We start from the raw sequence: 72,089 nt of genomic DNA on the forward strand, positions 1-72,089 counted from the left end.
GTGCTTGCTCTGCCGAGGCTGAGTGCCGAGGTTCTTTCGTTTTGCTTTTGTTAGTCACCCTCCTGCGGGGAGAGGTACTGTGTTTATCAAACTGGAGAAACCTAACGGGCGGCTATGACCTCTAGGGAATCTTTGTAAAAGCTACGTAGTGATACCCTGCCGGACCACCTAGGAAGTGATCAATGGGGAGTCATGATCCCCGGGCAAAACGGGAATCACGGCTCATGGGTAAAGTGTGCGACCTCTGCAGAGGGTAGTGAAACTGATATATCAGCCGTGCTCACGGTTAAGAGCGGCCTTGGCATCCTCTTTGATTAGAGATACAGATGGTTCAATATACAATGGTTCTATTTATGGTTTTGGCTCGATGATGATAATGATGTTCCTCGAGGAGGAAATGGTTCACGGGTTGGCTATTACTAAAACTTGGCTTCCACTAATAATAAATATCTGACCAACTAAAAGCAACTGCTTGAGCTTAACCCCACATAAAGCTAGTCCACTACAGCCAAACGGGACATTTGCTGAGTACGTTGATGTGTACTCACCCTTGCTTTCACAAAACACCAGGTTGCCTTTGGTGCAATCTATGCTCAGGTAAAGAAGAAAGCGTCGAGGCGGATCCCCAGGAGTGCCAGGACTTCGGCAAGTTCGAGGATTAGGCTAGCGACCTCCCCCAGTCAGCTGCCTGTGGTGGGTTTATTTACGTTGGCTACGTTTCTATTCTGTGTACTTTGATTATATTATGTAAATGACTCTAGTCTTTTATATTATTACTTACTCTTTATTGTAATTCGAAGCATTGTGCTATGATGAGTCATTTATGTAATCGCTGTGTACGTGAATTACTGATCCTGGCACGTACATGGTTCGCATTCGGTTTACCTTCAAAACCGGGTGTGACACCTCGTCCGTTGGGACGCCACAACGTGGAAGTAGGCAAGTGTTGTACTTGGCCGAACCACGGGATAAACCACTGTGTCTACCTGTGTTGATTCTCTTGTGGTTATTGTGTTTCGCTAAGACTCTTCTCCAGCCACTTGGTATTATTGTGCTAACGCTTAACCAAGTTTTTGTGGCATTAAGTTCAAGTTTTACAGGATCACCTATTCACCCCCCCTCTAGGTGCTCTCAATTGGTATCAGAGCCGCTCTCTTCAAGAAAGGGACTAACCGCCCGAAGAGATGGATCCTAAGGGCAAGGGGATTGTGATCAATGATAAGGAGAAGGAATCCTTCGTCAACGAGCCCAAAGATGACAAGCCTACCGACTCGGGCTCGGGCCACAAACGCAAAGATGGGAAGAAGAAGAAGACAAGACGCATCAAGGAGATCGTCTACTACGACGACAACGATGAGTCCACTTCTTCCCAAAAGGACAACGACGACAACGACTACGAGAGAAGTAAACCGGTTAATTCGAACTTTTCTTTTGACTACTCTCGTATTCCGCAAAGTACAAATGCTCATTTGCTCTCCATTCCACTTGGCAAACCTCCTCACTTTGATGGAGAGGACTACGGATTTTGGAGCCACAAAATGCGTAGTCACCTGTTCTCTCTCCATCCGAGCATATGGGAGATTGTGGAAAGTGGAATGAAATTTGATAGCTCGGATAGTCCTATGTTTATCAATGAACAGATTCATAGAAATGCACAAGCTACTACTATGTTGTTAGCCTCTTTGTGCAGGGACGAGTATCATAAGGTGAGCGGCTTGGACAATGCCAAGCAGATCTGGGACACCCTCAGGATCTCACATGAGGGGAACGACGTCACCTTACTCACCAAAATGGAGTTGGTGGAGGGCGAGCTTGGAAGATTCACAATGATCAGGGGAGAGGAGCCAACCCAAACATAAAACCGGCTTAAGACCCTCATCAACAAGATAAGGAGCTACGGAAGCACACGATGGACGGACCACGACGTCGTTCGCCTAATGCTAAGGTCCTTTACTGTACTTGATCCACATCTGGTGAACAATATTCGTGAAAATCCTAGGTACACCAAGATGTCGCCCGAAGAAGTTCTTGGGAAGTTTGTGAGCGGGCGAATGATGATCAAGGAGGCAAGATACGTGGACGACGCATTGAATGGTCCAATCAATGAGCCTCAACCCTTTGCTCTCAAGGCAACAAGAAGCAAGGAGGCGCTACCTAGCAAGGTGGCACAAGTTGAGGCGGCAGGGCTAAATGATGAAGAGATGGCTCTCATCATCAAGCGCTTCAAGACGGCGCTAAAGGGTCACAAGGGGCAGCCAAGCAAGACCAAGACAAAGGGGAAGCGCTCATGCTTCAAGTGTGGTAAGGTTGGTCATTTTATCGCTAACTGCCCCGATAATGATAGTGACCAGGAACAAGGGAACAAGAGGGAGAAGAAGAAGAACTATAAGAAGGCAAAAGGCGAGGCACATCTTGGCAAGGAGTGGGACTCGGATTGTTCGTCGTCCGACTCCGACAACGAAGGACTCGCCGCCACTGCCTTCAACAAGTCATCCCTCTTCCCCAACGAGCATCACACTTGTCTCATGGCAAGGGAAAAGAAGGTAAGCGCTCGTAACACTAGTACTTATGCTTCTTCAAGTGAGGATGAGTCTAGTGATGATGATGAAATAGATTATTCATGTTTATTCAAGGGTCTAGATAGAACCAAGGTGGATAAAATAAATGAATTGATTGATGCTTTGAATGATAAGAATAGATTGCTAGAAAAGCAAGAGGATCTCTTATATGATGAACATGATAAGTTTGTAGAAGCTCAAAAATCCCTTGCTTTAGAAATAAAGAGGAATGAAATGCTTTCTTGTGAATTGTCTACATGCCATGACTCTATTTCTAGTTTAAAAAGCATAAACGATGACTTGAATGCTAAGTTAGAAATAGCTAATAAATCAACATCTTGTGTAGAACATGTTGTGGTTTGCACTAGGTGTAAAGATTTTAATGTTGATGCTTGTAGTGAACACCTAGTTTCAATTTCTAAATTGAATGATGAAGTGGCTAGTCTTAATGCCCAACTTAAGACTAGCAAAAGCGAATTTGATAAGTTAAAATTTGCAAGGGATGCCTACACGATTGGTAGACACCCCTCAATTAAGGATGGACTTGGGTTCAAGAGAGAAGCCAAGAACTTAACAAGCCATAAGGCTCCCATCCCTGCCAAGGAGAAAGGGAAGGCCCCTATGGCTAGTAGTGCTAAAAAGAACCATGCTTTTATGTATCATGATAGAAGACATGCTAGAAATGCAGATAGAAGTTATGATGCTTTTGATTCACATGTTTATGATTCATATGCTGTGTTTGCTTCTAGTTCTTCCTGTATGCATGGTAGAAATGTGCCTAGGAGAAATGGTGTTAATGTTCCTAGGAAAATTAATGAACCTTCTACCATATATCATGCTTTAAATGCTTCCTTTGCCATTTGTAGAAAGGATAGGAAGATAGTTGCTAGAAAATTAGGGGCAAAATGCAAGGGAGACAAAACTTGCATTTGGGTCCCTAAGACAATTGTGACTAACCTTGTAGGACCCAACAAGAGTTGGGTACCTAAGACCCAAGCCTAAATTTGTCTTGCAGGTTTATGCATCCGGGGGTTCAAGCTGGATTATCGACAGCGGATGCACAAACCATATGACGGGGGAGAAGAAGATGTTCACCTCCTACGTCAAAAACAAGGATTCCCAAGATTCAATAATATTCGGTGATGGGAATCAAGGCAAGGTAAAAGGGTTAGGTAAAATTGCTATTTCATCTGAGCACTCTATATCTAATGTGTTTTTAGTTGAGTCTCTTGGATATAATTTGTTATCTGTTAGTCAATTATGCAATATGGGATATAATTGTCTATTCATAAATGTAGATGTGTCTGTCGTTAGAAGAAGTGATGGTTCACTAGCTTTTAAGGGTGTATTAGACGGCAAACTTTACTTAGTTGATTTTGCAAAAGAGGAGGCCGGTCTAGATGCATGCTTAATTGCTAAGACTAGCATGGGCTGGCTGTGGCATCGCCGCTTAGCACATGTGGGGATGAAGAACCTTCACAAGCTTCTAAAGGGAGAACACGTGATAGGTTTAACTAATGTGCAATTCGAAAAAGATAGACCTTGTGCAGCTTGTCAAGCAGGCAAACAGGTGGGAAGCTCTTATCACACCAAAAATGTGATGACCACATCAAGACCTTTGGAGATGCTTCACATGGACCTCTTCAGACCCGTCGCCTATCTAAGTATAGGAGGAAGTAAGTATGGTCTTGTTATAGTTGATGACTTTTCCCGCTTCACTTGGGTATTCTTTTTGCAGGATAAATCTGAAACCCAAGGGACCCTCAAGCGCTTCCTAAGGAGAGCTCAAAATGAGTTTGAGCTCAAGGTGAAAAAGATAAGGAGCGACAATGGGTCCGAGTTCAAGAACCTTCAAGTGGAGGAGTACCTTGAGGAGGAAGGGATCAAGCACGAGTTCTCCGCTCCCTACACACCACAGCAAAATGGTGTGGTAGAGAGGAAGAACAGGACGCTTATAGACATGACGAGGACGATGCTTGGAGAGTTCAAGACCCCCGAGCACTTTTGGTCGGAAGCCGTGAACACGGCTTGCCACGCCATCAACAGGGTCTACCTTCATCGCCTCCTCAAGAAGACGTTGTATGAGCTACTAATCGGTAACAAACCCAATGTTTCGTATTTTCGAGTTTTTGGGAGTAAATGCTACATTCTAGTGAAGAAGGGTAGGAATTCCAAATTCGCTCCCAAAGCCGTAGAAGGGTTTTTGTTAGGTTATGACTCAAATACAAAGGCGTATAGAGTCTTCAACAAATCATCGGGTTTGGTTGAAGTCTCTAGCGACGTTGTATTTGATGAGACTAATGGCTCTCCAAGAGAGCAAGTTGTTGATTTTGATGATGTAGATGAAGAAGAAGTTCCAACGACCGCAATACGCACCATGGCGATTGGAGATGTGTGGCCACAGGAACAAGATGAGCAAGATCAACCTTCTTCCTCAACAATGGTGCAACCCCCAACTCAAGATGATGAACAGGAGGCGTGTGATCAAGGGGGAGCATAAGATGATCATGTAATGGAGGAAGAAGCACAATCGGCACCTCCAACCCAAGTTCGAGCAATGATTCAAAGGGATCATCCCGTCGACCAAATTTTGGGTGATATTAGCAAGGGAGTAACTACTCGATCTCAATTAGTTAATTTTTGTGAGCATTACTCCTTTGTCTCTTCTATTGAGCCTTTCAGGGTAGAAGAGGCCTTGCTAGATCCGGACTGGGTGTTGGCCATGCAGGAGGAGCTCAACAACTTCAAAAGAAATGAAGTTTGGACACTGGTGCCTCGTCCCACGCAAAATGTTGTGGGAATTAAGTGGGTGTTCCGCAACAAACAAGACGAGCACGGGGTGGTGACAAGGAACAAGGCACGACTTGTGGCAAAAGGTTATGCCCAAGTCGCAGGGTTGGACTTTGAGGAGACTTTTGCTCCTGTGGCTAGGCTAGAGTCCATTCGTATCTTGCTAGCATATGCCGCTCACCATTCCTTCAGGTTGTTCCAAATGGATGTGAAGAGCGCTTTCCTCAACGGGCCAATCAAGGAGGAGGTGTACGTGGAGCAACCCCCTGGCTTCGAGGATGAACGGTACCCCGACCACGTGTGTAAGCTCTCTAAGGCGCTCTATGGACTTAAGCAAGCCCCAAGAGCATGGTATGAATGCCTTAGAGACTTTTTAATTGCTAATGCTTTCAAGGTTGGGAAAGCCGATCCAACTCTTTTTACTAAGACTTGTGATGGTGATCTTTTTGTGTGCCAAATTTATGTCGATGACATAATATTTGGTTCTACTAACCAAAAGTCTTGTGAAGAGTTTAGCAGGGTGATGACTCAGAAATTCGAGATGTCGATGATGGGCGAGTTAAGCTACTTCCTTGGGTTCCAAGTGAGGCAACTCAAGGATGGAACCTTCCTCTCCCAAACGAAATACACCCAAGATTTGATCAAAAGGTTTGGGATGAAGGACACCAAGCCCGCAAAGACTCCGATGGGAACCGACAGACACACCGACCTCAACAAAGGAGGTAAGTCCGTTGATCAAAAAGCATACCGGTCTATGATAGGGTCTTTACTTTATTTATGTGCTAGTAGACCGGATATTATGCTTAGCGTATGCATGTGTGCTAGATTTCAATCCGATCCTAAGGAGTGTCACTTAGTGGCTGTGAAGCGAATTCTTAAATATTTAGTCGCTACGCCTTGTTTCGAGATCTGGTATCCAAAGGGGTCTACCTTTGACTTGATTGGATATTCAGACTCCGACTATGCTAGATGTAAGGTCGATAGGAAGAGCACATCGGGGACATGCCCATTCTTAGGAAGGTCCCTGGTGTCATGGAGTTCTAAGAAACAAACTTCCGTTGCCCTATCCACCACTGAGGTCGAGTACGTTGCCGCAGGACAGTGTTGCGCGCAACTACTTTGGATGAGGCAAACCCTCAGGGACTTTGGCTACAATCTGAGCAAAGTCCCACTCCTATGTGATAATGAGAGTGCTATCCGCATGGCGGATAATCCTGTTGAACACAGCCGCACAAAGCACATAGACATCCGGCATCACTTTTTGAGAGACCACCAGCAAAAGGGACATATCGAAGTGTTTCATGTTAGCTCCGAGAACCAGCTAGCCGATATCTTTACCAAGCCTTTAGATGAGCAGACCTTTTGCAAGTTGCGTAGTGAGCTAAATGTCTTAGATTCGCGGAACTTGGATTGATTTATAGCATACATGTGTTTATGCCTTTGATCATGTTCCTTTTGCATTGTGTTGTTTATTTATGGTGCTCAAGTTGTACATGCACTCCCCGGACCTCACAAGTCCTTTGCAAGTGATGCACAAATTTAGGGGGAGATGTGCTACAACTTGACCCTTTGAGACTAACTGTGTGCTTGAGTTTGCCTGATTTAGTCTCGAAGGTGGATTGAAAGGGAAAAGGTGGACTTGGACTATGCAAGACTTCCACTGCACTCCGATGAAAGAGTAACTTCTTCCAAGTTCATCTTAGTACTCTTATTGCCTTTTTACTCTCAGTTGAAGATTTTGGTGAGGAAATGGGGTTAAAGGGCCAAAATTGATCCCGTTTTGGTGCTTGATGCCAAAGGGGGAGAAAATAAGGCCAAAGCAATAAATGGATCAGCTACCACTTGTGAATTTTGAAAATAATAGAGGTAGAGTTTTTGTTTGTCAAAATACTCTTAATTGCTCTTATTGTCAAAAGTTGGTCTCCTGTGGGGAGAAGGTTTAATTATGGGAAAAAGGGGAGTTTTTGAATCCTTGATCAATTTCTCGTGAAATATCTCTCTTTATGTTTCAACATGTGTGTTTGACTTAAAGATAGGAAGTTGAGTTTGATTTGCAAAAACTAACCAAGTGGTGGCAAAGAATGATCCATATATGCCAAATTTGATTCAAAACAAATTTGAGTTCTTATTTGTATTGATTTTGTACTTGTTCTACTTGCTTTATGTTGTGTTGGCATTAATCACCAAAAAGGGGGAGATTGAAAGGGAAATGTGCCCTTGGGCCATTTCTAAGTGTTTTGGTGATTTAGTGTCCAACACAAGTGCCTAAGTGTCAAATGGTGGACAAAGTACAAATCAAGTATAAAGGTATGTTTCTCAGACATAGTACATTGTTTTAGTGACTAATGTATTGTGTCTAAGTGCTGGAAACAGGAGAAATTGAATTGGAGAAGAGATGGCCTTGTTCAGCCAAAGCCAGCTCTGTTTGGGTGCACCGGACAGTGTCCGGTGGTGCACCGGACAGTGTCCGGTGTGCCAGGCTAGCTCAGGCGAACTTGCCGCTCTCGGGAATAAATTAACGGCGTACAGCTATAATTCACCGGACTGTCCGGTGTGCACCGGACTGTCCGGTGAGCCAACGGTCGGCCGGGCCAACGGTCGGCTGCGCGATCCGCGCGAGACACGTGGCTGAGCCAACGGTCGGGAGGGGGCACCGGACAGTGTCCGGTGTGCCAACGGCTCCAAGGCGCCAACGGTCGGCTTCGCTAGAGAAGGAAAGAAATCCGCACCGGACAGTGTCCGGTGGTGCACCGGACTGTCCGGTGCGCCAGGCGACAGAAGGCAAGAATTGCCTTCCTGGAATGCACTCAACGGCTCCTAGCTGCCTTGGGGCTATAAAAGGGACCCCTAGGCGCATGGAGGAGTACACCAAGCATTCCTTGAGCACTCTTGATCACTCACACTCCATTCTTGCGCACCTGTTCGACATTCTAGTGATTTGAGCTCTGTTCTAGTGTGCTAGGTTTTTGAGCTTAAGTCTGGATCTTGTGCGTGCGTACTTGCTGTGATCTTTGTGTCGTGTGTGAGTTGCTAATCTCTCCCTTACTCCGTGCTTCTTTGTGAACATCTTTGTAAGGGCGAGAGACTCCAAGTTGTGGAGATTCCTCGCGAACGGGATATAGAAAAGAAAAGCAAACACCGTGGTATTCAAGTGGGTCTTTGGACCGCTTGAGAGGGGTTGATTGCAACCCTCGTCCGTTGGGACGCCACAACGTGGAAGTAGGCAAGTGTTGTACTTGGCCGAACCACGGGATAAACCACTGTGTCTACCTGTGTTGATTCTCTTGTGGTTATTGTGTTTCGCTAAGACTCTTCTCTAGCCACTTGGTATTATTGTGCTAACGCTTAACCAAGTTTTTGTGGTATTAAGTTCAAGTTTTACAGGATCACCTATTCACCCCCCCCCCCCCCCTCTAGGTGCTCTCAGGTACCATATGTGGTCAACCTGGGACCGACTGACGACCGTCTCGACCTACGCCCCCACGGGTTCCGAGGAAGATGACGAGCCCGACTCTGGTTGGGATTTCTCTGGGCTCGGTAACCCCAGTGCCATGCGAGACTTCATGACCGCATGTGACTACTGCCTCTCTGATTACTCCGATGGTGGCCACAGCCTTGGCGACGAGGACTATGGCCCAAGTCGTGAATGTTTCCACGTCGATCTAGGGGGTCTCGACGAAGGCAACCACCTTGGTATGCCGGAGGACGGCGATCCCCCTAGGCCTGCGCCTCGCGTTGACATCCTTCGAGAGCTAGCTGTCGTCCCAGTCCCTGCGGGGGGTCAGGACACACAGCTCGAGCAAATCCGCGAGATGCAGGCCAAGCTCGACGAGGAAGCAGGACAACTTGTGCAGCTCCAGCAGAACATCGGGCAGGAGTGGGCAGGCCGAGCACTAGCCAGAGAAGCGTGTCATCTAGCCCAGGACGTCTAGCACCGCATCGCTGACGATGCCAGGGCAAGGTTGCCCCGGCTTCCAGTGGGGTCGGCCAGAACCTGCCTGCAGCAGCAATACTACTCCGAGCGATGTTGGAGCCATCCACCATCGAGGGGCGACGTATCCAGGGAGAACTCAAGAATCTCCTGGAGGATGCCGCGGTCCGACGGGCCGAAAGCTCTGCCTCCCGAAGGCAAGGGTACCCCCGGAGCATCGCGCCACGACTTCCCGATACATGCGGGAAGCCTCGGTCCACACCGGGCGCACGCGGGACGCAACGCCTGCAGCCCCGGGTCGCCTCGGCAATGAGCACCACCGCCACGACCGTTGAGCCCACCTCGACGAGAAGGTGCGCCGAGGCTACCACCCCAGGCGTGGAGGACGCTACGACAGCGGGGAGGATCGGAGTCACTCGCCCGAACCACCCGGTCCACAAGCTTTCAGCCGGGCCATACGACGGGCGCCGTTCCCGACCCGGTTCTGAGCCCCTACTACCATCACCAAGTACTCGGGGGAAACATGGCCGGAACTGTGGCTCGCGGACTACCGGCTGGCCTGCCAGCTGGGTGGAACGGACGATGACAACCTCATCATCCGCAACCTCCCCCTGTTCCTCTCCGACGCCGCCCGAGCCTGGCTGAAGCATCTGCCTCCTGCGCAGATCTCCAACTGGGACGACCTGGTCAAAGCCTTCACCGGAAACTTCCAGGGCATATACGTGTGCCCTGGGAACTCCTGGGATCTCCGAAGCTACCGCTAGCAGCCAGGAAAACCTATGTGGGACTACATCCGGCGATTTTCGAAGCAGCGCACCGAGCTGCCCAACATCACCGACTCAGATGTCATCGGCGCGTTCCTCGCCGGTACCACTTGTCACGACCTGTTCGCCTCTGGTCAGGAGGCGGTCGAGGCCATCTTCCGGAAGGACAAGCAACCTCAGGGACGCCAGCAGGAAGACGTCCCCGAGGCGTCCGCTCAGCGCGACACGAAGAAGAAGGGCAAGAAGAAGTCGCAAGCGAAACACGACGCCGCCGACGCAGATCTTGTCGCCGCCACCGAGCACAGGAACCCTCGGAAGCCTCCTGGAGGGGCCAACCTGTTCGACAAGATGCTCAAGGAGTCGTGCCCCTATCATCAGGGTCCCGTCAAGCACACCCTTGAGGAGTGCGTCATGCTTTGACGCTACTTCCATAAGGCCGGGCCCCCGACGGAAGGTGGCAAAGGCTATGACAACGACAAGAAGGAAGGAAACAAAGCAGAGGAGTTCCCCGAGGTCCACGACGGCTTCATGATCTACGGTGGGCAAGTGGTGAATGCCTCGGCTCGGCACCACAAGCAGGAGCGCCGAGAGGTCTGCTCGGTAAAGGTGGCGGCGCCAGTCTACCTAGACTGGTCCGACAAGCCCATCACCTTCGACCAAGGCGACCAACCCGATCGCTAGGGGTGAAAATGGGTGGATACGGACGGATAATAGATCATCTCGTATCCTACCCTAATGTATTTTAATCGGATTCGGGACTGGATACGGATAGTTAGAAACGAGACGGATACAGATACAGGGACCGAATATTTATTCGGGTGGATACGGAACGGATACAGATATTGTGTAGCCGGATACATTGCGGATAACATGTACTTATCGGATAATGCATACATTCGCTATAATTCAGTTGGTCCAACATGGTAATATAATAATAAGTATACATCATACAACATAGTACTCTAACATAACAATATATCAATAGGTTTACATCATACAATATAGTACTCTAGCATGACAATATAACAATAAATTCACATCATACAAGACAATAGTTCAACATGATAATATAGCAATAAGTTCACATCATTCAACACATCATACAATATAGCATTACATAAACCATAGATCAACAACACAATATAGCAATAAGTTCACACCATACAATAGTCTAACACAATCGTTCATAAGTTCACATCACCCAAGAGTCTAACATAGCACAAGACAGTTCAACACAATAGACTATTACAATAAAGGATAGTTTTTAAATGACATAAGATAGTGCAAGCAATCCATGCTTGCTTGAAGATCTCAAGTCGCAACCTCATCGTCCACCTCCATAGCATTCATAGCTTCACTTATAGTTTTTATTTCACCCTCCAAATCTGAAATCAATAGAGAACAATAAAACATATCAGTAGTAGCCATCATCATCATTTACAAAAAAAAAAATACAAGAACACATGTACAAGAAAATAAAACCTTTGTCTGAAGCAAGCTTCCAATCCTTAGTACAAACCAAGGCTTCAATAATTTCAAGTTTAAGCTTCGAACGGAAGGAATCAACCACACGTCCACCAGAGCTAAATGCCAACTCTAAAGCAACAGTTGACACTTGCATTGATAGTACATCACGAGCAAGGCTAGAAAGAATAGGAAAATTTGTCACTTGCCCCTTCCACCATGATAAGGCATCAAATGGTGCATCACCTTCATTAGCCTTCACTAGGCCGTCACTCATGTAAAGATCCAATTCAGACAATTTCTTCTCATTGTTTGTTGCTGCATATAACTCATCAAGATTAACCTCATTCTCATCATCGTCATCCATCAAAACAACATTTTTGCTTGCCACAGAATCCTTCGAGCTAGTACCCTTATTAGTTGATTTTGCATTGATGGTTGATGAATAGAATGCAAATAATTCATTGATAACATTCATGAATGTCATTTTCTCCAACTCGGCCATCTCACTATCATACATCTTAGACATGTATAGCTCAACCATTCTGTGTTTGTACCTAGGATCAAGAAATGCTCCCACTGCCAAAGCCATATTGTTCATTGTAACACCCTGAATTTGGGGGTATAAAATTTCTTTGCTCATATTCACAAATTCAGGTGTTACTTCCCTTTTTTCATCCTTTCACAATCTTCTCTTTCTCATTTCTATAGGAGAAAAGTGGTTATTTTATTTGTAATTATAGTCTATTAGCTCAAACCCTAAGGGAATATGAATTGTTGCATCATGTTGAACCCTAGATTTCACTTTTGTTTGGTGCATAGTTCTCAAAAAGTCTAATTTGAATTTGGGGCTCATTTGAATTTGAATCAAATAGAATAAATAAAAGAAAAGGAGAAAACAATTCCAAAATAAAAGAAAAAGGCAAAGCAGCCCACTTCCCCGCCCCCCTCGGCCTTTCGGCCCAGTCGGCCCACCTCGCGCGCGCGCCTCTCCCCCCTCCTCTCTCTGCGCAGCGGGCCCGGCCTGTCGGCGCGGCCGCCTTCCGCGCACCCGCCTCCCTCTCTCTCTGCTCGCCCGGCCCCACCTGTCGGCGCTGCCGCTTCCCCGCCCGCGCCCGCTCCCTCGCTCTCTCTCTGCCCGTGGGCCCGGCCCGTCAGCCCCGCTTCCCTCGCGCCCGCACCCGCTTTCTTCTCTCTCTCTGCGCCGCGGGCCCGGCTTGTCAGCTTCTCCGTCTTCGCGTAACCGCCGCCGTGCGTGCCGCGGTCTCCGCGCCCACGTCGCGCGTGGGGCTCGCCCCACCTCGCCCTCGGCCACTTGAGCCCCGAGCCTTGCTCGCCATCTCCCCCTCCCTCATTTGCGCACCAACCGGCCCCCCTCTTCCACCTCTCCCTCGCTGCGCGCACGCCAGAGCGCCGCCGCCGTAAATCCCGCCGTTCCGAGCTCGGTTCCCGGCCGCCGTTGGAGCTCCGCCGTGTCCATTGCCACGGTGAGCTTCGCCCCGACGTCCGCAACCCGGAACGCGCATCAATTTCCCCTTCCCCGCCCTATTTCTCTCTGCCCGCGCTCACCCGCCGTCCGCCGTGCAGCCGCCACCGTCGACCCGGGCCACCGTCGCGTCTCCGTCGCCGCCGAGGAGTCCCCGGAGCCCGCCTTGAGGTAAAGAACCTCCCCCGCCCCTATTGGCCTTTATTTTGCTCTCTGCTGCGTTTGATTGCTCGTCGGAGTTGCTTACCGCCGCCGCCGAGCCACTCCGCCGTGAGCCACCCCCCTCCGGTGCCCCTGCCCCGACCCAGACCCCACCAATGGATTCCCCGTGCCCTCCCTAACCTCCCCGGCCACTCGGATCGCCCCAAGGACCCGCAGGGCCCCCGCGCCCCTCGTCTCCGGCGAGCTCCTCCGCCACGGGGACGAGCGCCGCCGCCCCAGCTAGCCGAAGGAGACGGGAGCCAGCCACCCCATCCCCGCCGTCTATATTAGATCGGACGGCACGGATTCAAATAACCCGAACCCAACCTCAACCGTCCGCCCAAGATCCAACGGCCCAGAGCCGTTTCCCCCGCGCCCCGCCTCCCTGCCAACTGGGCCCTGCCTGCCAGTCGCCCGCGCTCGCCCTGCCAACTGGGCCCCGCCTGTCAGCCCCGCGCCCGCGCTGCCCGCCCGGCCCCGCCTGTCAGCCGCTCACGCCGCCGCGCGCCCGCGCGCCCGCCCGCAGGATCTAATCCTGGCCGTCGATCTGAGATCCAACGGCTGTAGGCGCCCGATACCCCTTCGCCCGCGCATTTTCTTAAAGAACCCCCCTGTTTTCTGGAAATTGCGCCCGCCGTCCCTGGTTTCTCGCAGTTAGGTCCTCGGACCTTTTATTTAATTCAAAATAGGTCCTTAGGGTATAATTTTAACCCCTAAACTTGTAAAATTCATAACTTTGTCATATGAACTCCAAATTAGGTGCTTCAAATTGCAAAATGTTCATAATATTATTATCTATCTGTTTATGCGATGTTTCTCTGCTGTTTCCATGTCCCAATTAATGGTTAATCATTGGGATATAGTTAATGTTATGGGAACCCTATTTGAGATCAATAAAAGATAGTAGACTTTAATAAAAGTTGGAGCACTTAAGTTTATGGACTCAAACACTTAAGTTTAGGAACTTAAACCAGATAATTATTTTAATCCCACCACTAACTTGAACCTGATTAGTGGATAATGAATCACTTTGTATAGTCCTCTACCCCAGACCTAGGGAACACTAGAGTGCCTATCCTTTTTTTGTTATGACCATGTGACCTCTCTCTGCTGCATATGTTTGGTATATTGTTTTTGTTTGTTATTTTCCCAAGTGCATAGTGTGAATGATTGCTTTACGTAGACAACGAGCAGTCTGTGTTTCCTGAGGCAGTTGCAGAGGAAGTCCCTGATCAGCAGTTTGGTGAAGGCAAGTGCCCTCTGTCCCATTATGTCCTATTCATTTATAACTTACTACCCCGCACTACTTACTTGAAACCTAAGGATTGACTAGCTTTACATTTTACTTTATCCTTGATGACCTTATGGGCTATTATGGTTAGCACTCTGCTATTGCCTTAACTTAATCAATGAACATGATGTGACTATTTATGATACTGTTATCCTGATGATGTTGATGATCTTGTGATACTCTAGGGGGCTCAGGCTGTTTTCCTGAGTACCTCTCCGTAAGGACTGGTTCGTTGAGAGACCACCCGGGATAACAGTGCAACCATGAGGGTGAAATGGGATGCCCTTAGCTGATTAATTAGATGAACTAGAGGTGTAGTTGCTTAGCCGTCGTGCCGTCAATGGGGTCCAGGCACAGTGCTTGCTCTGCCGAGGCTGAGTGCCGAGGTTCTTTCGTTTTGCTCTTTGTTAGTCACTCTCCTGCGGGGAGGGGTACTGTGTTTATCAAACTAGAGAAACCTAACGGGCAGCTACGATCTCTAGGGAATCTTTGTAAAAGCTACGTAGTGATGGCCTGCCGGACCACCTAGGTAGTGGTCAATGGGGATTAGCTCTCCCCGGGTAGAAAGGGAATCATGACTCATGGGTAAAGTGTGCAACCTCTGCAGAGGGTAGTGAAACTGGTATATCAGCCGTGCTCACGGTTAAGAGCAGCCTTGGGATCCTCTTTGATTAGAGATACAGATGGTTCGAGATACAAGGATTATGTTATGGTTTTGGTTCGACTATGATGGTGTTGTTCCTCAATGAGGAAATGGTTTACGGGTTGGTTAATGCTAAAATCTGGCTTCTACTAATGATAAATACTTGACCAACTAAAAGCAACTGCTTGAGCCTAACCCCACATAAAGTTAGTCCACTTCAGCCAAACGGGACATTTGCTGAGTACGTTGATGTGTACTCATCCTTGCTTTACCACAAAACACCAGGTTGTCCGCATTGCAACCACTGCTCAGGAGAAGGTGAAGCCGTGGAAGGAGACTTCCAGGAGTTCCAAGACTACGACGAATTCTAGGTGTGGGTTGGCGGCAACCCCCAGTCAGCTGCCTGTGAAGGCCTTATCTTTACTGCGTTTCGCTAGCACTTTGATTTACTTGTTAAGACAATGACTATGTGGATGTCTATGACTCTGTGATGTAATAAGTTAACACTCTTTTATGTTATTATTCAAGCATTGTGCGATGATGTTCATTTATGTAATCACTGTGTACGTGAGTTCTGATCCTGGCACGTACATAGTTCGCATTCGGTTTGCCTTCCAAAACCGGGTGTGACATAAGTGGTATCAAAGCCCATGCTGACTGTAGGACCGCTGACCTAGAGTAGCACTGGTCGTTCTAAGGACTATTGACCTTCCCTCTCACCTTGACCTCTGTTGTTACTTCAAAAGTCGGTCACCTCGACCAACCCTATGTTTTACTATCTATCTATACTATACCTTGTTAAAATTTTTATCCTATTCTATCTTTGGTTTATTCACTTGTCATATTAGTTCTGCTCTTACTCTTGTGCTTACGGTGTCTTTTGTAGATGGCTCGTCTTAGACACACTGCACGTAAGTCGGTGATTCCTTTCCTGCCGTCTCGACTTGCGGAGCGTCCTCTGCACCGCACCGTGTCCGGACAGTCGAGTCACCTGGAGAGGCTGCACCACCGCCTGCGTGAGGAGCAGGAACGCCGGCGCCAGCACGGAGAGCAGCAGGGCTCTTCCTCCTCACCCCAGCAGGAGATGGAGACCGTGAGGCCCCGTTCCTCTGTTGCCCAGCTGGAGGCGCCCCTTGTACCGCCGCGGGACGTTCCAGCTGTTGGAGGAGCTACTGGAGGAGACCCCGACGACGACGACTCAGACCACAGCACGGAGTCTTCTGAGCCGCAGGAGGCGGAAGGATGGGTCGCCCGACCCATCACCCGTGACGCCGCTCGCGGTTGTCACTTCCACGACGCACTCGACACCTTGCTGCGCCAGGCTTTCGACCGGCACACCTGGTCGATCGAGTATCGTTGTGTAGTCTACCAGCACAGTCGCGGGAGGTACCCGGACCGCTGGGAGGCTACCTGCCTAGTTCGCCGTCCGGAGGATGACCTCCGGGGTGCGGAGGCCGTTTCGGAGCACTATTCCATCTCCGAGAGGGACACTGCAGAGGCGGCTATGCAGGATGCAGCACGACGTGCACTCTCCCAGTACTGTTCCTTGTTCGGTGGCGTGGCCGACGGTCTTAACCTTCGGTACTACCCCCGCCGCCCTACTGGCAGCACGGAGAGTGTGGTTGTCTCGCCTGTTGGTGAGGCTAACCCTAGGTTGAGCAGCACAGTCAACCTAGTCGCAGTGCTTAACACTGAGCTGGACCACTCTCTGGACGAGCTAAGCAGGGCTCGAACGGAGATTGCGGAGTTGCGTGCTGAGCTGGCAGAACGCCATCACCAGGACGGTGGTTCCCCCGCTCCTGTTGGGACTCAGCACCCATACCGCTCACCGCCACGTGGTCACCACACTTATGGTTCCCCTGTCTGTAAGACCGGGATAGATCTGGATCCTTAGATCGTTAGCGTCGGAGTTTGTAATAATTCTTAAGTCAGATGTCTCAGTCTTAGATAGTCAGTTTAGTTTGCTTATCAGTTGCTTCCATTTAGTTTAGTTTGCTTATCAGTTGCTTTATTGCTTGTTATGATGAACTTGTGCTGGATTTGAATCTTTGTAATGACTGTAGCCAACATGTGGGTTTCCCCTGCAGTTTGGCTTAGCTAGTAATGTTAATGAAGTCAGTTGTTTAGTTGGGAAACCCTTTACTCTTACTTTCCTTTCTTATCTGAGAAGCTGTGTTGAATCATGAATGAGGATCAGTGAAGCTCTTTGCTCACTCAGTGTCATGAAGAATTCTGTATTCTCTTTTCTTATGCTGAAGGGTTGTAGGATCAATGCTGATGTATGAATGTCTTCCACAGATGTCTGACAACAGGCGCCGATGCAACAGGCGTGCTCAGCAAGAGCAGCATGACCAGTAGGAGGAACAACAGAGGCAGCCTCCCCCACCACCCCCGATGTCAGTGGAGCAGATGTTCTTGATGCAGACCCAGGCAGTGCAGGCCATTGGGCAGACTCTGGCAGCCATGCAGCAGGCTCAACAGCAACCCCAACCCCAATTGCAAGTGCAGATGCCCCAGATGCCACGAGATAAGCGTGGTGAGTTCATGAGAGGGCACCCTCCTACCTTCGCCCATTCTGCTGACCCCATGGATGCAGAAGACTGGCTGCGCGCAGTGGAAAGGGAACTGCGCACCGCCCAATGTGACGACAGGGAGAAGGTTCTATATGGTCCCCGCCAGCTAAGGGGAGCAGCCCAGTCCTGGTGGGAGTCCTACCTCGCCACCCATGCTGACCCTGAAGCCATCACGTGGGAGGAATTCAGCGAGAGTTTCCGTCGGTACCATGTGCCAGAGGGACTGATGATCGTGAAGAAGGAGGAGTTTTTGGCTCTGAAGCAGGGACCCCTGTCTGTTAGTGAGTACAGGGACAAGTTTCTGCAGCTGTCTCGTTATGCACCTGAAGACGTCAACACTGATGCCAAGAGGCAGTACAGGTTCATGAGAGGTTTGGTGGATCCCCTGCATTACCAGCTGATGAATCACACCTTCCCCACCTTCCAGCACCTGATCGATAGGGCAGTTATGACTGAGAAGAAGCGTAAGGATATGGAAGATCGGAAGCGCAAGATGAGTGGACCCCAGTCCGGAGGCATCAGCCGTCCACGTTTCTCAGGCAGTTCATCTCAGCAAGGCAGACCTGGTCACCCACAGGGATATCAGAATCAGAATCAGCGTCCGCATCAGCAGCAATTTCAGAGGCAGTACCCGCAGCAGCAGCAGCAGTATCGTCAGCACAGCCAGCAGGGAGGTAATCAATATCAGAAGCAGAACAACCAGGCACCTCGCCTTCCTGCCCCAGCAGCAAATCAGAGCAACCAAGCAGCCCCAGCACAAGGAGGAGGCAGAGGATGTTTCCACTGCGAAGATCAAGGCCACTGGGCGATGCAGTGCCCAAAGAAGTTGGCGCAGCAGCAGACCAACCCCAATGCTCCAACAAGGCAAGGTGTACTGCAGCCAGCAGCAGGCAATCGTAACCAAGCGTACAACCGTGGAAAGGTGAACCACTTGGAGGCCGAAGCGATCCAGGATGCACCAGATGTGGCAGTAGGTATGTTCTCAGTCGAATCTCATCCCGCAAAAGTGCTATTTGATACTGGTGCAACTCATTCGTTTGTCACTACAACATGGGTAGAATTGCATAACATCTCAGTAGAGGCAATGATGCCGCCCATGAGGATTAATTCGGTTGGTGGCAAGGTGCAAACAGATAAAATATGCTCAAATGTAAGGGTGGAAGTAAGGGGGATAGGGTTCCCCAGTGATCTAATAGTAATAGACACCCTTGGGGTAGATATCATCCTAGGGATGAATTGGTTAATGAAGTATGAGGCGAAAGTTAGTTGTGACAAGAGGACCGTAACATTGAAGTCCCCGTCAGGAGAAGAGGTAGTGGCCGAGCTATGGATGCCTAAATCAGCGGAGGGAGCCTGTCATCAGATTTCGGTTGATAGTAAGGAGCCCAACCCGCTCGAGACTATCAAGGTTGTGTCGGACTTTCCGGATGTGTTTCCTGAGGAGCTAACGGGCATGCCACCCGAAAGAAAGGTTGAATTTGCCATAGAGCTTATCCCTGGTACCGCCCCCATTTCCAAAAGAGCCTACCGAGTGTCTAGACCAGAACTGGTAGAACTCAAGAAGCAGATAGATGAGATGTTAGAGAAGGGTTACATCAGGCCAAGCACCTCGCCTTGGGCCGCTCCGGTGTTGTTTGTAGAGAAGAAAGATGGTACCAAAAGGATGTGCATAGATTACAGAGCCTTGAATGAAGTCACTGTCAAGAACAAATACCCCCTGCCAAGGATAGAAGATCTGTTTGACCAGCTCAGAGGTGCCAGCGTATTCTCGAAGATAGATCTGAGATCAGGTTACCATCAACTCAGAATCCGACCCTCGGACATACCGAAGACGGCATTCATCACCAAGTATGGGTTATATGAGTTCACAGTTATGTCCTTTGGTTTGACAAATGCGCCAGCCTTCTTCATGTACCTGATGAACAGTGTGTTCATGGATTATCTGGACAAGTTTGTGGTAGTGTTCATCGATGACATTCTCATATACTCTCAAAGTGAGGAAGACCATGTGGAGCATTTGAAGATGGTATTGCAAAGGCTTCGAGAACATCAGTTGTATGCCAAGCTGGGCAAATGCGAGTTCTGGATTCATGAAGTCTTGTTTCTGGGTCACATCATAAATCAAGATGGGTTGGCAGTAGATCCAAAGAAAGTGGCAGATATCCTGAACTGGAAAGCACCGAAGGATGTTCGTGGGATCAAGAGCTTCATTGGAATGGCTGGATATTACAGGCGTTTCATTGAAGGCTTCTCAAAGATTGCTAGGCCAATGACAGCGTTACTAGCAAAGAAGGTTGAGTTTAAATGGACTCAAAAGTGTCAGGAAGCATTTGAAGAACTGAAGAATAAATTGACTACAGCTCCTGTGTTAGTCCTGCCTGATGTTCACAAGCCATTCTCGGTGTATTGCGATGCTTCTTACACCGGATTGGGATGTGTGCTAATGCAAGAAGGAAGAGTTGTAGCATACTCATCTCGACAGCTGAAGATCCATGAGAAAAATTACCCCACACACGACCTAGAGTTGGCAGCAGTGGTTCATGCTTTAAAGACATGGAGACATTACCTGTATGGGCAGAAGTGCGATATCTACACAGATCATAAAAGTCTGAAGTACATATTCACCCAGTCAGAGTTAAACATGAGGCAGCGAAGATGGTTGGAACTGATCAAAGACTATGAGTTGGAGATACATTACCATCCGGGCAAAGCCAATGTTGTTGCAGATGCTCTGAGCAGGAAGAGTCAAGTTAATATGTTGGCCTCGTACCCGATGCCGTATGAGTTAGCCAAAGAGTTCGACAGACTGAGCCTTGGTTTCCTGAACAGTACGCAAGGAGTAACAGTGGAATTAGAGCCCACCCTAGAGCGGGAGATCAAAGAAGGGCAGAAGGATGATGAAAACATCAACAAGATCCGGCAGCTGATCCTAGAAGGAAGAGGCAAAGACTTTCGAGAGGATGAAGAAGGAGTAATATGGTTCAAGGACCGATTGTGTGTTCCCGACCTCAAACCTATTCGGGAGCTGATCCTAAAGGAAGCTCATGAGACAGCCTACTCTATACACCCGGGAAGCGAGAAGATGTACCAGGATTTAAAAAGAAGGTTTTGGTGGTATGGCATGAAAAGGGAGATCGCGGAATATGTCGCCATCTGTGATAGCTGTCAGAGAACCAAAGCGGAGCACCAGAGGCCTGCCGGATTGTTGCAGCCATTGCGGATTCCTCAGTGGAAGTGGGATGAGATCGGGATGGATTTTATAGTCGGCTTACCTCGTACCCGGGCCGGTTATGATTCCATCTGGGTGGTTGTGGACCGCTTAACAAAGGTGGCCCATTTCATACCTGTGAAGACAACATACACCGGAGCAACGTTAGCTGAGTTATACATGTCACGGATAGTCTGCCTTCATGGTGTGCCGAAGAAGATAGTGTCAGATCGAGGAACGCAGTTCACATCTCATTTTTGGCAGCAGCTACAAGAAGCTTTGGGCACCCATTTGAACTTCAGCTCAGCTTATCACCCGCAGACAGACGGTCAGACTGAAAGAACTAATCAGATCCTAGAAGATATGTTGAGAGCCTGTGCGTTGCAAGACAAGTCAGGATGGGACAAAAGATTACCTTATGCAGAATTCTCCTACAACAATAGTTACCAGGCCAGCTTGAAGATGTCACCGTTTCAGGCACTCTATGGACGGAGTTGTAGGACTCCGCTGCATTGGGACCAGCCTGGAGAGAGACAGGTGTTTGGCCCCGACATTTTGCTTGAAGCCGAAGAGAATATCAAAATGGTTCGGGAGAACCTGAAGATAGCACAGTCAAGACAACGAAGCTATGCGGACCGCAGGAGAAGAGAACTGAGTTTTGAAGTGGGAGACTACGTCTATCTGAAGGTGTCACCTATCAGGGGAGTCAGAAGGTTCGGAGTCAAAGGCAAGTTAGCACCCCGGTACGTCGGACCGTATCAGATTCAAACAAAGCGTGGAGAAGTGGCTTACCAACTCAACCTACCAGAAAGTTTGTCGGCAGTGCACAACGTGTTCCACGTGTTGCAATTGAAGAAATGTCTGCGAGTACCACAAGATCATTTGCCAGTGGAGGGTTTGGAAGTTCAGGAAGATCTGACCTACATAGAGAAGCCAACGCAGATTTTGGAGTTTGCAGACAGGGTCACCCGGAGAAACACCATCAGAATGTGCAAAGTCAGATGGGGTCACCACTCTGAGGAAGAAGCAACCTGGGAACGAGAAGATGATCTAAAAGCCAAATACCCTGAACTCTTTGCTGACCAACCCTGAATCTCGGGGGCGAGATTCTTTTAAGGGGGATAGGTTTGTAACACCCTGAATTTGGGGGTATAAAATTTCTTTGCTCATATTCACAAATTCAGGTGTTACTTCCCTTTTTTCATCCTTTCCCAATCTTCTCTTTCTCATTTCTATAGGAGAAAAGTGGTTATTTTATTTGTAATTATAGTCTATTAGCTCAAACCCTAAGGGAATATGAATTGTTGCATCATGTTGAACCCTAGATTTCACTTTTGTTTGGTGCATAGTTCTCAAAAGTCTAATTTGAATTTGGGGCTCATTTGAATTTGAATCAAATAGAATAAATAAAAGAAAAGGAGAAAACAATTCCAAAATAAAAGAAAAAGGCAAAGCAGCCCACTTCCCCGCCCCCCTCGACCTTTCGGCCCAGTCGGCCCACCTCGCGCGCGCGCCTCTCCCCCCTCCTCTCTCTGCGCAGCGGGCCCGGCCTGTCGGCGCGGCCGCCTTCCGCGCACCCGCCTCCCTCTCTCTCTGCTCGCCCGGCCCCACCTGTCGGCGCTGCCGCTTCCCCGCCCGCGCCCGCTCCCTCGCTCTCTCTCTGCCCGTGGGCCCGGCCCGTCAGCCCCGCTTCCCTCGCGCCCGCACCCGCTTTCTTCTCTCTCTCTGCGCCGCGGGCCCGGCTTGTCAGCTTCTCCGTCTTCGCGTAACCGCCGCCGTGCGTGTCGCGGTCTCCGCGCCCACGTCGCGCGTGGGGCTCGCCCCACCTCGCCCTCGGCCACTTGAGCCCCGAGCCTTGCTCGCCATCTCCCCCTCCCTCATTTGCGCACCAACCGGACCCCCCTCTTCCACCTCTCCCTCGCTGCGCGCACGCCAGAGCGCCGCCGCCGTAAATCCCGCCGTTCCGAGCTCGGTTCCCGGCCGCCGTTGGAGCTCCGCCGTGTCCATTGCCACGGTGAGCTTCGCCCCGACGTCCGCAACCCGGAACGCGCATCAATTTCCCCTTCCCCTCCCTATTTCTCTCTGCCCGCGCTCACCCGCCGTCCGCCGTGCAGCCGCCACCGTCGACCCGGGCCACCGTCGCGTCTCCGTCGCCGCCGAGGAGTCCCCGGAGCCCGCCTTGAGGTAAAGAACCTCCCCCGCCCCTATTGGCCTTTATTTTGCTCTCTGCTGCGTTTGATTGCTCGTCGGAGTTGCTTACCGCCGCCGCCGAGCCACTCCACCGTGAGCCACCCCCCTCCGGTGCCCCTGCCACGACCCAGACCCCACCAATGGATTCCCCGTGCCCTCCCTAACCTCCCCGGCCACTCGGATCGCCGCAAGGACCCGCAGGGCCCCCGCGCCCCTCGTCTCCGGCGAGCTCCTCCGCCGCGGGGACGAGCGCCGCCGCCCCAGCTAGCCGAAGGAGACGGGAGCCAGCCACCCCATCCCCGCCGTCTATATTAGATCGGACGGCACGGATTCAAATAACCCGAACCCAACCTCAACCGTCCACCCAAGATCCAACGGCCCAGAGCCGTTTCCCCCGCGCCCCGCCTCCCTGCCAACTGGGCCCCGCCTGCCAGTCGCCCGCGCTCGCGCTGCCAACTGGGCCCCGCCTGTCAGCCCCGCGCCCGCGCTGCCCGCCCGGCCCCGCCTGTCAGCCGCTCACGCCGCCGCGCGCCCGCGCGCCCGCCCGCAGGATCTAATCCTGGCCGTCGATCTGAGATCCAACGGCTGTAGGCGCCCGATACCCCTTCGCCCGCGCATTTTCTTAAAGAACCCCCTGTTTTCTGGAAATTGCGCCCGCCGTCCCTGGTTTCTCGCAGTTAGGTCCTCGGACCTATTATTTAATTCAAAATAGGTCCTTAGGGTATAATTTTAACCCCTAAACTTGTAAAATTCATAACTTTGTCATATGAACTCCAAATTAGGTGCTTCAAATTGCAAAATGTTCATAATATTATTATCTATCTGTTTATGCGATGTTTCTCTGCTGTTTCCATGTCCCAATTAATGGTTAATCATTGGGATATAGTTAATGTTATGGGAACCCTATTTGAGATAAATAAAAGATAGTAGACTTTAATAAAAGTTGGAGCACTTAAGTTTATGGACTCAAACACTTAAGTTTAGGAACTTAAACCAGATAATTATTTTAATCCCACCACTGACTTGAACCTGATTAGTGGATAATGAATCACTTTGTATAGTCCTCTACCCCAGACCTAGGGAACACTAGAGTGCCTATCCTTTTTTTGTTATGACCATGTGACCTCTCTCTGCTGCATATGTTTCGTATATTGTTTTTGTTTGTTATTTTCCCAAGTGCATAGTGTGAATGATTGCTTTACGTAGACAACGAGCAGTCTGTGTTTCCCGAGGCAGTTGCAGAGGAAGTCCCTGATCAGCAGTTTGGTGAAGGCAAGTGTCCTCTGTCCCATTATGTCCTATTCATTTATAACTTACTACCCCGCACTACTTACTTGAAACCTAAGGATTGACTAGCTTTACATTTTACTTTATCCTTGATGACCTTATGGGCTATTATGGTTAGCACTCTGCTATTGCCTTAACTTAATCAATGAACATGATGTGACTATTTATGATACTGTTATCCTGATGATGTTGATGATCTTGTGATACTCTAGGGGGCTCAGGCTGTTTTCCTGAGTACCTCTCCGTAAGGACTGGTTCGTTGAGAGACCACCCGGGATAACAGTGCAACCATGAGGGTGAAATGGGATGCCCTTAGCTGATTAATTAGATGAACTAGAGGTGTAGTTGCTTAGCCGTCGTGCCGTCAATGGGGTCCAGGCACAGTGCTTGCTCTGCCGAGGCTGAGTGCCGAGGTTCTTTCGTTTTGCTCTTTGTTAGTCACTCTCCTGCGGGGAGGGGTACTGTGTTTATCAAACTGGAGAAACCTAACGGGCAGCTACGATCTCTAGGGAATCTTTGTAAAAGCTACGTAGTGATGCCCTGCCGGACCACCTAGGTAGTGGTCAATGGGGATTAGCTCTCCCCGGGTAGAAAGGGAATCATGACTCATGGGTAAAGTGTGCAACCTCTGCAGAGGGTAGTGAAACTGGTATATCAGCCGTGCTCACGGTTAAGAGCAGCCTTGGGATCCTCTTTGATTAGAGATACAGATGGTTCGAGATACAAGGATTATGTTATGGTTTTGGTTCGACTATGATGGTGTTGTTCCTCAATGAGGAAATGGTTTACGGGTTGGTTAATGCTAAAATCTGGCTTCTACTAATGATAAATACTTGACCAACTAAAAGCAACTGCTTGAGCCTAACCCCACATAAAGTTAGTCCACTTCAGCCAAACGGGACATTTGCTGAGTACGTTGATGTGTACTCATCCTTGCTTTACCACAAAACACCAGGTTGTCCGCATTGCAACCACTGCTCAGGAGAAGGTGAAGCCGTGGAAGGAGACTTCCAAGAGTTCCAAGACTACGACGAATTCTAGGTGTGGCTTGGCGGCAACCCCCAGTCAGCTGCCTGTGAAGGCCTTATCTTTACTGCGTTTCGCTAGCACTTTGATTTACTTGTTAAGACAATGACTATGTGGATGTCTATGACTCTGTGATGTAATAAGTTAACACTCTTTTATGTTATTATTCGAGCATTGTGCGATGATGTTCATTTATGTAATCGCTGTGTACGTGAGTTCTGATCCTGGCACGTACATAGTTCGCATTCGGTTTGCCTTCCAAAACCGGGTGTGACATTCATCTCCCAGTACTTATCAAACTTGTCTCTCATAGAGTATGCCATAGTGCAGATTATGGGATCATACTATCACACCATCTTGCAATAGCCATCTTTATCTCAGAAAATTTACGAAAGAAATGATTTGCAGTAGGATATGAAGTGCTAGAAAAAAGTAATGTGACATCATAGAACTTCTTCAAACACTTGCTGATGTTTAATGCATTCAACCAATCATTAGCCAAAGGATTTATATGACCATATCTATCCTTTTCTTTTGTTGCAAGGCGATCAAAAGCATTCTTGTAGTAAATGGCATCTCTAACCATAATATATGTGGAGTTCCATCTTGTTGCAACATCCAAGGAAAGAGATTTTTTAGGGTCTAGGTCACATTCTCTTACACATTTCTCAAATGCCTCCAACTGTAGGGGTGACCTTTTAATGATTGTTATAAAATGTCTAATGTTTCCAATGGCATGTGCAATTACAGCTAACCCATCTCTAGCAACAAGATTCAATATATGATTTGCACATCTAACATGAAAGAACTTTCCACCACAAACGAGCAAGTCTTTAGCACTATCAATCACTATATCAATGACAACCTTATTTGAAGAAGCATTATCCAAAGAAAGAGCAAACATTTTCTTATCAAGGTTCCAATTCAGCACATTAGCAAAAAAAGTATCACTCATTTTTTTCCACTATGGTTGCCTTCTACATGCATAAAATTGATAATCCTTTTTTGCATGTTCCAATTATCATCAATCCAATGAGCAGTGACGCACAAGTATGACTTGTTTTGAATAGATGTCCATGTATCCATAGTAAAACTAACACGACAGGACAACTTTTTGAATTGTGCATACAACATATTCTTTTCCTCAATATAAAGATCCATGATCTCTTTACGAACAGTAACACGAGACTTCAAAGAAAATGATGGTCGCAGTGATTTGATAAATTTCACCAAAGTACTTGTGTTGGGCAATACTAAAAGGATACTCATGCATGATGATGGCTTAATATAGCAGTCTCACACTAAAATTCTCATCATATTTATATGTTTGTATAGTATCCCCATTCTGAGTTAAGTGTTGTTGACCCTTCAAAATCTTATGCCTCAGCTTTAAATGGTTACTAAAAGCCTTTGTGCCATTTGAACTATCGGCCTTAGCTTTATGTGGACATTTTTTGCATTTTGCCCACTTTTGCTTAACAATGGAACCATCATTTTGCTCCACTTCTACATCATACCTTGTAAAATGCTCCCAAACCCATGAAGTGAGCTTCTTTTTCTTGACATCTAATTCTTCATCACAATCATCTTCAGTGCTTATTTGGACACTTGCAGCTATGCTTGCATTTTCACTTGCACTCGCACTTGCATCTTGTGCAACTATAACAAAAAAGAATATGTTAATATACATTTGCATTCACTTGAAAATGAAACAAACAAAGTAAAAAGGACAACTTTCGAAACTTGAGGTTGAGGCACTAAATCTGTGCTCTTGTTTGACCTTGTTGCTTTAAATGCAGATGCCATAAACTTGCTTGTAGGGGTACTAGTTGACTTGGTTGCTAGTAGTTGTTTCACCACACGATTGTCTCCATCTATGGATTTGTTTTTTCCACAAACAACTTTTTGGCTAATGACATTCACCTCACTACCAGTAGGTGTAAGAACATGATCCTCCTCCTCCATGTGGTCACTGTCATTGCCATTAACATCCCCCCAATACCATGTATCTCATCTTCATTAGACACATTGTTGTCAATATCACAAATATTATCCACATCCATGGTGCTGTTATTGTCCATCACAAAGCATAAGAACAAAGTTACTGGTAGATTGTGCTAGTCAAATACATAAAAAACTAGAAAGCAACAATGCCTTAGAAGAGAGTGAGGGGCTGCAAACCGGGGCCACGACGTGAGAGTTCGACCGCGAGGCGCCTCCGATTGTTGTTGCCGAGACGCTGGAGCCGATGACGACGAGCCGGCGACGACAACGGGTGGCGACGAGTTGGGACCGGACCTGCTGGCATGCAGTGCCGGCCCTGGAGGGGGTCCGGCAGTGCCCTTGATCTGGGCCCCTAAATTAGTAGGGCCTCATCCCATATCCTTAATATATATTAGTATGTATATTAATATAGACCATAGTATATTTTAGACTATAAAGGCCCAACAAACTAGGAGTAGCAGCCCACTAAAACTGAAGCAAACTTGCTGCCTCTCTCACGTACGCGAGTGTGACGTTCCCAATTCCGTGTGCAGTTTCGATTCCCTCATATCTGCTGGTTCCGTGTGCAGTTTCGATTCCCTCATATCTGCTGGCCGGCGGCTGACACCAATCATATTCCCATCACCCATTGACATTGGCCACAACCATCAAATGATCAAACCACCCTCAGCTGCATCCATCGGATTGTGAGTTTTAAATATTCAGATTATTTACCGTGCCTGTCACTGTGGCATCTGCTGAAAGAAGTTTTTCAAAGTTGAAGTTAGTGAAAAATTATTTAAGGTCTCACATGTCTCAAGAAAGATATTATTGGATAAGATTGATATTGACATCATCATCAACGACTTTGCGGCTAGACATGTTCGAAGAAATTTTTAAGGTAAAATCATATTATGTACTTGTTATTCTTATTTGATATGAACAGTTTTTAGATATATATGGAGTGTTTTTTATAACCTATATACACCATATTTATGTATAATAGTTATTATTGGAAAGGGCCTCTATTATAAGTCTAGCCCTGGGCCTCTAAAATGTCAGGACCGGCACTGCTGGCATGGGGCGGCTGCATCGTGCGAGCACGGGTGAACAGCGCCTGGCTAGCTGGCTGGCTGTAGACTTGCACGGAAGCAGTTGTGGCGCGGTGGCGGGGTCGAAGTGGCACACGCCGGCGGCGGCGCGGCGGTGCAGTCGACCGGTCTCCAGTGCCAGAGCTGCGGCGGCGCCTTGCCCAGCCCTAGCGTCTGGTCGTCCGCCCAAGCCAAGAGTCCAAGACCCGATCAGTCGATCACCCGAGTGCACTAAAAAAACCAACGGGCCTCAGCAGCCTCAGCCTTTGGCAACGGCCCACACACATATGGGCTGACCGTGAGAGCCTGATTGCCTGAGATAGTGAGACGCACGGCTGAGACACAAGGTGGAGAAAAGGTACCGGGTACCCGGCAGCTAGGTACCTGTATCTGCCCGCCAGTTTCGGGTATTTACTGGGTATTGGTTGTTCTGTATCCGTCCCGTATCCGATGAGTTTTTATCCGGGTAGTACCTGTATCCGTCCCGGATGCAAAAATACCCGTACCCATATCCGGAAAATGGTCCCGAAACAGTACCCGTATCCGGTACCCGTTTCGGGTACCCTACCCGTTTTCACCCCTACCGACCGCGTGCCGAGCCCGGGGAAGTACCCGCTCGTTGTCGATCCCATCATCGGCAACGTCAGGCTTACCAAGGTCCTCATGGACGGAGACAGCAGCCTCAACATCATCTACGTCGAGACCCTCGGGCTCTTGCAGATCGATCTGTCCATGATCCGGGCCGGTGCGGCGCCCTTTCACGGGATCATCCCCGGGAAGCGCGTCCAACCCCTTGGGCAACTCGATCTGCCCGTCTGCTTCGGGACCCCCTCCAACTTCCAAAAGGAAACCCTCACGTTCGAGGTGGTCGGGTTCCGAGGAACCTACCACGCAGTGCTGGGGAGACCATGCTACGCCAAGTTCATGGCCGTCCCCAACTACACCTACCTCAAGCTTAAGATGTCGGGCCCCAACGGGGTCATCACCGTCGGATCCACGTACCGACACGCGTACGAATGCGATGTGGAGTGCGTGGAGTAAGCTGAGGCCCTCGCCGAATCCGAGGCCCTCATCGCCGACCTGGAGTGCCTCTCCAAGGAGGTGCCGGATGTGAAGCGCCACGCCGGCAACTTCGAGCCAGCAGAGGCGGTTAAGTCCGTCATCCTTGACCCCAGCAACGATGCCTCTAAGCAAGTCCGGATCGGCTCCGAGCTCGACCCCAAATAGGAAGCAGTGTTCGTCGACTTTCTCCGCGCGAACACCGAGGTTTTTGCGTGGAGTCCCTCGGACATGCCTGGCATACCGAGGGATGTCGCCGAGCACTCGCTGGATATTCGAGCTGGAGCCCGACCCGTGAAGCAGCCTCTGCGCCGATTCGACGAAGAAAAGCGCAGAGCCATAGGCGAGGAGATCCACAAGCTGATGGCTGCAGGGTTCATCAAAGAGGTATTCCATCCCGAATGGCTAGCCAACCCTGTGCTTGTGAAAAAGAAAGGTGGGAAATGGAGGATGTGTGTAGACTACACTGGTCTAAACAAAGCATGTCCGAAGGTTCCCTACCCTCTGCCTCGCATCGATCAAATCGTGGATTCCACTGCTGGGTGTGAAACCCTGTCATTCCTCGATGCCTACTCAGGGTATCACCAAATCAGGATGAAAGAGTCCGACCAGCTCGCAACTTCTTTCATCACACCTTTTGGCATGTACTGCTATATTACTATGCCATTTGGTATGAGGAATGCAGGCGCGACATACCAAAGGTGCATGAACCACGTGTTCGGAGAGCACATTGGTCGAACGGTCGAGGCTTACGTCGATGACATCGTAGTCAAGACGAGGAAAGCCTCCGACCTCCTCACTGACCTTGAAACGACATTCAAGTGTCTCAAGGCGAAAGGCGTAAAACTCAATCCCGAGAAGTGTGTCTTCGGAGTCCCCCGAAGCATGCTCCTGGGGTTCATCGTCTCTGAGCGGGGCATCGAGGCCAACCCAGAGAAAATCGCGGCCATCACCAACATGGGGCCTATCAAGGACTTGAAAGGAGTACAGAGGGTCATGGGATGCCTTGCGGCTCTGAGCCGCTTCATCTCGCGCCTCGGCGAAAGCGGCCTACCCCTGTACCGCCTCTAAGGAAGACCGAGCGCTTCACTTGGACCCCCGAGGCCGAGGAAGCCCTCGGGAACTTAAAGGCGCTCCTTACAAGCGCGCCCATCTTGGTGCCCCCCGCTGCGGGAGAAGCCCTCTTGATCTACGTAGCCGCAACCGCTCAGGTGGTCAGCGCCGCGATCGTGGTCGAGAGACGAGAAGAAGGGCATGCATTGCTCGTCCAGAGGCCGGTCTACTTCATCAGTGAAGTACTGTCCGAGACCAAAATCCGCTACCCGCAAATTCAGAAGCTACTGTACGTGGTAATTCTGACACAGCGAAAGTTGCGACACTACTTCGAGTCTCATCCGGTGACTGTGGTGTCACCCTTCCCCCTGGGGGAGATCATCCAGTGCCGAGAGGCCTCGGGTAGGATTGCAAAATGGGCGGTGGAGATCATGGGCGAGACAATCTCGTTCGCTCCACGGAAGGCCATCAAGTCCCAAGTCTTGGCGGACTTTGTGGCTGAATGAGTCAACACCCAGCTTCCAGCAGCTCCGATCCAACCAGAACTCTGGACCATGTATTTCGACGGGTCGCTGATGAAAACAGGAGCGGGTGCGGGCCTGCTCTTCATCTCACCCCTCGGGAAGCACCTCCGCTACGTGTTGCGCCTCCATTTCCCGGTGTCAAACAATGTGGTCGAGTACGAGGCTCTGGTTAACGGGTTGCGCACCGCCATCGAGCTAGGGGTTCGGCGCCTCGACGTTCGTGGCGACTCACAGCTTGTCATCGACCAAGTCATGAAGAACTCCCACTGCCGCGACCCGAAGATGGAGGCCTACTGCGATGAGGTTCGGCGCCTGGAAGACAAGTTTTACGGGCTTGAGCTCAACCACGTCGCTCGACGGTACAATGAGACTGCGGACGAGCTGGCTAAGATAGCCTCGGGACGGACAACGGTTCCCCCGGACGTCTTCTCCCGAGACCTACATCAACCCTCCGTCAAGACCGACGACACGCCCGAGCCCGGGGAGGCCTCGGCCCAGCCCGAGGCACCCTCGGCCGCCGAGGGTGAGGCACTGCGCGTCGAGGAAGAGCGGAATGGGGTCACGCCTAATCGAAACTGGCAGACCCCGTACCTGCAATATCTCCACCGAGGAGAGCTACCCCTCGACAGAGCCGAAGCTCGGCGACTGGCGCGGCGCGCCAAGTCGTTCGTCTTGCAGGGTGACGAAAAGGAGCTCTACCACCGTGGCCCCTCAGGCATCCTCCAGCGATGCATATCCATCGCCGAAGGTCAGGAGCTATTGCAAAAAATACACTCGGGGGCTTGCGGTCATCACGCAGCACCTCGAGCCCTCATTGGAAACGCCTTCCGACAAGGTTTCTACTGGCCAACCGCGGTGGCCGACGCCACTAGGATTGTACACACCTGCCAAGGGTGTCAATTCTACGCAAGGCAGACACACCTGCCCGCTCAGGCCCTGCAAATAATACCCATCACCTGGTCGTTTGCTGTGTGGGGTCTGGACCTTGTCGGCCCCTTGCAGAAGGCACCCGGGGGCTTCACGCACCTGCTGGTCGCTATCGACAAATTCTCCAAGTGGATCGAGGTCCGACCCCTAAACAGCATCAGGTCCGAACAGACGGTGGCGTTCTTCACCAACATCATCCATCGCTTTGGGGTCCCGAACTCCATCATCACCGACAACGGCACCCAGTTCACTGGCAGGAAGTTCCTGGACTTCTGCGAGGACCACCACATCCGGGTGGACTGGGCCGCCGTAGCTCAATCCATGACGAATGGGCAGGTGGAGCGTGCCAACGGCATGATTCTACAGGGACTTAAGCCGAGGATCTACAACGACCTCAACAAGTTCGGCAAGCGATGGATGAAGGAACTCCCCTCGATGGTCTGGAGTATGAGGACGACGCCAAGCCGAGCCACGAGCTTCACACTGTTTTTTCTAGTCTATGGGGTCGAGGCTATCTTGCCCACAGACTTAGAATACGGTTCCCCAAGGACAAGGGCGTACGACGACCGAAGCAACCAGACCAGCCGAGAAGACTCACTGGACCAGCTGGAAGAGACTCGGGACATGGCCTTACTACACTCGGCGCGGTACCAACAGTCTCTGCGACACTACCACGCCCGAGGGGTTCGGTCCCGAGACCTCCAGGTGGGGGACTTGGTACCTCGGCTACGACAAGACGCCCGAGGGAGCCACAAGCTCACTCCTCCCTGGGAAGGGTCGTTCATCATCGCCAAGATTTTGAAGCCCGGAACATACAAGCTGGCCAACAGTCAAGAAGTGGTCTACAGCAATGCTTGGAACATCCGACAGCTACGTCGCTTTTACCCTTAAGATGTTTTCAAGTCGTTCATATACCTCATTCTCTTTGCATACACAAATAGAGTCTAACCGTCAAGGAAGGGTCAGCCTTGCCTCGGCAAAGCCCGACCCTCCCTCGGGGGATAGAAGGGGGGAACCCCCTCTGCGTCAAAATTTTCCCCAGAAAAAGTCTTTCTGCCAGAACATCTTTCGCGCTTTTCGATAGTGGGATCCTGAAAACGATGGAGTACACGTAAGCGGCAAGGCCGACCGAGCCGAGGGACTCCTACGCCTCCGGGATACGGATACCTCACTCATCACCTTCTGCGATAAGTAACTCACGCTCGGATAAGCGATTCTGCTGACCGAACAAGTCTTAATGCTCGAAAACTTTTCTGCCAAAACGATTTTTCATGCCTTCTCGACTATATCGATAACAGAATCCTGTGGACGGGCAAGAGTACACGTAAGCGGCAAGGCCGGCCGAGCCGAGGGACTCCTACGCCTCTAGGATACGGATACCTCACTCATCACCTTCCGCGATAAGTAACTCTCGCTCGGATGAGCGATTCTGCTACCGACAAACAAGTCCTGATACTCGAAACAAGGGGAAAAGAAACACAGCTTTATAACACGACAATGATATGCTTGGGCCTCGGCGACCGCAAAAAACATACGCGTACTATAGACAAACTGTTCCTGCAGGTTCAGACATCAATAGGGGGAGCAGCAGCACCCTCGGCATCGTCTCCACCTTCGGCGGAATCTGGCTCGGCCTCGGATGGCGACACGGGCGAAGGATCTCCACCTCGAAGGAAGATGTCAGCACCACGCCTGGGCCATCGCCGCCAGGGTCTCCTCCAGGAACCCGGCCCGAGCAGACGGCTTGACCGGCCACTCTGTGGCCTCAGCCAGCTGTCCCCCGAGGACATCAGCCCGGCTCATGGCCTCGGCAGCCCGACTCCGGGGTTGGTCCCGCCAGTGGACGACCTAGCCAGGTTCCAGCCGCCGCTGCTACGCCTCCTCGGCCTGGGAAGTCCCCTGCTCCTGGGCCGACGAAGCTTCTTCTCGAGCCGACTCCGCCTCTGTCCACACTGACACCGCTGCCTCCGGCTCCAGCTCATCGCAGAGCGGCCGAGGGTTTCTTTAACTGAGCAAGAGAAGCCTTGGGTGGCAAGGCCGACCGAGCCGAGGGACTCCTACGCCTCCGGGATACGGATACCTCACTCGTCACCTTCCGCACAGGGCAACTCACACTTGGTTAAGCGGTTCAGCTAGCCGACAGGCCAGTCCTAGTGCTCGAAATGAGGAAGAAACACGGTATCGCACCCAAAATACCAAGATGTTCAGGCCCCGACAGCCACAATGAACAGACACTGGAACTCAAGGTGCCATTACAAACGGAACTCCGGTTCCACTCCCGCGGGTATGAACAACCTCCACATCGGGGGGGCTGCGGGACGACAAACTCCAGTTGGCTCGCCGCCGCCCGCTCCAGCAGCAGCGACAACGACCTCCTCTCCGGGCGGCTAAACAGCAGCAGCGATGACCTCAGGGCAGACGCTGCTGCGACAAGGCCCTCGCCCACGTCCCCACTCGAGGGGCGAGGACAAGCTATCAAAGCCAAAGAGCCAGAGGTCGGTCCGCGGGTGGCGCTGACGGTCTCGTCGGCGGGGAAGCTTTTTCCGGCTGCCACCACCTCAGCACCAATGACGGTAGCCACCTGCCCACCAACACCGCACTAGCGAGCGCCGACCGCCCCAAAGCGCACCGACAGGTCCTCACTCCCGTCCTCGCCATGAAAACGAGAACGGGACCGTCCCAGAACACGAGTACCGCCCTCGCGACGTACGACGTGTTGTGAGACCCTCCGGTGCGGCTGGCCACAGTCGCCCGGGCAGAGGACGGAATGCGGCACCCTGGCCAGGCAGCAGCAGTTTGCCTTCCCCCGCATGGCTGGAGGATGCCTCCTCCGCAGAGCTGGAGGATGGTTTCCACCCCCAGATGCCGGAGGAAGAAGCGGGACGCCAGCCCACGTGAAGGCAGGCCCCGGCTCAGCTCGCCCCCCGCCCCAGCAAGGATGATGAAGATCCTTGAAGCTGAGGGCGAGGCAGAGGCCGCAGCCCGGCTTGCTTCTCCCCACCATCGAACTGGTGGTCACCATCCTGGGTGACCATTAGTGAGGGGATGCAGCCGGGCTGCCTGATGAAAATCTTTGAAGCCGAGCAATGGCTGAAAGGTGCTAACCTCCACGAAGTTGCACTCCTCCAACAACAGCAAGACAAAAACAACGCGGGCGCTCCCCATCCGGGGGATCGGAAGGTGGAAGGGCACAATGCATGAGGGGAGTGCGAAGGCGTGGCTACCACCCAGGGGGTCGATCCCTTTTTAAAGGCGACTCTTCCCACTCGCGTCCTCAGTGTCGCAGACTAAGTCTTCACCAACGCGCTCCAAGGTCCTCCCCCTACGACACGGGGGCTGGGTCCCACGCGTCATGCGAGCTGGCCCAGGACAGAAGAAGCCAAACCACCGCGCGCGGAGCATGTAACCGCCCCGCGGTTACAAGCACTCCTCCACCTTCGCCTAAACCAGCGGGTGAAAGGGTAGACCGCCATGCAGGCGGCATGCAACTGCACCACGGGAATGCACCCTTTCGACTTCGATGCATCCAGCATGGAGGCCCAGGCCCACACGTCATGTAACCGGCGCGCCGGTTGCTACGTGTGAAAAACTGCACCGCCACTTACGCCAATGTCGCGCCTTCTCGACTGCGGAACCGGTGCCGCGACTCGAGGCAACCCTGCGCATGGCCCAACAGTGCCAACCAAGCACATCGGTCACAGGTCAGTCAGCCGCGGGAGAAGGCGCGACGGTCGATATGGCCAAAAGTGGGCCAGCAGTAATGGCGGCAGCAGGCGGGCGGAGGCAGCAGTCAAATCGTCTGCATGCTCACGTCCCCTCCTAGAGCAGCAGGGGAGCCCTCTCCCACGTCGTGAAGACGACGCGCCCGTGTTCCGTCCCTCGAACGGCTCGCGCGACGGCTACCCCGCGAACCACCCGTCCCGTCGCATTAACTTCGCGGCAGGGCAGGCAACACCTTTGGCAGGCGAAGCGGGCGACGCTTCACCTCCGCCATGATGACCACATCAAAAAAGGTGCGCCACATCGTTTAATTTCGTATCCTTTTCCTCTTCCCCTTTCTCTCTCTTGCTACAGGGACCGGGAAAGGGGATACTCCAAAAGGGATCCTTCTCCGCGAAGGAAGCGGGCCCCGAGCCCCCACTACTGATCAGAGGTTCGAAGGCTGGCCCCTAGGAAGGGTTCAATAGCCGCCTCAGAGCACTCGGGCTCTAGGCTCATTACTGATCAGAGGTTCGAAGGCTGGCCCCTCGGAAGGGTTCGACAACCGCCTCAGAGCACTCGGGCTCCAGGCTCATTACTGATTAGAGGTTCAAAGACTGGCCCCTCGAAAGGGTTCGACAGCCGCCTCAGAGCACTCGGGCTCCGCGCCCACTACTGATCAGGGGTTCGAAGGCTGGCCCCCCGAAGGGTTCGACAGCCACCCCAGAACACGCAGAGCGAGGGATGACTCTGGGTACGTCCGATACATGGCCGAGGCTCGGGCTACGCTCCCGAGGTACCCTAGGACATTTCCGAGACCAGCAGGAGCGATTCTGTAACAGAATCCCATCAGAGGGAGGCATCGAGCCCTTGGACCCTATCAAACGGGACCGGGTCCGGCAAATCACCTGCAGGTACTTTTGGAGCGCGCCTCTGAGCCACCAGCCGACCCTTATCGAACGGGACACAGGCGTCCACTCGATTCACCCGTTAGCAACTCACTGGAGACACCATGTTCGGCGCCCTCCGGGGGCAACATGGCGCTTTCCCCCCCTCCTCCTTGCGGAAAGGCGACGAAGGGGCGTATGATAAAAGCCGAGTCAGTCCTTGGCTGTCCTCTCGCTCTGTGCAGAGGCTCGGGGGCTGCTCTCGCAAACCCGGCTCCGGCCAAACCGTTGACAGCGTCAACATACTAGCACGAGAACTCGGAACCTGACCATGCACCCGGGCTACGATCAGATCGCATGAGGGAACAACCAGACCGGTCGAGGCGTCACGAAAGGCACTAAGACCTCGGAGGAGTCAAACCACTCTTTTGAGGCCTCGGGGGCTACACCCGGCGGGTGCGCTCGCGCGCACCCACCGAAACAAAATGTAACCGAGAAAGGCCGGTCCCCTTGCAAAAAAGTGTGACAAAGCCTCCAAGCGAGTACCAACACTCCCTTTAAGGCTCGGGGGCTACTGTCGAGGACCATAATTAGGGGTACCCCCAAGACTCCTAAACTCGGCTGGTAATCACCATCAGCACAAGCTGCAAAAGCCTGATGGGCGCAATTTAGGTCAAGGCTCCGTCCACTCAAGGGACACGATCTTGCCTCGCCCGAGCCCAGGAGGACTAAGACCCCGTCCAAACACCAAGAGGTCATTTTTTCATAAAAACGGTCAGCATGCTCGATTCGTGATAGTCGCCTAGAGGGGGGGGGTGAATAGGGCGAAACTGAAATTTACAAAAATAATCACAACTACAAGCCGGGGTTAGCGTTAGTAATAATAAATGAGTCCGCAAGAGAGGGCGCAAAACAAATCGCAAGCAAATAAGGAAAGTGACACGTGGATTTGTTTTACCGAGGTTCGGTTCTTGCAAACCTACTCCCCGTTGAGGAGGCCACAAAGGCCGGGTCTCTTTCAACCCTTCCCTCTCTCAAACGGTCCCTCGGACCGAGTGAGCTTTCCTTCTTCTCAATCAACCGGGAACAAAACTTCCCCGCAAGGGCCACCACACAATTGGTGCCTCTTGCCTTGGTTACAATTGAGTGTTGATCACAAGAGCAAAAGAGAAAGAAAGAATGCGATCCAAGCGCAAGAGCTCAAAAGAACACGGCAAATCACTCTCTCTAGTCACTAGGGTTTTGTGTGGAATTGGAGAGGATTTGATCTCTTTGAATGTGTCTAGAATTGAATGCCTAGCTCTTGTAAGTGGTTGAGAAGTGGGAAAACTTGGATGGCTATGAATGTGGGATGGTTGGGGTATTTATAGCCCCAACCACCCAACTTGACCGTTGGCTGGAGGCTTCTGTTCGATGGCGCACCGGACAGTCCGGTGCACACCGGACAGTCCGGTGCCCCTGCCACGTCAGCGTTGCCGTTGGATTCTAGCCGTTGGAGCTTCTGACTTGTGGGCCCGCCTGGGTGTCCGGTGCACACCGGACATGCACTGTTTGATGTCCGGTGCACCGGTATGGGCAGCCCTGACGTCTGCGCGCGCTGCGCGCGCATTTAATGCAGCGCAGGGAGCCGTTGGCGCCGCAGGGAGCCGTTGCTCCGCTGGCACACCGGACAGTCCGGTGCACACCGGACAGTCCGGTGAATTTTAGCGGAGCGGCTGCCGCGCGAACCCGAGGCTGGCGAGTTCCGGAGGCCGATCTTCCTTGGAGCACCGGACATGTCCGGTGCACACCGGACAGTCCGGTGAATTATAGCGCGCCGGCTTCCGAGAAATCCCGAGGGTGAAGGGTTTGAGTCTGAGTCCCCTGGTGCACCGGACAGGTACTGTTCACTGTCCGGTGGCACACCGGACAGTCCGGTGCGCCAGACCAGGGGTGCCCTCGGTTGCCCCTTTGCTCCTTTATTGAATCCAACACTTGGTCTTTTTATTGGCTGAGTGTGAACCTTTTACACCTGTATAATCTATACACTTGGGCAAACTAGTTAGTCCAAAGATTTGTGTTGGGCAATTCAACCACCAAAATTATATAGGAACTAGGTGTAAGCCTAATTCCCTTTCAATCTCCCCCTTTTTGGTGATTGATGCCAACACAAACCAAAGCAAATATAGAAGTGCATAATTGAACTAGTTTGCATAATGTAAGTGTAAAGGTTGCTTGGAATTGAGCCAATAAAACTACTTACAAGATATGCATGGAATGTTTCTTTCTTATTTAGCATTTTGGACCACGTTTGCACCACTTGTTTTGTTTTTGCAAAACCTTTTGTAATTCCTTTTCATAGATCTTTTGCAAATAGTCAAAGGTAAATAAATAAGAGTTTGCAAAAGCATTTTCAAGATTTGAAATTTCCTCCCCCTGTTTCAAATGCTTTTCCTTTGACTAAACAAAACTCCCCCTAAAAGAGATCTACCTCTTAGTGTTCAAGAGGGTTTTGATATACCATTTTTGAAATACTACTTTCTCCCCCTTTTGAACACAATAGGATACCAAATGATAAAGACTTTTGGAAAGCACTAAGTTTTTGAATTTGGTGGTGGTGGTGCGGTCCTTTTGCTTTGGGCTCATTTCTCCCCCTTTTTGGCATGAATCGCCAAAAACGGAATCATTAGAGCCCTCAAAGTGCAATCTTCCCCTTTGGTCACAAATAAGTGAGTTAAGATTATACCAAAGACGAAGTCCTTTTGCGTTTGAGCTTTTACTCTCTCCCCCAAGGATGAAGTCCTTTTCCTTGATGCTCATTTCTCCCCCAAAGAAGAGAGAGTTGCTCGGAGTGGTGGCGAAGCATGAGTTACGGAGTGGAAGCCTTTGTCTTCGCCGAAGACTCCAATTCCCTTTCAATATACCTATGACTTGGTTTGAAATAAACTTGAAAACACATTAGTCATAGCATATAAAAGAGATATGATCAAAGGTATTTAAATGAGCTATGTGTGCAAGCTAGCAAAAGAAATTTCTAGAATCAAGAATATTGAGCTCATGCCTAAGTCTGGTAAAAGATTGTTCATCAAGTGGCTTGGTAAAGATATCGGCTAATTGATCTTTAGTATTAATGTAAGAAATCTCGATATCCCCCTTTTGTTGGTGATCCCTAAGAAAATGATACCGAATGGCTATGTGCTTAGTGCGGCTATGCTCGACGGGATTGTCGGCCATTTTGATTGCACTCTCATTATCACATAGCAAAGGGACTTTGGTTAATTTGTAACCGTAGTCCCGCAGGGTTTGCCTCATCCAAAGCAATTGCGCGCAACAATGTCCTGCGGCAATGTACTCGGCTTCGGCGGTGGAAAGAGCGACCGAATTTTGCTTCTTTGAAGCCCAAGACACCAAGGATCTTCCCAAGAACTGGCAAGTCCCTGATGTGCTCTTCCTATTAATTTTGCACCCCGCCCAATCGGCATCCGAATAACCAATTAAATCAAACGTGGATCCCCGAGGGTACCAAAGCCCAAACTTAGGTGTGTAAGCCAAATATCTCAAGATTCGTTTTACGGCCGTAAGGTGTGATTCCTTAGGATCGGCTTGAAATCTTGCACACATGCAAACGGAAAGCATAATGTCCGGTCGAGATGCACATAAATAAAGCAATGAACCAATCATCGACCGGTATACCTTTTGATCCACGGACTTACCTCCCGTGTCGAGGTCGAGATGCCCATTAGTTCCCATGGGTGTCTTGATGGGTTTGGCATCCTTCATCCCAAACTTAGCAAGAATGTCTTGAGTGTACTTCGTTTGGCTAATGAAGGTGCCCTCTTGGAGTTGCTTGACTTGGAATCCTAGAAAATACTTTAACTCCCCCATCATCGACATCTCGAATTTCTGTGTCATGATCCTACTAAACTCTTCACATGTAGACTTGTTAGTAGACCCAAATATAATATCATCAACATAAATTTGGCATACAAACAAGTCATTTTCAAGAGTTTTAGTAAAGAGTGTAGGATCGGCCTTGCCAACTTTGAAGCCATTAGCAATAAGGAAATCTCTTAGGCATTCATACCATGCTCTTGGGGCTTGCTTGAGCCCATAAAGCGCCTTAGAGAGCCTATAGACATGGTTAGGGTACTCACTGTCTTCAAAGCCGGGAGGTTGCTCAACATAGACCTCTTCCTTGATTGGTCCATTGAGGAAGGCACTCTTCACGTCCATTTGATAAAGCTTGAAGCCATGGTAAGTAGCATAGGCTAATAATATGCGAATTGACTCAAGCCTAGCTACGGGTGCATAGGTTTCACCAAAATCCAAACCTTCCACTTGTGAATACCCTTTGGCCACGAGTCGAGCTTTGTTCCTTGTCACCACACCATGCTCATCTTGCTTGTTGCGGAAGACCCATTTGGTTCCTACAACATTTTGGTTAGGACGTGGAACTAAATGCCATACCTCGTTCCTCGTGAAATTGTTGAGCTCCTCTTGCATTGCCACCACCCAATCCGAGTCTTGGAGAGCTTCCTCTACCCTGTGAGGCTCAATAGAGGAAACAAAAGAGTAATGTTCACAGAAATGAGCAACCCGAGATCGAGTAGTTACCCCCTTATGAATGTCGCCGAGGATGGTGTCGACGGGGTGATCTCGTTGGATTGCTTGGTGGACTCTTGGGTGTGGCGGTCTTGGTTCTTCCTCATCCTCCTTTTCTTGATCATTTGTATCTCCCCCTTGATCATTGCTATCATCTTGAGGTGGCTCGTCTTCTTGATTTTGCTTTTCATCATCTTGAGCCTCATCCTCATTTTGAGTTGGTGGAGATGCTTGCATGGAGGAGGATGGTTGATCTTGTGCATGTGGAGGCTCTTCGGATTCCTTAGGACACACATCCCCAATGGACATGTTCCTTAGCGTTATGCATGGAGCCTGTTCTTCACCTATCTCATCAAGATCAACTTGCTCTACTTGAGAGCCGTTAGTTTCATCAAACACAACGTCACATGAGACTTCAACTAGTCCAGTGGACTTGTTAAAAACTCTATATGCCCTTGTGTTTGAGTCATATCCTAGTAAAAAGCCTTCTACAGTTTTAGGTGCAAATTTAGATTTTCTACCTCTTTTAACAAGAATAAAGCATTTGCTACCAAAAACTCTAAAGTATGAAATGTTGGGCTTTTTACCGGTTAGGAGTTCGTAGGATGTCTTCTTGAGGATTCGGTGAAGATATAACCGGTTGATGGCGTAGCAGGCGGTGTTGACCGCTTCGGCCCAAAACCGGTCCGGTGTCTTGTACTCATCAAGCATGGTTCTTGCCATGTCCAATAGAGTTCGATTCTTCCTCTCTACTACACCATTTTGTTGAGGTGTGTAGGGAGAAGAGAACTCATGCTTGATGCCCTCCTCCTCAAGGAAGCCTTCAATTTGAGAGTTCTTGAACTCCGTTCCGTTGTCGCTTCTTATTTTCTTGATCCTTAAGCCAAACTCATTTTGAGCCCGTCTTAAGAATCCTTTTAAGGTGTCTTGGGTTTGAGATTTTTCCTGTAAAAAGAATACCCAAGTGAAGCGAGAATAATCATCCACAATAACTAGACAGTACTTACTCCCGCCGATGCTTATGTAAGCGATCGGGCCGAATAGATCCATGTGTAGGAGCTCCAGTGGCCTGTCAGTCGTCATTATGTTCTTGTGTGGATGATGAGTGCCAACTTGCTTCCCTGCTTGGCATGCGCTACAAATCCTGTCTTTCTCAAAATGAACATTGGTTAGTCCTAAAATGTGCTCTCCCTTTAGAAGCTTATGAAGATTCTTCATCCCAACATGGGCTAGTCGGCGGTGCCAGAGCCAACCCATGTTAGTCTTAGCAATTAAACATGTGTCGAGCTCAGCTCTATCAAAATCTACTAAGTATAGCTGACCCTCTAACACACCCTTAAATGCTATTGAATCATCACTTCTTCTAAAGACAGTGACACCTATATCAGTAAAAAGACAGTTGTAGCCCATTTGACATAATTGGGAAACAGAAAGCAAGTTGTAATCTAATGAATCAACAAGAAAAACATTGGAAATGGAATGGTCAGGTGAAATAGCAATTTTACCCAAACCTTTGACCAAACCTTGGTTTCCATCCCCGAATGTAATCGCTCGTTGGGGATCTTTGTTTTTCTCATAGGAGGAGAACATCCTTTTCTCCCCTGTCATATGGTTTGTGCACCCGCTGTCGAGTATCCAACTTGAGCCCCCGGATGCATAAACCTACAAAACAAGTTTAGTTCTTTGTTTTAGGTACCCAAACGGTTTTGGGTCCTTTAGCATTAGATACAAGAACTTTGGGTACCCAAACACAAGTCTTGGAGCCCTTGTGTTTGCCCCCAACAATTTTGGCAACTACCTTGCCAGATTTGCTAGTCAACACATAAGATGCATCAAAAGTTTTAAATGAAATGGCATGATCATTTGATGCATTAATAGTTTTCTTTCTAGGCAACTTGGCATGTGTTGGTTGCCTAGATCTAGATGTCTCACCCTTATACATAAAAGCATAATTAGGGCCAGAGTGAGACTTCCTAGAATGAATTTTCTTAATCTTATTCTCAGGATACCCGGCAGGGTACAAAATGTAACCCTCGTTATCCTGAGGCATGGGAGCCTTGCCCTTAACAAAGTTAGACAAGTTCTTAGGAGGGGCATTAATTTTGACATTGTCTCCCCTTTGAAAGCCAATGCCGTCCTTAATGCCCGGGCGTCTCCCATTATAGAGCATGCTTCTAGCTAATTTAAATTTTTCATTTTCTAAGTCATGCTCTCTAATTTTAGCATTAAGTTGTGCTATGTGATCATTTTGTTTTTTAATTAAGGCAAGGTGATCATGGATAGCATCAACATTAATATCTCTACATCTAGTGCAAATGGACACATGCTCAATAGTAGATGTAGAGGGTTTGCAAGACTTTAATTCAATAACCTTAGCATGCAACAAATTATTCTTAGTTCTAAGGTCAGAAATAGTAGTATTGCAAACATCAAAATCCTTAGCCTTAGCAATTAATTTCTCATTCTCATTTCTAAGGCTAGCGATGCAAGCATTCAATTCATCAATCCTAGCAAGCAAATCAACATCATCATTTCTAGGATCAATGCAAACATGAGAATCAACCTTAGCCAACAAATTAGCATTTTCATTTCTAAGGTTGTCTAAAATCTCATGGCAAGTGCTTAGCTCACTAGATAATTTTTCACATTTTTCTCTTTCTAGAGCATAAGCATTTTTAACCTTAACATGTTTCTTGTTTTCCTTGATTAGGAAATCCTCTTGGGAGTCCAAGAGATCATCCTTTTCATGGATAGCATTAATTAGCTCATTTAATTTTTCCTTTTGTTCCATGTTAAGGTTGGCAAAAAGAATACGTAAGTTATCCTCCTCATTTTTATCATCCTCATCACTAGATGTTTCATATTTAGTGGAGGATTTTGATTTTACCTTCTTTTTGCCGTCCTTGGCCATAAGGCACTTGTGGCCGACGTTGGGGAAGAGGAGGCCTTTGGTGACGGCGATGTTGGCGGCGTCCTCGTCATCGGAGGAGTCGCTTGAGCTTTCGTCGGAGTCCCACTCCCGACAAACATGGGCATCGCCGCCCTTCTTCTTGTAGTACTTCTTCTTCTCCTTCCTCTTGCCCTTCTTGTCGTTGTCCCTGTCACTGTCACTTGATAATGGACATTTAGCAATAAAGTGACCGGGCTTACCACACTTGTAGCAAACCTTCTTGGAACGGGATTTGTAGTCCTTCCCCTTCCGTTGCTTGAGGATTTGCCGGAAGCTTTTGATGATTAGGGCCATCTCCTCGTTGTCGAGCTTGGAGGCGTCAATTGGTTGTCTACTTGGTGTAGACTCCTCCTCCGTTGCCTTGAAGGCCACGGGTTGCGCCTCGGATGTGGAAGGCTCATCAAGCTCGTTGATCTTCTTGGAGCCCTTAATCATGCATTCAAAACTAACAAAATTCCCGATGACTTCCTCGGGGGTCATTTGTGTATATCTAGGATTGCCACGAATTAATTGTACTTGGGTAGGGTTAAGGAAAATAAGGGCTCTCAGAATAACCTTAACCACTTCGTGGTCATCCCATTTTGTGCTCCCGAGGTTGCGCACTTGGTTCACCAAGGTCTTGAGCCGGTTGTACATGTCTTGTGGCTCCTCCCCTTGGCGAAGACGGAAGCGACCGAGCTCCCCCTCGATCGTTTCCCGCTTGGTGATCTTGGTGAGTTCATCACCTTCGTGTGCCGTCTTGAGAAGATCCCAAATCTCTTTGGCGTTCTTCAACCCTTGTACTTTGTTGTATTCCTCCTTGCTTAAAGAGGCAAGGAGAATGGTTGTGGCTTGAGAGTTGAAGTGCTCGATTTGGGCTACTTCGTCCGAGTCGTAGTCCTCATCCCCTACGGATGGTACCTGTACACCATACTCAACAACATCCCATAATCTTTTGTGGAGAGAGATTAGATGAAATTGCATCAAATTACTCCACATAGCATAATCTTCACCATTAAAAGTTGGTGGTTTGCCTAATGGGACGGAAAGTAAAGGTGTATGTTTAGGAACGCGAGGGTAGCGTAGGGGGATCTTACTATACTTCTTACGCTCTTGGCGTTTAGAAGTGACGGACGCCGCGTCGGAGCCGGAGGTGGAGGTCGATGAAGTGTCGGTCTCGTAGAAGACCACCTTCCTCATCCTTTTGTGCTTGTCCCCACTCCGATGCGGCTTGTGAGAAGATTTTTCCTTCTTCTCCTTATGTTGAGAGGAGGAAGATCTTTTCTCCTTCCGCTTGGAGGATTTCTTCTTCTTCTCTCTTCTCTTGGTGCGGGACTCTTCCGATGAAGATGAAGTGCTCCCTTGGCTTGTAGTGGGCTTGTCGTCGCCGGTCTCCATCTCCTTCTTGGCGTGATCTCCCGACATCACTTCGAGCGGTTAGGCTCTAATGAAGCACCGGGCTCTGATACCAATTGATAGTCGCCTAGAGGGGGGGGGGGGTGAATAGGGCGAAACTGAAATTTACAAAAATAATCACAACTACAAGCCGGGGTTAGCGTTAGTAATAATAAATGAGTCCGCAAGAGAGGGCGCAAAACAAATCGCAAGCAAATAAGGAAAGTGACACGTGGATTTGTTTTACCGAGGTTCGGTTCTTGCAAACCTACTCCCCGTTGAGGAGGCCACAAAGGCCGGGTCTCTTTCAACCCTTCCCTCTCTCAAACGGTCCCTCGGACCGAGTGAGCTTTCCTTCTTCTCAATCAACCGGGAACAAAACTTCCCCGCAAGGGCCACCACACAATTGGTGCCTCTTGCCTTGGTTACAATTGAGTGTTGATCACAAGAGCAAAAGAGAAAGAAAGAATGCGATCCAAGCGCAAGAGCTCAAAAGAACACGGCAAATCACTCTCTCTAGTCACTAGGGTTTTGTGTGGAATTGGAGAGGATTTGATCTCTTTGAATGTGTCTAGAATTGAATGCCTAGCTCTTGTAAGTGGTTGAGAAGTGGGAAAACTTGGATGGCTATGAATGTGGGATGGTTGGGGTATTTATAGCCCCAACCACCCAACTTGACCGTTGGCTGGAGGCTTCTGTTCGATGGCGCACCGGACAGTCCGGTGCACACCGGACAGTCCGGTGCCCCTGCCACGTCAGCGTTGCCGTTGGATTCTAGCCGTTGGAGCTTCTGACTTGTGGGCCCGCCTGGGTGTCCGGTGCACACCGGACATGCACTGTTTGATGTCCGGTGCACCGGTATGGGCAGCCCTGACGTCTGCGCGCGCTGCGCGCGCATTTAATGCAGCGCAGGGAGCCGTTGGCGCCGCAGGGAGCCGTTGCTCCGCTGGCACACCGGACAGTCCGGTGCACACCGGACAGTCCGGTGAATTTTAGCGGAGCGGCTGCCGCGCGAACCCGAGGCTGGCGAGTTCCGGAGGCCGATCTTCCTTGGAGCACCGGACATGTCCGGTGCACACCGGACAGTCCGGTGAATTATAGCGCGCCGGCTTCCGAGAAATCCCGAGGGTGAAGGGTTTGAGTCTGAGTCCCCTGGTGCACCGGACAGGTACTGTTCACTGTCCGGTGGCACACCGGACAGTCCGGTGCGCCAGACCAGGGGTGCCCTCGGTTGCCCCTTTGCTCCTTTATTGAATCCAACACTTGGTCTTTTTATTGGCTGAGTGTGAACCTTTTACACCTGTATAATCTATACACTTGGGCAAACTAGTTAGTCCAAAGATTTGTGTTGGGCAATTCAACCACCAAAATTATATAGGAACTAGGTGTAAGCCTAATTCCCTTTCAATTCGTTGAAAAGCCAATTGGAGCAATCGAAGATATTTGAAAAGTTATTTAGTTTCTTAAACTTAGAGAATCTAAATTCTTTGGATAATCATAATATGCAGAAGTGTTGCACTTCTTTTGCATAAACTTTTTTTCTTATCATAACTTATCTGATATTGATCTCCGTGGTTCTATCAATGAATTATAAGTGTTGCAGTTGTAGATAGTTACCCAAATGTATCTCTTGTATATCGGGTTTTATTGGTCATTCTGTGTCCGTAACCTCAGCTAAAAGAAGTGTCGGGGACCATAATTAGGAGTACCCCCAAGACTCCTAAACTCGGCTGGTAATCACCATCAGCACAAGCTGCAAAAGCCTGATGGGCGCAATTCAGGTCAAGGCTCCGTCCACTCAAGGGACACGATCTCGCCTCGCCCGAGCCCAGCCTCGGGCAAGAACAGTAGACCTAGGCGGATTCACGCCTCGCCCGAGGGCCTCCTCAAGCAACGGGCGCACCTTCGACTCGCCCGAGACCCAGCTCGGGTAGGCTTCGCAATGAAGCAACCTTGGCCAGATCGCCTCGCCAACCGACCGTATAGCAGGAGCATTCAATGCAAGGATCGCCTGACACCTTATCCTGACGCGCGTTCCTCAGTCGGCAGGGCCGAAGTGACCGCAGTCACTTCGCCCCTCCACTGACTGACCTGACAGGAAAACAACGCCGCCTGCCCTGCTCCGACTGCTGTGCCACCCGCCAGGGTGAGGCTGACAGCAGCCGAGTCCAGCCTCAGGCGCCATAGGAAGCTCCGCCTCGCCCGACCCCGGGGCTCGGCCCCGCCTCGACCTCGGAAGACGGTCTCCGCCTCATCCGACCCCAGGGCTCGGACTAAACCTCGACCTCGGAAGACGGTCTCCGCCTCGCCCGACCCCAGGGCTCGGACTGAACCTCGACCTCGGAAGACGGTCTCCGCCTCACCCGACCCCAGGGCTCGGACTCAACCTCGATCTCGGAAGACGATCTCCGCCTCGCCCGACCTTAGGCTCGGACCGACCACGTTACAGGGGGGTACATCATTACCCTACCCCTAGCTAGCTCAGGCTACGGGGAACAAGACCGGCGTCCCATCTGGCTCGCCCCGGTAAACAAGTAATGATGGCACCCCGCGTGCTCCCATGACGACGGCGGTTCTCAGCCCCCTACGGAAGCAAGAAGACGTCAGCAAGGTCCCGACAGCCCCGACAGCTGTGCTTCTACAGGGCTCAAGTGCTCCTCCGACGACCACGACATCACATGCACAGGGCACTAACACCTCTCCGACAGCCACGTCGGCATGTACATAGGGCTCTGGCTCCTCTCTGCCGGACACGTTAGCACATTTCTACACCCCCAATTGTACACCTGGACCCTCTCCTTACATCTATAAAAGGAAGGTCCAGGGCCCTCGTACGAGGAGGTGGCCGCGCGGGAGGACGGGCTGACGGACAGGCTCTCTCTCTCTCCCTCGCGGACGCTTGTAACCCCCTACTGCAAGCGCATCCACCCTGGGCGCAGGACAACACGAAGCCGCAGTTTTCCCCCTCCTTGTGTTCCGTCTCGCGCTGACCCATCTGTGCTGGAGCACGCAGCGACAATTTACTCGTCGGTCCAGGGACCCCCCGGGGTCGAAACGCCGACAAGAAGTTTTTCAAAGTTAAAGTTATTGAAAATTTATTTGAGATCAACTATGGCATAAAAAATATTAAATGGCTTAGCTACATGCCTACATGTTCTATCGAGAAGCATATATTAGAAAAATATCGATCTAAATATTGTCCTCATAGATTTTGCTTCAAGAAATGCTCGACGGAGTTATTTATTTTTAGAGATATTAGAGCTATATGTAATATAAATATGTAATTTAAAATACTCTAAATTTTATTCTCACTTAAGGTATTCATACTGCTTTACCATTGTTTTACTGTCCTATTTTGCTTCTATTTTACTACAATTATTGATAATAAAAAAGAAAGTTAAAGGACACAAACATCAATATCGAGCCAAGCGTTGGATTTCCTATGCCTAGAGCCAGGACGATTTACCTGTCACACATTTGCTTCCGAGGCTGCCATCCAAACAAGGCCTCCCATAGGGTAGGCCATACATTTCCCACTAAACCAACTAGACACTGTATTTTTTCACCACGAAACCAAGCGTACACTATAATTTTTCTCCATACAACCAATCAAACAATGTCATTTCTGTTGAACTAAAAGTTTTTTTTCCTACTACTCCCTCTATTCTAAACTCAACATAATTTTTTTCTATATAAATTATTTTCACTATTTATGTGGACCTAATATATATTTAAGTGCACATGCATTATGTATTTATAGAAGTGAAAATATCTTATAAATTGAAATAGATTATGTGTGTAATATAAGCTAGAGAAGCAAAATCTAGAACCAATCAATATGATATACATGTTGGACCCATTTTTGCTACTTGGATCAACACCACACTGCCTGCTGGACCCATCCTTGCACCCCACTCACCGAATTGACCGTTTAGGTCTTGTTTAATGTCTATTTATCTATCCGAGTCCATGTGTTGAAGTGAATTACTATAAAAAATTAAACTAAATTCTACATCTATTTACCTCAACACACGTGGTGGAATGAGGTGAATATATGGCATCCAATCAGTTTTATTATTGAAACATCTATGTTATTGAAATCTTAAATTGTATTGTATTGTATTGTTTGATGTGTGGTTCGAGGTCCAAACGTCCGTAGCATCAAGCCCTCAAGTAAATTTAGGGTACCAAGACATTTTATTCTAGAACATCTCCGTCCCAAAAAAAACATTCTTAAGGGCCTTATAACATAGTTAATTCAAACTATTGTAAATTTAACTAAATTTATGTAAAAAGATGTCGATATTTATGATTTCAAATTTATATAATATAGTTTAGGATTATAAACATTGATACTTTTCTATATAAACTAAGTACTGGTTTAATTTGACTAAACCTACAAAGTCAATTCATTCTTCGACCAACAAGGGTAGACAAGGTATATACCATAACTAATAGGTTGCATGTGCATTGGCCATCTTCATCCATTGATATTTAGTACTACCTCCGTTTCTAAATATTTGACGCCCAACAGTTCATCTTTGAACTAGGAAACGTCATGTATAAAAAAAAAGAGGGAGTAGTTAGTTGGTCATACATCACTACTGTTTTTATATATAACATACAATTACTTTATGCAACACAAACTGACAAGAGCTAGAGCCGAGTGCTCATGATTCGAATTTTAGTAGCTGTATTTTTTTTTGATATTTTGCTGACGCTTGAGAAATACTCAAAAACGAAATTGAAAAGAGCAGTGACGAGCAGTCAACGTTATGGACGAGCACTATGGAGTTGGGCCGAAACCCACCCGGGCCAGCCCACCGGCAGTCCGGCACCCAGACACAGCCAGCAACCAACCAACACAAAAACGAAATTGAAAAGACGATAGGCCCCACCTGTAAGTCTCCTTAAGGACACGACGCGTGCACGACCGACATCCCCGAACAAAATCTCCTCCGCCACCAACCCTCGGAATTCGGGCCGCGCTCCACTAATCCTCGTATCGGTCGCTAATGGCGTGCTGATCTGGCACCGTCGCATACAGCAGGGCGCTCTTTATTCGCCTGTGTGAGCTTCAGCGAAGTTAATCCCATTTTCCGTGCCCGCGCCCGTGCCGTACCGTCCCTATCACACCGGATCGCCACTCGCTCCCCCCCACCCCACTCCGCCCCACCTCCGCGCCTCAGATCCATCCCCAACCGGCAACCCTAGCGCCGGGTTCCTCCTCCTCGGATCCGCCCGCCGCCGCGCGGACTCCATTGCCAGAGGTACCGCCGCCGCCGCCTCGCGCTAGAAGGGATTCCGATCTACGGCCGACGCATACCTTGCCGCGGCATTGTTGGAGAATTCCCATTTTGTTTTGGCTAATCTGAGCGATGCTGTGTTCACGTGACCAGGTGATCGAGGGGGAGAGATAGAGCTTGGGTGGTCGGATTAGGGAGAGAGGGAGGGGAGGATGTCCAGACGGTCGTTGAACCCGAGCCGGCGGGTGGCGGACGGGGGTCTGCCGACAGTCGGAGGCCTGTTCCACCCCAAGTCACGCTCGCCTCCCGTGCTTACTATTGCCCTAGTCGTCCTGGTAATTCTAGCTCTCTGTTTGTTACCCGACTGCTACTGCTGTTACTTCGAATTTTCCTGATGGTGATGGGGCATATGCTCATGTTTGCAGGGTGTCATTCTTCTCGTCGCCTACTTCAACAGCGGCTCAGGTCGGTTAAAGATTCTCGGTTAGATTCGCTCACCCATTTTCCTAATTAATGTTGGATTACAAAAGGTTTGTGCTTGCTACATGGCGATAGAACATGTCTTGTGACATGTACAACTCAAATTCTTCGCTGTAGGCTGGCAAAAGAGTCTGTGACTTTATAATCAAATTCATCAATTGTTTTCTAGCCAGTACATCGTTTGAGAGTGGGGACACACCAAACATGTACAACTGCTAGTTGTTTGTCAAAAAATAATAATGTCTATGTATTATCATGCAATTTGAAAGCAAACCGAGTAACCGACTCAGGCACTGTTTGTTTACCACCTAGATTATATAAGTTGGATTATGGTGGAAGGGTAGGAGGGTAAAATATCACTTTGAGATCACAAATAAGCTGAAATAAGCTATCCAATGCTAGCTTATTTATGGTCCCAAAATGATATTTTACCCTCTTACCCTTCCACCATAATTCAACTTATATAATCTAGGAGAGAAACAAACACACCCTTAAGTCAGTACTTATGCTTTGTTCGAAAAGTCCAAAATTAAAACCAATCAGTGTTTCCTTGTCTTTTTGTTTGACTCTTTCTTTAATGACCAGGTGTAACTGTTACAAGCAGAGAGTCTGTGACCAGGTCTGAAGGTACAACTTTTTTTTCTCCCTATTGTCTCGTTTTGGGTTGCAAATCACCCGCTGATGTTATTTCTTTAGTCATCCAAAATTCTGTATTCTCCTTTAAACTTGCTCTTTACTGTGTCGTTAAAATTGCAGGTTCAAATATTTTTTGTTCTCCTGATTACAAGGTTGCACTTATTGTAGTTTGCAATTGAGATGCTTAATTAGTTTTACTTCAATATATTGTATCCATGGCTATGTTTTTGTTATCTTAGCATTGTTGAGTAGTGCAGTTACCCCAAAATCTTACAGACACATTCTGTATGCTAATTCTTAGGAGCAATATCCTATGGTTACAATGCATTTATATTATTCTGCCTCCATTTTTACTGCAATAGTGTCCTATTTCCTTTGTAACTGATTTGATGTTTGGTATTCTTCAGTAAGATATGAAATATCTTGCAGTGCATCCAATACTAGTAACTGGTGACCAGCAATCAACCTCATGATAAATAGCAAACACTGAAACGAACTCTGCTGTGCCACTATGATTTGGTTCCCTGATTCTTGGTAACTCAAAACATATTTATTTTTCTCCTTATTCCCATATGATCAGGAGGACCAGTAGCTAATTTTCTACATTAGGTACATGATTATTTAGTTTCTTTAGTTATGTTCACATTTTTCTTTCCCAACATGTTGATGGGGGAAGTTTTGTTCTCTTAATCTCAGACTTTCCATCTACATCTGCATCCAGGTTCTTGCACATCAGAAGTTATGCGGGTGCTTCCATATCTTAAAAAGGCATATGGAAATGCCATGCAAAAGGTTCTCCATGTAGGCCCTGATAGTTGTACAGTAGTTTCTAATTTGTTGAAAGAAGGAAAGGTTGAAGCTTGGGGAGTGGAGCCTTATGATTTGGAAGATACTGACAGTACTTGCAAAAGCCTCGTGCGCAAGGGCTTTGTCCGTATGTCTGATATTAAGTTCCCCCTTCCGTACCGTCCAGATTCTTTTAATCTTGTTGTGGTGTCAGATGCTTTAGATTATCTGACCCCAAGGTATCTGAACAAAACACTTCCAGATTTAGCAAGGGTTTCCACAGATGGCCTTGTTATTTTTGCTGGTATGTGTTTTTTTTCTTGAAACATTTACTGCCTTCTATTTTTCCTTGGAAAACCCTCGTTTACCTTTGTGTGGTAAAAGAGCTATGTTTAATAAGTGATCATGCGTTCTTTTTTACTATCAGAAAATGGTTATATGCTACTGATCGTCTATATTCCTTTGGTTGCTGTTATATTTGAAACAAACCATCTTTGACTTGAAATATCCTCTCTGTTGTTTTTCCACGTGTATTTCTGTAACTGTATTAATCTTAGCTGTGTGTCTTGATCTGATTGGATTTCCTTTCCAAGTGGAAACAATAAAACGGAATCATGTGGATGAACCTTAAAGAAGTATACGTTTGATGTTTCTATCTTAAGATAACAGAACTAAATATGTGATAGTGCAACATCAGATGATACAAGGATGAACCTTAAAAGCAGTATGTGTTTCTATCTTAAGATGACAGATTTAAATCTAGGGTAGTGCAACCTCAGGTGATACTAATGTCTTGGAGATCAAAGTGCTATCAACTTTTAATTTGTGGTCTCTGGAGTAGGTAGTTAGGTACATGATTGAACTCTTGTGGTGGGTACTGGAGTTGAAACTTTTCTGCTCAAACAACTCTATATTCCTTTTTGAGTATCAAGTCGTTCAAGGTTGGCAATCTGTCAGTAATGCCCACCTAGGCCCTGAATAATGCTCTACTCCTGTACTCTTTATACCATTATTTACCAAATGTTTAAAGTTTAAACATAACTTTTTTGTGGTATACGTGGACGGCCTAGATCATCTGAGAAGTGTTTGTTTCATTTCATCTTTACAGGCAACCCAGGTCAGCAGAAAGCTAAGGTCTCAGAACTACCAAAATTTGGAAGACCGGTATGTATAGATGGTTTATATTGATAGCATGCAAGTCTGTTTTACATATGACTTAACTAGATGTCCAAATTTTACTAAGGCAAACTTATTGTTCTATGCATTTACTGAGGATGTGTTATGACATAACTTGGTACACATGTTACCTCTTGCTAAGTCTACCAGTGCAATCGAATATTGATGGTGGGTATTGTTTAGAGCCTGTTGCTGTAGCAGTTTTGTTGTGTTATGGCTGTATGTTTTGTTGGTTCCACACCATAGTAGGGGATACTGTTAGTGCTATTGATGGTTGGTGGCTTGGTGTTAATCAGAGACTATTGTGTTTTTTTGTGCCTATTTCCAAGTACTATGCATACTGAAGGAAGGCCATAATCTTTTTTGTTGGTAAGGATTTGTCACGACTGGCAAATTAGTTTCCTTCACTGAAAAAATCAACACTGTTTGTCTTCAGGCAAAGTTGCGGAGTTCTTCATGGTGGACACGGTACTTTGTCCAGACCGGCTTGACAGAGAACGAAGGGCCGCTGAAGAAATTCGAAGATGCTACATCCAAGAACAAATACAAACCAGGTTGTCAGATCTTCCACCTAAGTTCGCCAAGGTGATGCGCATCCATAGCACCTTGAATTGTTGTCACACCCCCTGCCCTCCTCCGGTTGGCTTGCTCATTGTTCGTGTGGAGGAAATCGTCGCAAAAAAAGCCATCAGGAATAGGTTAGCTTATGTAGAGAGGCTCCGACACTTGTTGCTAGAAATTCACTCTGGAAATTAAATTGTGTCCCCCAATGATTGCAAACTGGAGCCCCGCTGGGATATATATGTAAGAACTTTCACGCTGTTGTACCGCTGTGCTATCCATGTATTGTCAGGTGTTCACCGAGCAGTTTGAAATGTAAAGCTCTTGATGATCCAGGAGGCGGGGGGCTATATTTGACCACTAGTTGTAGACATCGTACCATGTCATTTTCAGCAAGTTGGATGATGCTTCAAGCCGACCCGTTCTTTTCTGAGACGCGAGAAAGATGGTCTACCAAATTCTGTATCAAAGCTCAGTTTAATTATAGGCCCCAAGTTTCGAGGTCGAAGTCTCGAACGCAAGCTTGCTTCACCTAACAGACAAAGGAACCGGGGGGGTGGCATGAACGCATAACAAACATCACCAGAATTTGTCCTAACGTCAGGTAAGTTGTCTACAACGTGCATCTTTTCTGTGGCCCTGCATTCATTTCTTGAAGCAGAAGGCCATTCGTGGTGGTGGTGATTGGATTGGTCTTCCTCTACTCCCACCTCCAGGCCAGATTCTGAAACCCGGAGCAGGTGTAGCAGGCGGCAGGCACCACAAAAAGAAATCGTTGCCCCCACCAACTTGCGCTGTTCCCACACCCAAATAATATTCCCGGCTGCTGCATAAACTACTGCATCTTGTATTCCTGTGCTTCCTGGTGTCCTGGTTGATAAATACTCCCCTCCAGGCGTCTACAGACCACACAGGCACATTATCCAACTCCTCTTCCAGTTGACGCGGCATCCTCTCCTTGACCATTTCCCTTTCCTCCCAGCCTCCTCTAGCAGCCGTATCACTAATCCAGTTGTTCCCCACTACCGCCTCTGGTCGAATTGATTAGTCAAAGTCCAGAGGCCAGAGCACATCTCTGTCTCGCTAATCGCCTTCATAAACCCCTGCCGCAGCCGCGCTCGCCGCCCAGACCAACCAAACACACACAACTGTAGCCGTCGTCGTCGTTGGCGTGCGTGTTGCTCTGCTTTCGGAGCCCGTGCGCGAGCGGAACCAAAGTAGCAGACCATGGAGGGCCTGCTGCCGTTCCTGTACCGGGCCATCCTCCACCTCGCCAGCGGCGGCCAGTCGCCCACCGGCAACCCCTTCTTCCGCAACGACTCGCCGCCGGAGTCGCCGCTGGCGGCGCACTACTACGTCCGCCTCGCCGCCGGCGCCGACGTGCCGGCCTTCCTCTCCTCCGCGGCGCGCGGCTACTACGACCGCGGGTGAGAGCCCTGCCGAACCAGGAACGACGCTGGGCGTGCGAGCAGGAAGAATCCTCGTGAGCTCCTTCAGTTGCGTGTTCAGAGTGCTGGTTCTCCTCCCTCTTCTTGTGGCTTCTTGGAGATTCTCCTCCCCCTCCTTTGCTCCTTGGAATAAAGGCATGGATGGATGAGGTCCAGCCATCCAGGGGGCCGCGTCGTTTTCTTCCATTGTATATAGGCCATATATGACGTGATCAGTCGGGTGCTCGCCTAATTGCAGGTTCTCAGACACGGGCGAATATGATACCGATTTGCAATATATCGCCGAAAAAAAATGCCAAGGCTTTGAGAGGTTCTTGTCCTCCTGTGCATGATCTCCTGCTACTGCTTGGCCCTGAGGCCTAGCGTTTTTTTTCCTTTTTCTTGTTTTGCTGTTGCAAATCGATGTTTCATTTAATCAGAAGTTCGCAGCGTGTCATTTGAAAGGTAAACTGGCATGGACTGTGCATGACCGAAGCTGTTGGGTGCTCGCTGGCAGCAGCAGCACTACACGAAAAAAGAAAAGAATAGAGAGATAAACATCCCGTCGATTCCAACTCCAGATACATGGTTCGCCACAAACCTTTTGACATAAGGACCAAAATCTCAACTTTCAGGAGTCGGATTCTCTTAAATGGCTCTGCGAAAATCGTTCAGTTTTCTTGAAATATTCCCAACAAATTTTTAGCTTACGAGTTGCACAGCAACAATTCGGTTCTTTTACCATAGCTCTTGCACCGGATACATGGCCTCTCCTTTCGAATCCCCTCCGCCACTAACCTTTGACACCACCATGACCTTCGTCTCTGCGACCGCCTCCGCCACCCTCTTCCTCTCCATCCTGTCCCAAGCACGTAGCCCCGGCGCGTGCATCTGCCGGCAGCCGTTGTCATCTACTCATCTCCGCTGCACGCAACGGTGGGCCCCAACTCGGCACCCGTGCTGTTGGAGAGCAAGGCTAAGGGAACAAAAAAAGGGGGTCCGGCGTCGCGCCGGGAACCTACCAGGACCCCTCGACATCGAGATCAGGGAGACGGAGACGGTGGCTCTACTGAAATTTGGCATGTGTTATTAATTAATGTCTCTGCAAATGAAAGGTATGGGTTTATTATCTCTTTCTGCTCACTGAGTATATCTATAATTTGGCGTGTTAGGAAAGAGAACTCCATTCACAACCGGGCCAAACAGCCATGTTTTTTCTGCGGTAATCTGACTGATTAAGGGCTAGTTTGGGAGCCATAAACCGGAGAGGAACGGAGGGGCTAAAATCCCCTCTTTATTTAATTTTGAATAAGGAGGAGATTTTAGTCCCTCCAATCCCCTTCGGTATTTAGACTCACAAACTAGCCCTTAGTGCTACTCCCTTTATCCCAAATTATAAAACTTTTCAACTTTTGTAGATATATTTCTTTTATGTACTAAGTGCATACTTTACTATGTATCAATTATCAAACATAATGTATATCTAAACGTATAGCAAAAAAATTATACGTAGAAAAGCTAAAACGTAATCGATAGAGTACTTTGTATAGAGGATTGGGTTGGTAATAAGACAACGGTTTTCTAGTAATTTATGTACTATACAAATGGAAGAGGTTTATCTCCTGAAAGGAAATTTCAATACCACTTTGTGTTTGGTGGTAGTGGATTAAAATTTTAAAAATCCCGTGTTCTTACACGGATGATGGTTCCATCTGCACAACTTGGTATCAAAATTCTACATCATGGTATTTATATCCTGTTAGTAGCAGGGCCGTTCCTGACTTTTTAGGGGCCCGGTACGAAATTCGAAATGGAGACCACATCGACACACAATATATATAATATTCAACGTATACAAATTATTATGCACTATTTTCAAGTTTATAAGATGATAAATATAAAATATAGCAAAAATACATACTTGTTATCCGATGTCATTAAAAATATCTTCTAACATTTTGTGATACAAATCATCGCTTATACCATTAAGATCGATCTCATCCAACAATTTTTTTTAGAAACATATAATCATCAAACCATTTAACCTCTCTTAAGTCATTGTTAACCTTAAATAGTTCAAAAAATATTTCAATTTTAAAAATCTTCTCTCCGTCAATGCAACCATCATGTGTATAGTAAATAATACTCTCTCTGTATCAAAATAGAATTTATTTTGCTTCTCTAGTGGATTTCTCATCATCTAGTTGAATATAGACATAAAATCAAGAGTTAAAACAAATACTATTTTGGAACGAAGTGAATATTAGATAAGTAATGGAGACATTAGTTTAACAATCTAAACGAAACTGATCGATAGCGCATCGCTTTTGCGTATTTATGTTTAGGGTAGATATGCTTAGCGAGGAAAAAGTTCTAACGTCCGGTGGTCAGAGGGGCCCTCTGTTTTTTGGGGTCCGGTGCGACCGTACCCTCTGCACCGCTTCAGGGCCGGCCGTGGTTAGTATAAATCGTCCTGCAAATATATGCTATACGAGTTGGCGTTCAGAGCTATTTTGTTCCTTGCATCTGCTATTCACTGTGTTCAATCATCCAGGTTCAACTATGTTTTCTTGCATGTTCCTTGCATCTGCTATTCACTGTGTTCAAATATGCTTTCTTGCATTTGTTTTTTCTCAGTTTTGGGCATGAATATCTGCTGAAGAGTCTAATTATATAATAAACCATTTTGTCTTAGATATTTTCTTTTCCTGCGTTTCATAAATATATGCATGACGACCAGTAGAACATGCTGGTGGTACTTCTTTGAATGAAACTGGCTCAATTGCTTTTTCATCATATAATGCAAAAATAAGCCTGCATATTTTTTTATCGTTTTTCTTCTGAACAGTTGCCATCATTCAGATGATGTCAAGCCACACCCAATCATTCTAAAAAATTTTAGGGAGTGTGACTTCAAAATTAGTGCGACCAAAGACCAATGATTGAATTTTGTTGGGAACTCGACTTCAAGTTCTGAACTACTGTGTGAGAGCAATGTTCAAACCGACATTGAGGTTGACTCATGATCTGGTGATGCAACAGTCCTGGAAAGACTTTGGGCAGAGATGCTACTTTTTGAAATATTTGACATCTAACGTACATAGAAGTCTCTTTCCTAGTTCCATGCAACTTTGAGTCCTTGATTTTGTAAATATATAAGGTTCTTAGCTATATTCGTTTTTTCTTCCTTTGCCAGGAATCTGTTCCGGACAACTTCCCATTTGAAATAATTGACGAAGAGGGTATTAGCGTGGTTAGTTTGAGAAGAGACTACAAGTACGAGAAGATCGAGGTTACTGTCAGCATGGCTAATTTAGTAGGAGGCCCTGAGTTTGGTGATGAGGATGGTGAGGCCGATGGTGAGAGCGCTGCCAAGGATGACGAAGAAGCAGAAGATAGCAAGCATTTCTCAAGGCCTGGCCCAAAGCTTGAGTTCACGATACACAACCTTTCGTCAGGAGATCACCATTGATGATATGCTAATAGTAGAGAAAATAGACGGCGATCGACGACGGAGAAGAGAATTGAAGATCCCCTACGATCGAGGGCCCTGAGTTCACGTAAGCAATATCAGTTTTGGCATCCATCTGGGTCCTGTAATAATAAGTGCTAGCTATTAATCCACTAATTTACTGGTTCATTCGCATTGCAGCGACCTCCCTGCGAATGTTCAGAAAGGCCTGTTCAAATACTTGGAGCAAACGGGGGTAACGGTGTCGGCTACCAACTATATGCACGATTACATACATGGGTGACTAAGGCTGTCTCCAGCAACGAACGCTAAAGTGTTCGGTATGCTATATTTAGTGTTTTTTTTGGCTGTCCGCTACCGTCCTAGTAAGGACCGGCAAATGATCCGCTAAAATATAGTTATATAGCGGCAGCTCGACGACCGGTAAACCTAGCGGAGCTCCTCGTGTCCGCTATCTGCTGTTTATGTCAGCTCGCGCTCAGTTTGTGCAGCATGCGCACATGGACAGTGACTTGTTATTTATTGTTCTTTTTTTTAATCTCTAAAGTACAACTTTTGTCTTGTGTGTTTGAAAAAACAATATTTTTCAGTGGACCTCATCTGATGAACGCTTTGTTTCTTTGTTCAATACCGAATAAAATGTACAAAGCAAAGTCTATAGCATTTTTGTAGGAAAAAAGATTCAGTACATAACATAATTAATGTAATTAGTCTTTAGTTCAATTTTAGACACTCACGAACGATTTTTGTATGACTGTATGACAAGGAATAAAATATATAATATAAATGTCTAGTAAACTAGTTCGCTAAATACGAACGATGCATAGTTTCCCTAAAAATGAATATTGTAATGTATCGTATTTTAATTTAGTGACATACGCTGACTTTTTTCCAAGCGATAGGATAAAAAACAATTATAGAAAAAATCACTTCGAGTGGTAATTAATATTTATAATTTCAAATTATTAATCACGCATTATTTCGGAAAATAGTAATTGCAAATTAATTAAATATACTATTTTGCGCATTCATTTTTTTGCGTGTAATGGAAACAAAACAAAAAACTAAATGAATGGAAAAAGGAAATCTGTTAACACTGTAGATTTAGAGTACCGAATTTAGAGGACGTTGCTGGAGACTGAGAAGATATAGAGGATATAATCTTTTAGAGTATGCTGTAAAAGACAGAGAATATTCCTTTAGAGGATGAAATTTAGAGGACGCTGCTGGAGACAGCCTAAGCAGGCTCAGGAGTACATCCGGTGGTTGACTAAGCTGAAGGATTTTGTCGAGCAATGGCAATAAGGAACGGCATCAGGGTATATTCGGGGCAACAACTAATATACAATCAGGCCTTATATGCAAGTGTGCAAGCGAGATTCTTGGTTTATTAAATCATGATCCAACTGTTGACATAATTGTGGTTTGTTAGGGGGTTTTCTATAAATTTACACGAGCTGCTGGTGGAAGGGTTTAAGTGTTAAATGTGATATATGGTTGGATCATAATCTAACGGACCAAGAAACTCGCTTGCACATAAGGCCTGATTGTATTAGTTGTTGCCTATTGTTGACGTTTTTTCGGAGCGCCAAATACTCAAGAAGAACCGGCGGCGGTGCTCTGTGGTCAGGCGCGGACGGTCCGCGGCCTGGGGCCGGACGGTCCGCGACCTGGCGTGAGGCGGCGGTGCTCTCTGGTCAAGCACGGACGGTCCGCGACCTGGTGCAGGAGCTCGGCTTCCCTGCCTGACGACCGTACGGTCCGCGCCCTAGGGCCGGACGGTCCGCGCGTGCGCAGGGGCGGCGGAAGATCGCCGGCGGCGCCTGGATCTCGCTCCCGGGAGGGACCCCGTCGGGGAGGAGAGATCCTAGGATTTGTCTAGGCTCGGGCAGGCCGACCTAGACTCCTCTAATCGACGTAGAGTCGAGGAGAGGCGGAGAATTTGGAGATCGAGTGGCTAAACCTAAACTAGACTAGAACTACTCCTAGGATAAAATGCGAAATAGAAGTTGTATTGATTCGATTGTTGATTACAAATCGGCCGTAGACCTCTCTTTTTATAGAGGAGGGGGGCTGGACCCTTTACACGACCGGATTCTGAGCTAAATCCGCGAATATAGCTAACAAACATAGCACAAAACTCGGAACCCTAATCTATTCTGCGCAGGCGCGGACCGTCCGGCGCACAAGCGCGGACTGTCCGGACCACGGACCGTCCGGCTCCAGGGCCGGACCATCCGCTTGGCTCTTTTTGGTGCCAAACATATGCCCCCTACCTTTTGGTGGGGCTAGGCAAACCAAAAGCATCTTAACTCGATGTGATCACATCGGTTTTCTTTAAGCATCTTGCCACATACTAGGATGGTACTGCTTGAGGAAACGCCCATTCAAAGCTTTGGGTAAATCCTTGCCTTGTAATGTTTGTAGCAAATAGGCGTTACCAGATATAACCTGTTTTACTTTATAAGGACCTTCCCAGCTTGGCGATCATTTTCCAAACTTTCGGTCTTTATTCCTTAGAGGCAGGATGGTCTTCCACACCAGGTCCCCTACTTGAAATGACTTTGCTTTGACCTTCTTGTTGTAGGCCCTGGCTACCATGATCTTGTCCTTTTCTATTGCTCCCAAAGCTATCACCCTCTTGTCGGTCACCTCATCAATATTATCCATCATCGAATTGTAATAATCAGTGATGGTTAGATCATTTTGTCTGGCGAACCTGACAGCATTCAAACTTATTTCCACATGCAACACTGCTTCCTGCCCATAGACAAGCTCAAAAGGAGACACTTTAGTAGCACTATGTTTAGATATCCTGTGAGCCCATAAAGCTTCGGACAAAATCTTATGCCAATGCTTAGGATTATCAGATATCTTCTTTTTTATCAAGTTGATCAATGTCCTATTACTAGACTCGGCCTGTCCATTGGCCTGAGCATAGTATGGAGATGAATTAAGCAACTTAATTCTATATAATTCAGCAAATTCACGTACCTCCTTTGACATAAAAGAAGTCCCTTGATCTGTAGTCAAGGTCTGGGGAATGCCGAATCTATGAATAATATGCTCAGTTATGAACTCAATTACCTCCTTGTGTGTCATGTTCTTCAGAGCAACGGCTTCAGTCCACTTGGTAAAGTAGTCAATGGCCACTAACACGAACCGATGCCCTTTTGATGATGAAGGATGAATTTCTCCAATAAAGTCTAATCCCCATCCTCTGAAAGGCCAAGGCTTGATGATAGGATGCAATTCGGCTGCAGGGACCAACTGTAGGTCGTCGAATTTCTGACACACCTGGCAACCCTTGTAATACTTGAAACAATCAGCTATCATGTTAGGCCAATAAAAACCAGACCTTCACAACAGCCATTTCATCTTTGGAGCCGATTGGTGGGTACCACAAATTCCTTCATGTACTTCGGCCATGGCCAATATAGCATCATCTGGGCCCAAGCACTTAAGCAGGACATCGTTGACTGTTCGGCGGTAGAGTTCATCACTCATCAAGACATACTTGAAAGTTGTTCGCCGAATGTTCTTATCTGTCCTGATATTGGGATTTCGTAAATAATTAAGTATAGGTGTCCTCCAATCACTTGCATCGGCTTCATTGTCAGCCAAATCCATTAAGAGAACATTTCTGGTAACCCCGGACGGTCCGGCGTCATCACGCGGACGGTCCGCGACCTGGGAATTTGGCTCCGCACTGGTTATCAGATTTTCAGTTTTGTGAAATTTCCCTCTCTTTATCCGATAACCTGATGCATCTTGTGCCAAATCGTTAGCTCTATGGTTCTCAACTCTAGAAATATGTCGAATACTGAATTCGTCAAAAGAATGGATTATGCTCCAACATTTCTCAAGGTAACTATTTAGAGTACCATCAAAACATTGATATTCTTCTAACACTTGTTGGACAACCAGCTGAGAATCACCAAATACCTTCACATGTTTTACTCCCATACTATTTAAAAGTTCTAAGCCGAATAGGAGGGCCTCATATTCAGCTTGATTATTAGTGCAATAAGTTTTCAATCGGCTAGAGAAGTCAAAGGAGACATTACTTGGTGAAACAAGTACGATGCCAATTCCTTGCCCTTCATTGCAAACCGATCCATCAAAATATAAAGTCCAAGAAGTAATAGTGAGGTATGACATGTCTAGTTCATGAATATCATTAATCCGATGTTCTACAATGAAATCCGCTACGACTTGGCCCTTCATCGATTTCAATGGTTCATAGGCCAAGTCATATTCTATGAGTGCATAAGCCCACTTACCAATTCTACCACTCATAATTGGGTTATGCAACATGTATTTGATCACATCGGCTTGACCAGAAACAGTGCAATGACTAGACAGTAAATAACATCTACATTTGGTGCATGCATAAAACAAGCATAAGCATAACTTCTCAATAAAAGTGTACCTTGTTTCAGCATCCACCAACCTTCGGCTTAGATATGTCACCACATGCTCCTTCCTTTTCAGTTTCTTGTGTTAGAACAGCTCCAATGACCTTATCTTCAGCTGCAATGTATAATCGGAATGGTACTCCTGCTCGTGGTGCTTTTAATACGGGAGCCGAAGATAAGTGTTTTTTGATGAGATCAAATGCTTCTTGCTGTTCTGCCCCCCAAGCGAATTCGGCATCATTCTTAAGCCGAAGAATAGGGGTGAACGCATCAATCTTCCCGGCTAGGTTAGAAATAAACCTTCGTAAATAATTCACCTTACCGAGAAACTTTTGTACCTCAACCTTACAGGTCGGAGGTTCCACATTCCGAATAGACTTGATTCGGTCAGGGTCTATCTCTATACCATGTTCATGTATGACAAATCCTAAAAACTTACCAGCCGACACTCCAAAAGCACATTTACGTGGGTTCATTTTCAAACCATACCGACGCATTTTATCAAAGGCTTTGCGCAAATCAGCTATATGAGAACTAAACTCAGCCGATTTGACTACAATATCATCAATGTAAACTTCCACAATGTTTCCTAATAATTCATGGAAGATCAAATTCATAGCCCTCTGATAAGTAGCACCAGTATTTTTCAGACCAAATGTCATGACAACCCACTCAAATAAACCAATGAAGCCTGGACATATAAAGGCCATTTTAGACGCATCTTCTTCGGCCATGAAAATCTGATTATATCCGGCATTACCATCAAGGAAGCTAATAATTCTATTTCCTGATGCATTATTGATTAATGCGTCGGCTATGGGCATGGGATATTCATCTTTAGGAGTCGCTCTATTTAAATTGCGAAAATCAATGCATACTCTAAGCTTACCTGACTCCTTCTTCTCCACCGGCACAATATTGGAGACCCACTCTGCGTATCTGCAAGGTCTGATAAAATCAGCTTCTAGCAGCCGGTGGATTTCGTCCTTGATGCGTGGGAGAAGATCTGGACGAAATGTTCTAGCTCTCTGCTTGAAAGGTCTGAAACCCGATTTAATAGGCAGCCGATGCTCCACGATCTCTCGGCTTTATCCAGGCATCTCAGTGTAATTCCAAGCAAAGCAATCTGAATACTCCTTCAATAGACCGATCATCTCATCTCTAGGATCGGTCTCCAGGGTCTTGTTTACAAAAGTCGGCCTTGGAGTCTTACCATCTCCTATGTCAATCTCCTCCAAAGGATCGGCCGATGTAAACCCCTGTCCTAGTTTATCAAGATCTCTGAATTCCTCTATCATGCTCCCCACAGAGGAATTAGATGATCTTTGTGTGACGGCAGACTTTTCGGTCTCAGGGACCGGATCATCCGTAATACTGTCCTTTTGCTGCGATAGATGTTCGGTCTTAAAGTCCGAACCCTTTTGTGAAAGACCAGACCATCCGGCCTTGGCGGCCGAACTGTCCGTGACCAAAGACTCATGAACTTTGTGTGTATTCATCATTTAACTTTATTTAGGATTTAGTCGATTCTCCATCGGCTCTAGCATTACAGGAATGAAACCTTTCTTATCTATACTTATGAATTGATAATCAGAAAAGTCTACTCCTGTGAGACATGTAGCAGTCTCATAAGTCCATAGTACAGGGGCATCGGCCACAGCGATGCAGGTCGATACATCAGCATGTACTTGTTCTATGTCATCGCCTACCCATTGTATCAGCATTTGATGTAATGTAGAAGGTATACATTGATTGGCGTGAATCCAATCTCTGCCTAGGATTAAACTGTAATTTCCTTCTACATCAGCGACGAAGAATGCAGCAGCAAGGGTCTTAGTCCCGATGGTTAATTCAGCGGACGTGACTCCCCTGGCTTTGATCGAACTATCAGTTCCAACACCGCTGAGGGTCATGTTGGTCTTGACAAGTTCGTCATCTTGTTTACCTAATTTTCTGTATAATGAATAAGGCATTAGATTTACAGCCGCCCCTCCATCTACCAACATCTTAGCAATCGGTATCCCATCAATGTGGCCGCGCACGAAGAGCGGCTTTAAATGATTTACCGATTCTTTTGGTTTAGTAAAGGCGACTTCTTTAGGACCAAAATCAAACTGGGCAACAACAGGTTCATCGTCGCCGATGATAGTACAATCGGCAGAAAATGTAATAATATTTACATCCATACCTGGGCGTTCTGGTGAAGCCTCGTAGTCGACCAGGTCTTCTCCCAGCAGGTCGTCTTCTTCCATTGATGTTGTCGTGTCGTTGGAGGTTTCCTGGTGAGCGGCGGACGGTCCGCGCGCGGAGGCCGGACGGTCCGCGCCTGGTGCAGGTTGACTTTCTATTTCTGTGGCCGTTTGTTTTTTCTCAACGGTCTTCGGTCTCCATTTCTTTTGCGGTGGCGGGTATAGTGGATGTGTGTCATTAAATGTCTTTTCCGCCTCCTTCTCCTGACTCTCCTTTACTCTTAGGCGCTGTAATTTTCTCTTTTGGGATCGTGTCAATCCCGCTGGGCACCATCGAGGCATGGAGTATTTTGGATCGGCTGTTTTGATGGTAGCCGTATCCTTTTCGGTTGTGTTGGCCGATTCGCCGAAAATCATCGACCTTTTATTGTCTCCCTGTATGACAACATTTGCAGTGCCTATTTTGATGATGTCCTTTTTTGTTGTCCTTTGAGTTGCTACAGGCATATGCCCCCCTGCCGGATTGGTCGGCCTAGGAGGCCGAGTAGTCCGGCAATCTTGTCGGGCATGTGCCTGGTGACCGGATTCAGCAGCGCTCAATCGGTCTTGCACTGGCGGCGCCAACCTATCAAAAACGGATGTTTGGGGTGCCCCCCAGGCAGGGTACTGTGGCATCCCAAATGGATATGGTGGCATGCCCCACATTTCATTTGGGACATATGGTGGAGGTAAGTATGTGTATGGATATGGCATAGATGGATAAGGGGGTGGAGGCGCCCATGTCGGCATGTTAGGTCTCAATTGTACAATAGGACCTTTCATTTCTTCCGATTGGTGAGGTGGTCCAATCGGCCTGACCTGACGTTGCTCATGAATGGGTGAGCGGGGTCGCTTTGGTGGCCGGTCACTGGGGCCGGCCTTCTTTTTCACGTATTTAGACAATAATTGATCGAAAGTCGGGCCAGGCTTGATCAGCCGACCAGCTGCTTTAAAGGTATTTGTTTTCCACGTACCTATCTCTGGTCGTCGTGGTTTGAAGGTACGTGGCCGCTGCGAGTCCTGAGCATGGCCGGACCGTCCGCTGGAGTCCTCCGGACCGTCCGGAGAAGTGTCGGACCATCCGCGCCTGGATGGCGGACTGTCCGTGATTTGTAGCACGGGTTCCCGCAATTGTCTCCCTGTCTGCGCTTGCCCCCAGTGCTAGAGGCTGTGATGGTCACCTTTAAGGTCTCCCCTCCATCGGGAGTCTTCTCGGCCACCACTTTCCTGCAAGGAACTTTACAATCCCCATCGGCCTTTTTAGCATTGCCGATGGTTGTTTCCTTGCCTTTGCCTTTATCGGCTGTATTTGGTCGAACCAGGACTTTCTTGCCCTCGAAGTCAATCATGTTCATCGAAAAGGGCTCTGTATCCACCTGCATTTCCTGAAATTTCAATCGTCCTTCGTTAATGGCCGATTGAATCTGTCACCGAAATACATTACAATCATTAGTGGCATGAGAAAATGAGTTATGCCACTTGCAGTACGCACAACGTTTTAGCTCGTCGGCGGATGAAACAGTGTGATTTATTTTAATATTGACATTTTTGAGTAATTCGTCAAATATTCTATCACACTTACCAACATTAAATGTAAACTTAACCTCCTCTTGCCGTTTCTTTTGAACCGGCTGTAAGGAGGAACAAGCCGAAGATTTGGCCTGTTTTGGCCAAACCATTTCAGCAGCGTACACTTCTGCTGATTCGTCATCTGAGCTACTTTGGTCGTATTCTACTATGTGTACGTTGTGACACATTGTTTTAGCAGTTTCTTTGCTCCGGCTTTCGCAAGCCAAAGCTCTCTGGTGTAACTGTGCTAGTGTAAAAAATTGGATGCCTTCTAATCTTTCTTTTAAATAATATCGCAGACCATTAAAGGCTAATCCTACTAGCTGTTTTTCTGCTAAATGAATTTGAAAGCATCGGTTTCTTGTATCTCGGAATCTCCGGATGTAATCATTAACCGATTCATCTTTTGTCTGTCGCAACGACACTAAATCTACCAAATCCAACTCATAGTCACCGGAGAAAAAATGATCATGAAATTTTTGTTCTAGATCCCCCCATGATGGAATGGAATTAGGAGGTAAAGTGGCATACCATGCAAACGCGGTTCCTGTTAGCGATAATGAAAATAAACGTACATGAAATGCCTCTGTGTCGGCCAATTCTCCCAATTGTGCTAAGAACTGGCCTATATGTTCGCGTGTGTTTTTCCCTTGATCACCCGAAAATTTTGCGAATTCGGGTATTCTAGTTCCCTATGGGTACGGGTGGTGATCAAATCGGCTGTCATAAGGTTTCCGATATGATTGTCCCCCAGGGATCATGCTTACTCCGAGCTTATCTCGAAACGCCCCGGCTATTTCTTCCCTCACTATATCAATGGCAGCCGGTGCAAGACCACCAGCTCTCTAGTCAAACATATGCGGGTTTGGTTGCATGTTAGTATGTTGTCGTTCCCCCCATTGGTTTGAGCTACGTGGTGCATTTCTATTTGCCCTATATGGCTCATAGGTTTGATCGTTTCTTTCCGACCTTCTAGGTGGGGCCGGAAAGCTTTCCTGGGCTCTGGATCCTGAATTAATGGGCTGGTGCATTGCATAGTGTGATGGGAAGTGTTGCTGGGACGGGCGAGGATTCAGGTAATAATCCTCCTCAAAAGACTCATGCACGGACTGTCCGGCTATGTACCCAGACCGTCCGTGATTATATGCGGACCGTCCGTCGTTGTATGCGGACCGTCCGACTGGGTAGTTTGGGTTCTGTGTCATATGTGGTGGCTTGGGTGCGTGTCTGGGTACCTCATTAAAAATGGGCCCAGCCATGACTGGTCCGGACGGTCCGCGATCACGCGCGGACGGTCCGAACATGTGCAGATCGGCTGTTTTGCTGCCGATTTGCGGTTGCTCAGGGTACGTGTCCATCGGCATCCCATAAAGGGGTTGTGACTGGTCGTGACAACCTACAGCCGATGTATTACGCGTGTTACCCCCTAATTCTACCTCGTGTGATGGAAAATTTGCAATGCTAGATTTGTCAAATGCACGCGCTAATCTCCTATAGTCGTTTTGCATATCCCCTATGATATTTTGCATTTGTTCACGTTGTTCATCTACATAATTCTTAAGAGATTGCAGCTCGTTTGTATTACTTACATTGGGGATGTCTGGCGTGGGTCGCAGTGAAGCCGGATCTGTTGCCCGATGTCGGACGACCTTGTTGTTCCTGTCCACTTTGAAGTTGGCCAAGAACCTCGCTTTCGCCTCCTGGATCATCTGCTCCTTGTGCTCCTCGAACTGGAGCTGTTCGTCAGCCGACAATGTGTCCCAAGTCGGCTCTATGATGTTGCTTGGGGAAATATCAGAGCTATCCCTTGAACCGGCCATTGAGGGCCGATTTGATGACTCTGTATTTGTCCTCCCCAGCGGAGTCGCCAAAAAGTATGTTGACGCTTTTTCGGAGCGCCAAATACTCAAGAAGAACCGGCGGCGGTGCTCTCTGGTCAGGCGCGGATGGTCCGCGGCTGGGGCCGGACGGTCCGCGACCTGGCGTGAGGCGGCGATGCTCTCTGGTCAAGCGCGGACGGTCCGCGGCACGGGGCTGGACGGTCCGCGACCTGGTGCAGGAGCTCGGGTTCCCTGCCTGACGACCGGACGGTCCGCGCCCTAGGGCCGGACGGTCCGCGCGTGCGCAGGGGCGGCGGAAGATCGCCGGCGGCGCCTGGATCTCGCTCCCGGGAGGGACCCCGTCGGGGAGGAGAGATCCTAGGATTTGTCTAGGCTCGGGCAGGCCGACCTAGACTCCTCTAATCGACGTAGAGTCGAGGAGAGGCGGAGAATTTGGGGATCGAGTGGTTAAACCTAAACTAGACTAGAACTACTTCTAGGATAAAATGCGAAATAGAAGTTGTATTGATTCGATTGTGATTACAAATCGGCCGTAAACCTCTCTTTTTATAGAGGAGGGGGGCTGGACCCTTTACACGACCGGATTCCGAGCTAAATCCGCGAATATAGCTAACAAACATAGCACAAAACTCGGAACCCTAATCTATTCTGCGCAGGCGCGGACCATCCGGCCCACAGGCGCGGACTGTCCGGACCGCGGACCGTCCGGCTCCAGGGCCGGACCGTCCGCTTGGCTCTTTTTGGTGCCAAACACCTATATTCGAAACCTAGCCTTAGTATGTGTTACAGCCTTACAGGAATACTAGGGTTACACGAAGTAATCGTAGTATTGAGTCAGACTCCAAAAAAGGAGAATTGACTCTGCCTCGATGTATCTGTATCAGCGCTGGCAAAGCAGGATGTAAGGAAAATGGACCCCGAGCCTTTTGGCTAATTAAGTTTTGGTGTTTGATGAACAACACAATCCGTGAACTAATAAGTTTTCTAGTGTTTGTGTTTGCAGTTCACAGGATGCAAAGAGAATTGGACCAAGGCAATGAGGATGCAACACCTCAAAAGAAAACATAAAAAGATGCATAGGAGTCCAATACTCAAGAACAAAGAAGCCCGAAGAAATCAGTGAAGAAATCCAAGATAAGGGCTGTCAGCCAGCGCCTGGTGGCGCACCGGACATTGGTGTCCGGTGTGCACCGGACTGTCCGGTGAGGCACCGGACAGTCTGCGCAGAGAGGCCACAGACAGGCGCTCTCTGGCTGTAGCACCGGACTGTCCGGTGTGCACCGGACTGTCCGGTGTGCCAATGGGCAGACGGCAACGGTCGGATCCAACGGTCGACTGCTACAGGCGCCAACGGTCGGCTGACGTGGCGTGCACCGGACATCTACTGTGCAGTGTCCGGTGGTGCACCGGACTGTCCGGTGCACCCGACGACAGAAAGCTGCTGCTTTCTGTCCAACGGCTAGTTTGGGGTGTGGAGGCTATAAATACCACCCCAACCGGCCATTCTCAAGTGTGGGAGCCCAAGCAACATACCAAGGCATATAGTGCACATTTCCAAGAGCTCAAACACCCAAGTGCTTAATAGAATCACTCGGTGATTAGCGTAGGTGCTTTGCGAAGTGCTTAGGTTAGTTAGACCACTTTAGCGCTTGCTCTAGGTGAACCCTAGTTAGTTGAGTGAGTTTTGTAAAACCACACAACCCCTCGGTTCTTGCGTGAGTCGTTGTAATTGTACCGAGTGGGGCGAGAGTCTTGCGAGACCGTGATAACCGCGTTTGTGTCACGGCCGCCACCGTGTACCGGAGGGAACGAGGCCCGCGGCGTTTCGGCCGGAAGCTCGATAGTGGAGACGGCGGGGAGCGTCCGAGAGGAGCCGGAAGCGGAGCACCACTTGCGCGTGGAGAAGGCCGGTGGCTATCTACGGAGTTACTCGACCGTGGTGCTTGGCCCTCGCGTGGGCTTCCCTTTGCGTAGGGGCACCAACGAGGATTAGTCGGGACCTTGCGTGGTTCCGGATACCTCGGTAAAAATACCGGCGTCATCCACGAGAGTTTGCTTCTCTACTTAGCTCTTTACATTCCGCATTTACATTAAGCATTTAAGTTTCAATCTTGCAGTCATACTTATTTAGTGTAGATTGAAACTTAGCCTTTGCGGTAGAGATAGCAACACTTAGACAAAACCTAGTTTGCACATTCTAGTTTTGATTATTTGCATAGGTTTTGCTCTAGGGATTTAATTGTGACCTAGTTTAGTAAAAGTTTTAGAAGTCCTAATTCACCCCCCCTCTTAGGCGTCACCCGTTTCCTACACAGGAGCAAGTAGATTTTCAGTAATGTTTAGCGATGGGCGGTAATAATGTATATGTATCTAGAATCACTAGCAATAGACTTTTTTGCTTCACGTGTGGATGGCGTTTTGTGTTTTGTCTATCTTGCTAAGATGATCTTGTTTTTTCATTGAGCTTTATATTTGTAACAAATGTGGTCTAACACATTTTCTAGGAAAAGGCCGAAAGCCATAATATTTTCCATTATCTATTTTTTTACGATTTACGATACATATCTGTGCTGCTTATCTGGATGTATGTTGTGGAATTCTGGTGGCTGCGATAGTGTACGAGCCTGTCGTTGCGCAGTGTAGAAGAAATGAGGGCATTCTATGGGCTTTGTTTAGAATTATAAGATGTTTAGGTTATGCACTAATTTA

At 48.3% G+C, this 72,089-nt stretch overlaps 1 protein-coding gene and 1 pseudogene across 3 annotated transcripts; both read left to right on the forward strand.

The window, feature by feature from the left end:
- Nucleotides 1-50,491: 50,491 nt before the first annotated feature.
- LOC100272653 (uncharacterized) lies at nt 50,492-54,774 on the forward strand. Of its 2 annotated transcripts, none has more exons than NM_001147111.1 (7): nt 50,492-50,810; nt 50,940-51,121; nt 51,212-51,251; nt 51,852-51,893; nt 52,624-52,992; nt 53,797-53,852; nt 54,301-54,774. In NM_001147111.1, the coding sequence occupies exons 2-7, from the start codon at nt 50,999-51,001 to the stop codon at nt 54,451-54,453; spliced, it is 783 nt and encodes a 260-aa protein (NP_001140583.1). In that variant the 5' UTR covers nt 50,492-50,810; nt 50,940-50,998; the 3' UTR covers nt 54,454-54,774. The 2 variants fall into 2 exon arrangements, with proteins under 2 accessions (NP_001140583.1, NP_001332963.1); NM_001346034.1 differs by having other exon boundaries at nt 50,495-50,810; nt 51,212-51,269; nt 54,301-54,758.
- A 794-nt stretch (nt 54,775-55,568) lies between these two features.
- Nucleotides 55,569-59,885, forward strand: LOC100383114 (LOC100283099-like pseudogene; annotated as a pseudogene). Its single transcript, NR_159460.1, has 3 exons — nt 55,569-56,967; nt 59,049-59,412; nt 59,505-59,885. The product of NR_159460.1 is annotated as a protein-like pseudogene (transcript).
- The last annotated feature ends 12,204 nt before the right edge of the window (nt 59,886-72,089 follow it).

This window comes from Zea mays, chromosome 3 (genome assembly GCF_902167145.1).
Source record: "Zea mays cultivar B73 chromosome 3, Zm-B73-REFERENCE-NAM-5.0, whole genome shotgun sequence".
Classification (NCBI taxonomy): domain Eukaryota; kingdom Viridiplantae; phylum Streptophyta; class Magnoliopsida; order Poales; family Poaceae; genus Zea; species Zea mays.

Bases quoted from the DNA above. Each gene is read 5' to 3' on its own strand.
- LOC100272653 (NM_001346034.1), top strand. From the start codon at position 50,999: ATGTCCAGACGGTCGTTGAACCCGAGCCGGCGGGTGGCGGACGGGGGT. The intron at 51,122-51,211 runs GTAATTCTAGCT...TCATGTTTGCAG, and splicing joins CTATTGCCCTAGTCGTCCTG to GGTGTCATTCTTCTCGTCGC. The intron at 51,270-51,851 runs GTTAGATTCGCT...TTTAATGACCAG, and splicing joins AGGTCGGTTAAAGATTCTCG to GTGTAACTGTTACAAGCAGA.